This window comes from Psammomys obesus, unplaced genomic scaffold (genome assembly GCF_907164565.1).
Source record: "Psammomys obesus unplaced genomic scaffold, mPsaObe1.curated_primary_1811, whole genome shotgun sequence".
NCBI lineage: Eukaryota > Metazoa > Chordata > Mammalia > Rodentia > Muridae > Psammomys > Psammomys obesus.
Window position 1 is genome coordinate 2728102 of NW_026596149.1, and position 72089 is coordinate 2800190.

General features: G+C 43.5%; 1 long non-coding RNA gene across 1 annotated transcript; it reads left to right on the forward strand.

The window, feature by feature from the left end:
• Positions 1 to 36711: 36711 nt before the first annotated feature.
• LOC129666694 (uncharacterized) lies at positions 36712 to 58230 on the forward strand. The gene is made up of 3 exons (XR_008718635.1): positions 36712 to 36867; positions 52348 to 52408; positions 57863 to 58230. It is a non-coding gene; the product is annotated as an uncharacterized LOC129666694 (long non-coding RNA).
• Positions 58231 to 72089: the final 13859 nt, after the last annotated feature.

A 72089-nucleotide genomic window follows, 5' to 3' on the forward strand; every position in this document is an offset into this window, starting at 1 on the left:
GGCACACCTTTCCTTGGGTGCTGCCTACAGCTGGCAGTATCACCAAGCAGCCATGGGTGATGTCTGCCCTAAAGCATGTGTGAGTTCTCCAGAGGTGCTGGCTGTGTTGAACTGTGCTATTGGGAGCATGGCTTTGTCCAGTCATGTGTTAGGGCATTGCAGGAAGATCTGGTGTTTATCCTTCTCCGGGAGGAAGACTGGGCTATTCTAATTTCTAAGACTGACTCCAAACTTTCCTGTTGCTTGTACAAAATTAAAAGAACAGGGGCTGGAGAGATGGCTCAGTGGGTAAGAAGAATTGCTTTGCAAGCATGAGGACCTGAGTTCAAATCTTCAGCACCCACATAAGAAACTGGCACGGATATGTGCCTTTAACCCCAGCACTGGGGGATGGATACAGGCAGATCCCGGGAGCTCACTGGCCAGCCAGGCTAGCTGAAGCAGCAAGCTTGCCGTTCTGTGATAGACACTGGCTGCAGCCAATCAGCCGAGAAGACAAAGAACACTAAAAGAGGACACTCAGTATTCTACCCTGTCCTGAACATGCACGCATATGAGCACACACAGCCCGCATGCTCACCTGCAGGCAACACACACACACACACACACACACACACACTAAACAAACAGATCAAAATAAAAATTGAAAGAACAACTTGGGAAACATATTAAATTTTCCCTTTAAAAAGAATTTATTCTTGGGCCAGTGAGATGGCTCCATGGGTTAAGGAGCTTGCTGCCTGTTTAATGACCTGAGTTCAATCCCCGGACCCACATAATGGAGGAGGAGAACCATTCCTGAAAGTTGGCCTCTGACTTCCATACTTAAACTCTGGCACATGTGTGAAAATACAAAGTACATTTTAAAACGTAATTCATTTATTTTAGTGAAAAACTTCTTTAAAATCTTTAGATCATTGAATTCCCTTGTTTCTCAAAATATTGTCAATCAGCAGTTCCTAGTTTTACACAATTTTCCAGCCAGCTCTTCTACAAGACTTTCTTCCATACCCTCCCCAACCTCCTGCCTGGCTGGTGGGGAGAGCGCAAATCCAGGTGTCTGATGCTGTTGGCCTTTCCCTTTAGAAAGTGGGTTGGAAGCCAGGCATGAGGGGACAACGCCTACCATTATGTCACTCCAAATGCAGAGCCAGGAGGATTGCCACAAGTTTGAGGCCACTCTGGTGTAACTCACAAATCCCAGACCTGACTGGACTACAGAGGGAAACCTTGCATTAAAAAAGAAATAATCATACTAAAATCTGTACACCTAAAGAAGCTAAGCAAGAAGGAGGACCCTGGATAAGATGATCAATCCTCACTCAGAAAGATAGAGGACGGACATAGAAAGAGGGAGAAAACAAGGAATAGGACAGGAGCCTACCACAGTGGGACTCTGAAACACTCAACCCAGCAGGGTATCAAAGCAGATGCTGAGACTCAGCCAAATTTTGGACAGAGTGCAAAGAATCTTATGGAAGAAGCGGGAGATAGAAAGACCTGGAAGGAACAGGAGCTCCACAAGGAGAGCAACAGAATCAAAAAGTCTGGGCCCAGGGGTCTTTTCTGAGACTGATACTCCAAACAAGGACCATGCATGGAGATATCCTGGAACCCCTGCACAGATGTAGCCCATGGCAGCTCAGTCTCCAAGTGGGTTTCCTAGTAAGGGGAACAGGGGCTGTCTCTGACATGAATTTAGTGGCTGGCTCCTTGATCACCTCCACCTGATGAGGGGAGCAGCCTTGCCAGGCCACAGAAGAAGACAATGCAGCCAGTCCTGATGAGACCTGATAGGCTAGGGTCAGACAGAAGGGGAGGAAGACCTCCTTTATTAGTGGGCTGGGGGAGAGGCATGGTAGGAGAAGAGGGAGGGAGGGAAGGATTGGGAGGGGATACAAAGTGAATAAATTGTAATAAGTAAAAAAATATTTTAAAAAAAGAAAAAATAGAAAATAAGGCTCAACCTGGTATCTGTTGCTCCCCATCCTCTACTCAGGGAGAGGAAATAGTTTGGGTGTCTCCTTTCACTATGTTAGTTCTCAGTTCGAACATGTTTATCATAAGTTACTCATGTGAAGAGAAAGGCTGCTTAAGTAAAACGTGAAGAGACTTTCAAGTGAAATATCCGGACCTAAACTAAGGATTTACAGCATTTTATGAACAACATTGACTCAGAATGAGTAGCCACTGCAGGAAATAGCTTGGTAGTCCCTCAAAAGCAGACATTCACTGAGTATGTGCCCCAGAGACTTGACTTCTGGTGTCTCTCCAAAGAAACGAACACATGTGTACCTGAGGATTTGCTTACAAGTGTTCCCAGCAGAATCACCCATGTTAGCCAAGAAAAACAGAGACAAGCTAAACGTCTGTCGCCTTAAAATGACAAACAAATGGCAGTAGGGAGCCACACAAGGAACTATCCTGTAATAAAGTGGAGAGAGTAGCTCATGCATCCAAAGACACGAGTGAGCCACAAAGCTTGTGCTAACTGCGTGATACCTCCCAACATCTCATTTCATTTCATTTCATTTACAGGAAGCCTATGGAGTGAAGAAAACAGACCACACATCGGTTTCTGCCTGGGAGTGGAGACAGGCGGTACCATCTGTGAGTGGGGTGGGAGAGGCTATTGGGCCATCACAGCGACCTAACCTGGATATGGTAGTGCTTACTATCTTGTTGCTGTAACCAATACCAGACACTGGGTACTCTATAAAAGAATAAAGTTACTTGAAGTTGTTTAAGTCTCTGTCCAAAGTTGGCGAAGCACGTGCTACAGGCTCTTCGCTATGTTGTAAGACGCGGTGCAGGAGAAGCTGTGAACCAAGAGGTAAAACACCTGGCTCGGCCTCACTCTGGAACAACTTTTTCTCACAATAATGAATCCAGTGCTATGAAAGATGGGTTAAGCCTTCCTAGCTACCATCCTCCCCCACACACACACATACCCCTGTCCCTGCCAAGACAGGTTTCTCTGTGTAACCTTGGCTGTTCTGGACTCACTTTGTAGACCAGGCTGACCTCAAACTCAGAGGAGATCTGCCTGCCTCTGCCTCCTGAGTGCTGGAATTACAGGCGTACAGCACCACACCCAGCTTTCCAGCATCCTCTTAAAGGACCCTCAACCTCCCAATACACCATGGTGGCAATCAGTTTTCAACATGAGCTTCTGAGGGTTTGAACCATATTCAAACCACAACAGTACTTGCAGAGTCAAAACCAAACATCCCAGCTAAGTTCCAAATGAATGGTACTGTCAGAGAGAAGAAAAGCCAAAGGGTGAATGCTAGCTGCCTATGAGTTTGCTCTTTGACCTTGCCCTCCATTTTGGTGAGACTTGGCACAGAACATTCCAAATAGTTCTTGACTTCTCAGAGATTTGCTTTGTGTAGTGACAGAATGAAGTGATTCTGAAATCATTTCAGATATTTTGCACAATTAAACAACAGATCTCTCATTATTGTGGAGATCGAGAGTTCTTACTGAAAGCCACATATGCAAATATGGAAGAAAGCAAGAAGGAAAACCTGTGGAGTGAGCTATGGGTGTAGCTCAGTGCTAGAATACCTGCACGGGTCCTAGGTTCAATTCCCAGCCCTGCAGAAAAATAAAATCAAAAAAAAAGGGGGGGGGAAGGAGGGGGAGAAAGGAGTTACTGCTATGAACTTCCAAGCTGCAGAACGTGCACATGTCATACTCACGCACTTACCTGTTGGTGAGGGGACGCACCGCTCAGCCACCAACCAGGGGCATCGGTGAGCAGGGGCTTCGCTGACCAAGCCTGGGGCAATTTGATCATTAAGATACTTAAGTGGAATGGTAAATTATGAATCATTGAAAAATAGTTTTTCTCAAGTCTGTACCCATGAAGAATGCATAAATAACTATGGAAAATGGAGAGGGCTGCTTTCAAGGCAGCCTACCCAGTCTCCCGTGGTCAACGTGGAGAGAGCACCAGAGGCAGATGGCTGCCAGTCACAGGGGCTGACCACAGTTGAGATCCAATGGGCAAATCACCTATAGTGGAGAAGGATGTCCGTCAGCTGGGCATGTGTCTGGCGATAACTATTATTGTTCACTGAAATAAAGTTATAGAGATCAGAAGCTGAGATCTACATAATGAAAAAGCATCTGAGAAAGATGGGTGACAGTATAATTAAAACAGTTTCCTTTCAGTCTTTATGTTTTTATCTGAGTGTATTGCATGTGGATACATCGTGTCGGTGTGTGTTTCTCTCCGGGGATACATTTAAATGCACAAGTGTATGCATGCAGGCATGTGGAGGTCAGGTGTCTTCCAGGTCACTTTCTACTTACATTTTGAGACAAGGTCTCTTCTGGCTGCCTAGACGGGCTGGCCTGCAGGTTTTGGGGTGCACCTGTCTGCCACCATCACCAGCAGAGGTCAGGGTGCCCTAGCACGCATGCCAGCTCTTCCCTGAGTGCTAGATCCTGGAACTCAGGTGCTCATGCTTGCACAGTGGGCAAGCCACTTTTTACTGGCTGAGCTATCTTTCTAGCTCCCTATTACCCTGATTTTTATTAATTAATATTAATTATTAAAATACCAGCTTTGTTATGACCTGCACTCACATGCATGTGTGCTAATGAGGCCCAACACGGACTCACCACGGGATGTCCGGGAGTAATTAGATCACTTTATTATAATGGAGTTTTATCACTTGTGAAGCAGATCCCCGGGGCATGTTGGCCAGCCAGGCTTGAAAAATGGAAGCTCCAGGTTCAGAGAGAGACCTTCCCTGAAGGTGGGGCCTCCTAGGATAATTGAGGTCAACCTCTGGCCCCCATGCACACCTCCAGGCACACACATGTGCCACACATGAAGATTAATTAACAATCAATTAAAATCAAAGCAGGTAAGAAAGAGATTATAGGAATCAAGAAAAACATAACAAACAGAAACAAAGGTGGTAAACAATGCACCTTTGTGGATAATTACATCAATTATCCCTTTGCATATCAACAATCTCTTAGTTAGGGTTTCTATTATTGTGATAAAATCCATGATAAAAGCAACTTGGGGTGGGGGGAAGGGTTTATTTTATCTTATACTTCTAGGTAAAAGTCCATATCTGAGAAAAGTCAGGGCAGGAACTCAAGCAGAGGCCACAGAGGAATGCTGCTGGCTTCACCTGCCACAATAGGCTGAGCTTTTCCAGATCAATCACAAATGCAAAAAAAAAAAAAAAAAAAAAAAAAAGCCCTACAGACTTGCCTGCAAGCAATCTGAGACATGTTCTTAGCTGAGGTTCCTCTGCCCAGGTAACTCTAGCCCGAAAAAAAAATTGGGACAAGTGTGTATCTTCCCAAACATGTATATATTTATCTTCAAAGCACTCCATAACATGTGTACACGTACACACCTAACAACAGTGTCAACGTTTGTGGTTTAAAGTCTAATAAGATTACAAAGGAAAATAGATAAGTTCTCTGTTCGTGTCGGAGACTTCAAAATTTCTTTAATAAAGTGGACAAATCCCATGGGCAAGATCAGTAAAGATGAAACTAACCATCGCATCAACAGCATCAATGGAGTGAAGGAGCTGCCGTCCAGAAACCACTTTATCCAAGAGCAGCGACATGCACCTCTTCTCTTCTCGTGTGCAACATTGACCAAGTTCAGCCAGCATGGGGCCATAAAATAAACTATAGCAAACGCTGAAGCCTGGAAACCATGATGTCTGCTTTCAGACCACAGTAAACCTCAAGCTCAAAGTCAATCACAGAAACACAGCCAGAAAGTCTTCAAATACTTAGAGAGGAAATAATAAAGTTTTATACAACACCTGGGCCAAAGAAGTTGTCTCAAAAGATTCCCAACTAAGTGAAAATAAAAATAACTTTTATAAGCTGTAGCAAAAAACAATGCCTTCAAGAAAATGAGCTGATGGCAAATAACCTTCTCACACTGAGGAAGAAATAATGCCAGTTCTCTCGTCCTTTTCAGAAGGTGTCACAGGATTTGGAACTCAGTGTATGGGCCCAGCATGTTGTACCACAGAAAAATCGTCCATCTGCAGACCTGCACCTTTTGAGTACACCGAGGAGCTGGGCAGATCGCTTCGTGGGTAGGCTGGCTGTGTGGCAAACATAAATTTAAGTCCCTAAAACCTATGTAAAAAGCCATACGTCTGTATGTGCCTACAACCCCAGCATCAGAGGGAAGAGGCAGACGGGCCTTGAGAGCTCCCGGGTGGGCCAGCCCAGTGGGCATGACGAGTTTCTCTTCAGCAAGAGACCTTGTGTCAAGGCAATAGAAGAATAGAGAAAAACCCCAAATCCTCCTTTCACCTCTGCCAGCACACAGACAGATACATACACCCAAACATCTCCGTGCACACACCCATCACATACACACAACACACCACACATACACACAAAAAATATTGATCCAAAAATGCTTAAAATGTGTTAGTGAGTCAAATTCACTAATGTAAAAGAACTACAAGCTACAATAAAGTGAGATTTATCTGATGTGCAGTTTGTCTGCTCTGAGCGTCTGAAAGGTAAGTGAAGTGTCATATTAAAAAATAAGGGGGAAAAAGTCACATGATCCTACCAATAGCTCTATGGGAAAATGTTTGTCAACATTTCATATTTAGTCATGACATTTACTGAAAGACTTGGTAAAATGACTGTAGGTCATAAAATGTCTCTTCAGCATCCTACTGTGGATGTCTTGTTTATGGTGAGAAACTCACTCCTTTTCAACATTGCAACGGAAGTCAAAACAATACAGTGACATAGGAGAAAGCAACAGGATGCAGACTGATGGTGGAGGAAGGCTAGAACCATCTTTGTTTTAAATGCCACAACAGACTGTGACAGACACCAGGAAAAAATGAATCTATAAAGCAATGAGCAAGAGTGCAGGAGTTGGGAGCACAGAACTGTTCTAAAAATGGTGTTATTTCTAAATGTGCTAGGTTGGCTTTCTTTGTGCTGAGGTGTCTGTTATCAGTTTCTTTCTCTTTCCTGTGGATTCCCTTGCATCTTCACTGTCTGTGGTCCTTGGACTACAGTGTGCTGTAACAGGGTTTGTGCCCTGTATTTACTTCCTGAAGCTTAGGCCAAATTTCTGGGAAGTATGGCTTTCTGCCTTTTAAAGCATTTAGAACATGTTTGTACATTTTCCCCTTGTGATGTGTCAGTTCTTTAAGATCTACATTCATTGCATTTTAATTAATAATTGTTACAATAGTTTTCAGTTCACAGCAAAACTGAATGGTGCCGATCTCCTGTGTCCATGGCTGAGTCACCTTAATCACTTAGTTCTGTTTGAGGTTTTTGTTTGTTTGGTTGGTTGGTTTTGTCACTTCTGTTGGGATGCTCTCTTGATTTCTCTTTCAGGGTACTCATCCTAATTTCCAGGATTTCCTCTTCTTAATTTCTCCTACTCTTCTTTTCAGTTCTAAACCTAAAGCAAGAATAACTTTTATAATAAAAAAAGACAAAAAAACAGAATTACAGCATATAAGTTTAAATAGTTTTTAGTACGACCAAACCTAACAAAAAATATGTTGGATCATAATGAGTTGTATGAAGAGCCACTGTTTATAAAAAGAAATAAATAAGGGAGGAAAGATTGGCCGCACCAGTAATCACAAAACAAGGGAGCAGAGGGGAACAGTTGGACTGTAAGGGGTGTAAATTCAAGACCAGCCTGTTCTACACATCAAGTTCAAGACCCTGTCTCAGGGAAAACAAGGAATTAAGAAGTTCATATACTAAATTGTTTATATTACAGATGTCCAATTAAAAAAAAAAACACAAAACCAGAATACAACCTATAGATTAAAAGAAAATCAGTCTCCATGTGGATCTCAGAGTGAGGGGAGCAGGGGCTGCCTCTATCATGAACTCAGTTGACAGGCCTCTGATCACTCACCCCTGATGATGCAGCCTTGCCAGGCCATGGAGGAAGAGGATCCAGGCAGTTCTGAGGAGACTTAACAAGCTATGGGCAGATGGTAGAGGAGAACTCCCCCTTTCAGTGGACTAGGGGAAGGGGATGAGGGAAAGAGGGAGGGAGAGTGGGAGTTGAGAGAGGGGGCTTCAATAGGGATAAATAATTAATAAATTGTGAAGAAAAAATTTTTGAGGAGGAGGGGGGAAGTGGGAGGGAGGGTGAAACAAGGAGGAGAGGAAGGAGGTGGCTATGATCGGGATGTAAAGTGAATAAACTAATTGATTACAAAAGAAAAGAAAGCTTATTTTTAAAATGGGTAAAAAATGGGCCTTACATAAAACAGCATCTAATGGTCAACAACAATATGAAATGATGTTTTTTTAAATGATATTTTGTATCCTTATGACTAAGAAAATGCCAGTTAGAATCATGTCAAAATAACATTCTGTCAAGCAGACAGTTCATGTTCATCTGGCGGAGTTTAAATTGGCATAACCGCATTGGGAAACTGTTTAGCAGAATCTACTCAGGCTGTGCATACAGCTATCCAGCTTCCTCCACACAAACATCTGCAACTAAGATGTCCCCCAATGCGCTTAGCACAGGGGATCATAAAAGCTCCTGGCAGGAAGCTACCCAAATGCCTGTGAAGAGCAAAGCACATAGACACCGCACCGTGTGCACTGCACGGGAAAGAGGAGGACACGCAGACCGCAGCTCACAGATAACAACCGCGAAAGCACAGGAGCCAACCACACGGAGGATGCTCGGGACGAGTGGCTCCTCTTCCGCAGGCGCGAACTTGTCCAGCTGAACCTGTGGCAGCATTGAACGGTTGGAGAGGGGCGTGTGCATAATGTTATAAAGTCACCTTTAACAGAGAAAGGAAAAACTGGAGATTGAAGGAGGTGTGAAACCTAAAATCAATTTCCCACTGGGAGCTTTACATCCGGCCTTACTTCCGGCCTTACATCCGGAACGAGAGAATGCTAATGTCATTAGGTCGGTTAATAGACCTGATTGGTTAATTAATAAATGTGGTTATAAATGGTGAGTTAGGTAAAGAGTATTGTCCAAAAATCCCAACCTATAGAGTAGCCTAGATGTACAGGAACAGATGAGCATATAATGATACATACATAGACATTTTATTCATTTTCTACAGAAAAAAAAATCTATGCCATTTGCAGGAAAATGGATGATGTGGAGCTCATCCTGTGAGATCAGACAAACTCTGAAAGATGAATGTCAAATGTTTCCTGTCACATGCAAGACCTTGATTTCAACATACATAAAGCATGAAGGTAGAAAGGGGAGAGTGGAGCAGAAAGGGCGGCAGGGAGATGGCAGAGCAGGTGATCTACAGAGCTGAATTAGGATGAAACCATTGTTTCATATGCTTATAAGAATATATAAAAATACTGATTCCATGCATTTTCAGTAATTTAAGAATGGATAAATTTCTAAATGTGTGCAATCTGCCAAGACTAAATCATTAAGAAACACAAAATCTAAAAAAATCAGTAATAAGTAGGAATGGAATTAATAGCAAGAGTATCTTCCATAAAAAGTGCAGGGTCTGATGTCTTCATGACTGACTTCTGCAAACACTTAAGGCAGAACTAACCCCGAGCCTTCTAAAACTCTTCCAAAAAATTAGAGGAGAAAAATCATCCAAACTGATATTTGTACGTTGGCAATACACTGCTACCAACGTCCAACAAGAAAATAAAATTATCAGCTAATATCTCTGATCAACATAAATTTAAAAGTCCTCAAACTGGTTGGTAATTGCACATGCCTTTAATCCCAGCACTCCAATAGCAGAGACAGGCCAATCCCTGTGAGTTCAAGGCCACACTGGCCTACAGAGTTAGTTCTAGGATAGAACTGTATAAAGAGACCCTGTCTCAAAAAAAAAAAAAAATCATCACAAAATATTGCCAAACCAAATTTTATAGTATAGTATATTAAAATGATCCTTCACCATGATCAAGAGGGATTTATCCTTAGAATCAGGATGGTTAAACATATATAAACCAATAAATGTTATGTACTATGCCAATAGAAGCTGTATGATCATCTTAATAAATTAAAAGAAAGGCATTGGACAAAATTAAAACTTTTTCATGATAAAAATAATTGTTTTTCATCAAAAATTAGTGTAGAAAGACTGCACCTAAGCTATTAAAGGAAAGCCATGTATGATAAGCCCATAGCTAACATGGCACTTGAGGGGAAGGACCTTTAACATTATACCTTTAACATAAAAAGCAAAACAAAAATGTCAGTTTCACCCTATCAGTTCAGCACAGTGCTAGAAGTCTTAGCCAGAACAAGTAGGCAAGGGAAAGAAAGTAAAAGCATCCAATTTGGAAAGAAAAGGTCTGATTGTCTCTGTTTGTAGATGACATGATTTTCTATATCAAAAACTTAAAGATTCCACCAAAAACTGAATAAATGCAGACTTACATGATATAAAAATCCACATAAGAAATCAATAGTTTGGGGGCTAGAGAGATGGCTTGAGTTTAAGAGTACTAGCTGAACTTACAAAGGTCCTGAGTTCAATTCCCAGCAACCACATGGTGGCTCACAACCATCTCTAATGAGATCTGGAGCCCTCTTGAGTGTAGACACACATGCAGGCAGAATACTGTATAAATGATAAATAAATTAAAAAAAAAGAAATCAATAGTTTGTAAACACCGACAATAAACTATTCGAAAGAGAAATCAAGAAAATAGCCCATGTAAAATAGGGACAAAATGAACCAAGGAGGCAAAAGATCCATACATTAAGATCCATGACACATTGATTAAAAGGAAATTGAAGAAGACACCAATAAATGGAAAATACTATATGTTCATAAGCTGCCATAGCAAACGCCATCAACCTGTCCATACTATCTGTGCTGGGTAGTTTATGTCAACTTGACACAAGCTAAAGTCATCTTAGAGGAGGGAAGTGCAATTCCCTCCCCTGCAGATTGCCTGCAGCCTGGCAGCGGTGGGGTGCCCCTTCTGTCCCAGTACTCAGGAGGTGGAGACATGCCTATTGACAAGTCTATGACTAAAGAAGAGAGGAGAACAGTGTTGTGGATTCCTGCCAGCGCTGTGAACACGGATGAACCCAGAGGACATTACATTAAATGAAATAAGCCAGTGACCAGCCAAAAAACTCCAGACAAAATAAGAATCCTCTTTAAGGATGCAGACACAAGATTCCCTAACAAAAGTGTGGTGAGCCTAATCAAGCTACATATTGAAAAAGGCATCATTACTAAATATATATATATATATTTAGTATATATATCTTAAATATATAAACTTGATTCAGAATGCAAATAAATAAATAAAATTTATCGTGTTGACAGGCTGAAAAGTGGGGTGGAACCAATAACCATCTTCATAGGCGCAGAGAAACTTGGCATATTTCAATATCCATGCACGATTTTGAAGATGACTCCTCCCCAAACCAGGAAAAACAGAAATTCTTTTCAGTCTGATAAAGGAAATCCAGCAAAAACCTGGCTAACGCTGTAATTTGGTCCTGACCCATTTTCCCCTAAGATTGTGAAAAATAAAAATAAGAAAAGGATGCTTTCCCTTGCTGTTTTCTATAGAAGCTCTTAGTTAATGCAATAAGACAAGAAAGCAAAATACAAGTCATAACATTTAAAAGGGCCACCTGAACTCTGCACACTGGCAGTGGGACCATTCATGTGGAAAATCAAAATGACACAACTACAAATAAACTTAACAGGGCTGTGGAGTGCAATGCCAACCAACAAAAAATAGTTGTATCTCTATATGCGAATAGCAAACAGTTGGAAATGGAAGTTTTAAATATACCACAGCAGTTGTGTTATAAAATATGATTTATATGGGAATCCATTTAACAAAACAATAATGTTAATAGAAACCCCCAAGAGTTTGAGGAAAAAAAAATTTAAAGCTCTAGGTACAGCAGTTCTAACTCGGTGGCTGAGCACCTGCCTAGAATGAGTTCCTACAGCAAGGCAAAAAATAGGAACATCACATAAACCGTGTAGCTCCCATTGTTCAAACCTGGGTTGACTCACTAGTATTAAGATGACAATTGTCAGCCTAGTGTGGTGGAAACAGAGGAAGGTGGATCTTTGAGAGTTCAAGAGCTGAGTTCAGGACAAGACAGGGACTTACCTCAGATTAATAATAATTATACTTTTATAAGATAATTTAATTATAATTATTATTCCCAAAATTAGCTTAGTACCTTAATGCAGTCTCAATCAAAATGCAAGATTGATTTATTTTGTTGTTTTGGAAAAACCAGCAGTCACTACTTAATTTCAAGAAGTATTGTAAAACTAAAATAATTAAGGACTCGTGGTACTAATATGGATAGAGACACTCACATCCATGACTCTGACCCAGACTGAGGGCTGGGGTGCTCAGTGTGAGACCCACCACAGTGAAGGAAGGGAGCATGGCTGACTCAGGAGCTCAGAAATAGGCTCACGCTTAGATGGTCATTTGGGTTTCAATAAAAGTTACTGAAATTACTAGGAAAAAAGTTGTCTTTTTTGGAATCATGGAAAAATCGCTTTAGAAAGAGATCTTTTCCATAAATGGGAATATGCACAAAAGGATGGGGAGGAGAAAATTACCACCCTCTCAACACTCAGATCACCAAGAACATTCACTCAAAACCTATTCCAGACCAAAATGGAAACGCAAAACCCACAAACCTTCAGCAACCAAAAAGGAAGGAGAATCATTCTGATTTGGGATGTGATGAAGATTTCTTAGAACACAAGGTACACCTTAAAGTTTGAAGTGCAGATTTTAAAATCTCTGCTCCTGAAGAATATAGTTGTAAATGCAAAAATGGAAAGATTTAGTTGGGAGAAAAGATTTGCAAATTGCATGGGGTTTTTAAAAGGGGAGGAACCTGAAAAGGCACATCACCAGAAATTCATCAGTGGTGACAAAGTACATTTAAATATGCAGAATTGTCATTCATTAGGGAAATGTGAATAAACCACAACAGGTCCCGCTGCAGCCATCCACAATGGCTAAAACTTAACTAGCAATATCAGATGTTGAAGATGAATAGTACATGCCACATGCCTTTGGGAGGCAAGAAAATAATGCCCTGGTGTGAGGAACAGGTTACCCGTTTCCTGGGGGACTAAATACGGACTTATCGCTTCTAGTTATTAGTCCCAGATGAACAGAAAGACATGCCTACCCCAAAACATAACTCCTCCCTGTCCTGCTTAGTCTTTTCGTCACTTTGACACAAGCCAGAGCCACCTGGGAAAAGGGAACATCAGTTGCGGACTTGCCCTCCTCAGCTTGGCCTGGGGCAGGCCTACGGAGCAGTTTTTACGGTTGATGCGGGAAGACCCAGAGCACTGTGAGTGGTGCCACCCCTGGGCAGGTGGCATGTATGGGAATGTACATGGCTGGGCTGGCCATGAGGAGCAGGCTGGTAAGCAAGCACTGATCCTTCATGGCCTCTGCATCGGTCCTGGACTCCAGGTTCCTGCCTGAGCGCTTGCCCTGACTTCCTGGACGACGGGCGGTTGCCTGGCAGTATACAATAAAATAAAACCTTTCCTCTGCCAGGTGCTTCTGTTAATGGTGTTTTATCACAAGAATAAAACCTAAAACACTCACCAGGCTTTTATTTATTTATTTTACATGTGATAAATGTTCATGATGACCATTGGATAGTCATTTTCAAAATCCTCTTAACTCTGTGTGGTATTACAGTATTGTAAATGATAGTATTTTTTCTACCATGGAGAAATATATTTGCATTCTCCAAGGTTTGCCAGGAGCTAACTGGAGCAGCTATGGCATCATTATCAACACAGCTTTCTTCATCATGTTCCAAAACTGTACACATAATTAATATATATCATCAACAGGTTAGTGGGAAAAGAGAGTGTGTTCATGCCTTGACAACACAGAACAAACTGACATGCGCAATGCCATACCCCACTGAAATGATACCTTGCATAATTCTTCTTCCATAGCTCCCTACCTGTGACACGCACCCCAGCCACTTCAGGGACTCTTCCCTCTTATCTATCCTCTTCCTACTCGCTAGCCCGGAGTCTGACACATAGTAGGTGGCCAATTAATAAGATGATGAATGAATACTTGTATTGCTTTTGATACTCATAAAGTTCCAATTTATGCCAACCATATTCATCTCCCTGGGTTCTCGATGCAGAAAGTGCTTTTCATGCTGGAGACTGTACGGCTGAGTTACAAGAATGTTAACAGAGCTCCTGGAAGCAGTTGCACTCCTTTAGTCAGAGGTCTGAGCTGAGGCCTCCCCAGCCCTGCTGAGGTTCAGGCACCATGCCTGCGAAGCTCCACCATCCAGCTCATTTGCTGAGCCAAGCTGTAGGTGCCAACATGCGATTTGGCTTTTGGGTAGGCCCTGGCTCTTCTGTGCAGTTTGGGCTCATTAATATCCAGAAGCCTACAAGGAGGAGGCTGTTGTCACTCCTGGGCAGCAGGAGGACTTTGCCCTGATCCCACGACCGTGTCAGCACTGACAGACACTGTCACCACTGACATCAGCCCTAATGGTTGCTCTGTAGTCCAGGTTGGTCTCAAACAAACAAACCTCTCTCATCACCTTCCAAAGAGCCGGGATTAAGTTGTGCACCACCAGCTCTGACATTCTTGAGGTGCTCCTAGCTTCCTGCATGAGCACACCTTTCATCCTTGTGTATAGCATTTGGCCTCCAGAGAGGAGCACCAGAACCCATGCCACCATGGAAGACACAAAGTTTCGAGTAGGACCATGATATGTCTTTCATTTGGGTCTAACAGCCACAGCAATTATGAAGGAGAACGAGTCAGACAGTAAAGTCCTGTTGGCAGAGGTGTTGAGGCTCCTTGGGCCAGAAGCCAAGCACACTGCTGCTGCTTGGGAAAGAGTGTTATTTCTGCTTCTGTGGTTTTTGGTTTTCCACTTAGGTCATAATATAAATGAATAGTATAAATAAATAATATAAATTTTTCCAATTTGGTCAATTCATTTTTCAAGATAAGCACTCAAGTTTCTTGTTGATCTTGGAGATGACACTAACCGGTGTGTGTGTGTGTGTGTGTGTGCCCATAAACAAAGGATGATGGGTAATCTGTGTGGGACACACATTAATGGTGTTCCAATAGATAATGTTCTGGGCTAGCTACTATAAAATCTTATTACCAAAAAGTTCTAGAATAATCCCAAATAAGTCAGGCGCGGTGCTGCATATCTGTAATCCCAGGGAGGCGGGGTCAGGCAGATCTCTATGAGTTTGAGTCCAGCCTGATCTACAAAGTGAGTCCAGGACAGCCAAGGCAACACAGAGAAACCCTGTCTCCAAAAAAACAAAAACAAAAATAATAATCCAAAAATAATAATAAAATAGCTCACATTTTTACGACATTTAACTTTTTGTTAAACACTTTCTAAGGCTTATTTCTCTTAATATTACAGTATCCATGTGAGGTTGGCTAACACAACCCCCACAATTGAAAAGAATGAGCTAAGATTTACCAACCAGCCCCGAATCAAACCTCTGGGAGGGACAAGGCTCTCTTCTGACCTCAGTAATCTAATATGTGAAAAGCAGGCTTTTTATTCTTGTACTTTGGGACTAGTGGTTAGCCCTAAGGCCAAGAAATTAGACGGGTCATAGTGACCTCTAATTTCACAGTGTTGAGTATGGGAAAGCCACTGCTCTCAGGGAAGGGCGGACGTCTACACCCTGACTTGAGGCACTGGCTAATTGTTTCTGGAAACTTTTTTTTTTTTTTTCAAACATCCTCTAGCCTGGACTTCTCCTGAGAAATTTGAGCAAGGATCCTATCGGGTGAGAAGGACATTCGTGATTTTCTAAGAACCTGTGAAGAATGAAAATTCTGGTGGGAATCGCACCTGCCACCATTTTTGAGAATGGTACACTGAGCAGCTCTTTCTCTGAGTTAGGGACATGGGGACAGACTACATTTGTGTAGCTCATTGTGGAAGAAAGGGGACGGGATTATGTCAGCAACTACAGCCCGGTGCTTTGAGAGGGAAGCATGAGGGATGCTGGGCACCTCGGGAACTCCACACCTTGGGAGGACACTATGGGCCAGATAATGTGACACCGGGGTAGGAAGTCATCGAGAGAGGCACAGAATCAGTCCCAAACACAAAAGAGGCAGAGTAAGACTCAGGGTGCTACAGGGAACCACTGTCCTGAGACCATGGGCGCTCTCTGGACACTGCCAGAGTGAAACACTGTGTGGGCGTCCGGGATTCTGGTGCCACACACCTGATAGACAGGCAGAGTCAAACCCTTCCCTGCTCTCATTGCAGATGTCTCCATCCTGCTGGCTGGCTTGTGCAATGCGAGTGCATGAACCATCCAGTTATTTATAAAAAGGAGCCTCTTCACTTTTTTTTTTTTTTATGGGTTCTGCTACCCTGCTAGGGGAGAGAAGTTCATTTCCAAAGTTGATTTTTCTAAGAAGTAAACACTCACTTTGAAAAGCTTCCACAGGATGATTTGGCAAATCCAGGAAATACTGAGATAATTAAAACAAGTACCTCAGCACCGTCCAACATCTGTTCTTACCCAGTGACAGCAGGGCCAGCCCCAAGCCCTAAGAGAAGCTGGGAGACCACTCAGAGATTGCTCTGCAATGTCTTCTCCGAAGCAGTCCATGAACTGGACATTGCATAGAGACTCTATCAAGGACTATTGTAATATCAGAACATGGCATCCAGCCCTTAGAGTGATTCCTGCTGCAGGAAAGTGAGCAGGCTGTGTGCACCAGAGAGAGAGCTTCCCTCCTCACTGTCACACACTGCCTCTGAAAACTAAAATAAATAAAAACACCATGACGTACCAAAACTCACAGTAAAACTTGTCAACATGCCACACAACACTTACACACACACACACACACACACACACGCCCTTGGCATGGTGATCCCAAAGCCAAACCCAAAATTTGGCGTCCATCCTAGATCTCTTTGGATCATTTTATTTGCTTTTTTGTTTCTTCTCCTAATTTATAAATTAAAGTCAGCAATATCTGCCACACACGGATGTTATGAGAAGTACACTGAGTGAGCGTGCTTTCCCTTGGCTGCTTTGCAAGGGAATTTAGAGGTCGGTCTTCGAAAGCCAGGCAGAATTTTTTTTTCATCAAGATTTCTGCCAGTAGCTTCTAAAGAGCTGTGTGTAGCTCAGAGTAGGGTACTGGCCTCACATGCAGAAAGTTGTGGGTTCAAACCCTAGCACTTCAAAGGCAAGATCAAACCACTTGGTTTAAAGTGCTTCGAGGCCTGGAGCTTCATCTTACATGCTGATGGTAGAAAATCATTAATGGGCGGGCGTGGGGGGCTTCTGAGAGTCGGGTGCATGTGTGTCATGAGTGTGCTCGGAGGGTGGAAGACAGCCTCGAGCACCGATCCTCATGGCCTGCCTCCGTGTTGCTCACCATTGCGTTTGCCAATCCAGCTGTCCTGTAGGCTTTCAGATAGCCTCCTGTCTGCCTCCGCCTCCCCGCAGAGCGCTGGCCTTCAGAATAAATGACTGCAGCTGGCTCTGTGTGTTTCTGGGGATTTGAATTCAAGTCTGCACATTTGTACAACAAATGCCTTTACCAACAAGGCATCCCCTCACTCCCTAGAAAATAATTAATTCTTTCTGTGCTGTTGTCTTTCAACCCAAAAGTTATAATAATGGTGCTGACTTGTATGTAAAGTGAGACAAACCACACACACACAGACACACACACACACACACACACACACACACACACACAGGTGCTGTGCAATCCTTTACCATAATTTTCTAAGTCAATTTGAGAAACTTGATGAGTGCTGCTCCTCGTCTCTTGGAACATGTAAGAAATATGAGACAAGATGACATACTAGCCACTGAGCTGGACAACAGAAGAACCTCAGTGTCTATACAACCAACCCATCACTGATTAGTGGCTTTTTTATAAGGTTACCAAGCTAGCATTAGACACACATCTGACAAGACTCCTGAGTTTCTTCTTTTTTTAATTTACTGAGCAGAAAGACTAAAGGAAAGAAAGGATATGTTATTGGATCTAAATTAATAGCTTTTTATATTGAAATGCGGAATCATATATCCACAAATAAAATATAAATGGAAACTCACTTCTTAGGTATTATTAAAATACATAAATATTTATTCTATTTTTAAAGCACAATAAGAGCTTAAAATCTATGCAATACAAAAAAATGTAATGCATTATGAATGTAAGTGAATTAAATTAAAAACTAAATTTTGTTTTATAAATCAAAATTTGCCAATCTTTTCTCACATCAGAAAAATAGATTTAAGTATCTAGTTATAAGTTATTAATAGTGCAGCCATTATATGTTAACTTGAACCATTTTACATAAAGGAACATTCCAAAGGGTGTACTAGACAGTACTGAAGAAAATAAACCTTTATTCCAAACACAAAACAGTTCCCCAGTTTGGCCTCGATAAAGAGCCTCTATTACTGTAACGCCTTGAAGGGTTGCTGCACTGCTTTGAAAGCCTCGCTAGACGTAAGCAATACACTGGGTATACAGTGACTTTTCCTGGTTCTCTCTGGATCCTCTTCAGCTGCGTGAGCTGTACTTGTACCATAGGAAGATCACCAGCGTGTTCCCTAATCCAGTCTGTCCATTTGCTGCTCTTGTAATGGCCCCAGGGCCTGCGAGTGGAGTCCCACAAACTGAATCTCCTATTATTAGATTGTGTTTTCATATTTACTATGAGGCTATGCGGTGGCGGGGGAGACCAAAGGAAAACTTTGACTCCAGATTGTGGCATGAAATGAAATCTGTGTTCTTAAGATGAAATGGTGTGCCTGATGCCCCCTGTGTCCCTGTGGAATTAGATATAACAGGGCCTCTGGGTTTTGTTTGTGTGTGTGTGTGTTTGTGTTTTTATGTCATTAACAACTAATTTGTTGCCTGTTGTGGCAAATTTAAAAGGTATGGCCTAATAAATGTTTATTATTAGGCTATAATTATCACAACAATATTATCTAACCTGCTAGAAATTAAATAAAGACACAGACACTTGTTGTATTTTATAAAATATCCTTTCCCTGGGGCATTGCAGATAATAACCCTCTAAACTAACTTACCCCCAGCCCCAATCTCTACCTACCTCCCTTCCGTGGTCCCAAATACTTGTTAATGTTCTCCAACCCCTCCATCACGCCGCTGCAGCCACGTGCTCCGTTCCCACACTAACCCATGGCACAGTCTGTTTCCTTCTCCTCGATCCTGTCTTCTCCACCTCTCCTTGTGATCCCTGGACCCCAGCCTACAAACCCCAAACTCCACCTCCCTTTCTTCCGCTTTAAATTGGGTGGAGCAATGTCTACACAACAAGGACAGGTGTACATGTACAGGTGTACATGAGAATGTGCTGGGCAGGGGCAAGGTCTTGGGGATCAGTAATTAACATTAAAATACACAGCAGCAGGCCACCCTCAACAGTTGCCTAGAAATTTCCCTTCTGGAATTGTGAGACAGGACGATCCGCTGCATCTCCTAACATCTCCAGAACTGCCGTGTAAATCGGCAGCTCAGGGCAGAGCATGAGTTGCTATGTACAGTAACAGATCTGCGATAAGAAAACACCGTGGATCTGCTCAGCCATCTCTTCCTGATGCCAATTTCAGGATCAGCTTTTGCCTGATCAGTGCTGCTAACAGCTGAAAATATATTTTCTGATATTGGCTCCTGGTCATGAATATTAAGACATTTGAATTTCAGATAAGCCTGCAAGAAACAGCTACTGGGTTTTGTTGTCCTGATTTTTAAAATTTGTTTTATTTTGCTTTGATTTACTTTGTTGTTTTGTTTTTTTGCTGTCTTTTGTTTTTGAGACAAGGTTTCCTATATGCCCAGCTTGGCCTTCAGTTATCTATATAACTCAGGCTGGTCTAAGCTTCCTCCTATGCCTTCTGAGTGTTGAAAATGTGGGTGAGCATCACACACCCATCAACTATTTTAATTTCATAAGAATTACAAATCAGGTTTTGTCCAGATATGTATTTATATTGCATTTTATACTATGAGCAAAAACTAATATTGGTTTCTATGGTGTCACATGCTCTCCCTGTGCCAGCCCCCAACTCAGACTTTACATGACTTGCCTCCTTTGATCCTTATAAAACTCTATGAACTAACATTTATTATACACATTTTGCAAGTAAGAAAACTGGAGCTCAGGACTACCAATTAAGATGTTAGTCAGCTTTCCCCTGCTGTAACAAATACCTACACAGGTCAAGTTATAAGACAGAAAGAGGTGTTTGACTCAGGGTTTCAGAGGTTCTGCCATTAGCTGCTTGGCCTGCTGCCTTTAGCCCTGTGGCAAGTCAGAGGAAAGCCTTGACACCCACAAATCGAAGGAAGAGAAGAAAACATCGGAGCCCCAGTATCCCTTTCAGGTTCACGCCCCTGGTGGCCTAGTTTCCTTCCTCTAGGACCTACATTCTAAGGTTCCCACCACCTGCAAGCACTGTAAGGGCCTAGGAACCAAGCTTTCAACACATGGGGCTTAGGGGACTTTCCGGGAAACAGAGACCCTTACTCACAGCTGTGCAGCTGGTGACTCACAGAGCCAGTCTGAAAAGGAGACCCTGTGGCCCATGCCTCCTGTCCCTCCACAGCCATTCTACACCAAGGTGTAGTAAGGGGCAGGGAGCTTCTCAGCAGATGGCACTCTCCGTGCAAGCATGACAACCTCAGTTTGTCCACAGAATCCACATAAAAGTTGGCCTGGTCGCACATGCAGCGACACCGGTGTCATACGGTGATCGGGGAGTGGAACAGGAGACTCCAGAGCTCTCAGGTCATCCGTAGCTAACAACAAGGGGAACCTTGCTCAAACAAGATGGCAGGCGAGGACAGCACCATGGCACACAGGCACATGACTCTCTCTCTCTCTCTCTCTCTCTCACACACACACATACACATGTACCACATACCTGCACACATCCTACACACACACACATATTAAAAAAAAAAAAGGATTGAAGGCGGCTTGTAAAGACATGTTATATGTTAGAGCATGAGTTACAGACTCATAAGAAAAGCAATAGGGAATGGGAGTTTAAAGGGGCCCAGAATTGCACTACCAGAAATGCACTGCGCCTTCCTAGGCTGAGCTCTGAATTTATTCCACCTTTCCAGCAATCATTTCAAGGGCCCAGCAAGAACATGGTGCTATATTATAAAATAGAGCCATTAGCCAGGTGAAGTGCAATATTCTTCATATAAATTAAGACTATGAAGACAGCCTCATAAGGATCTTCATAAACAGAACACGGTGTCATATAATGAAGGCCATTTCCAACAGCGTCCTTCCAGTTAATGGATGATGAATTACACCAGGCTGCTTCTGCTGCTCTGCTGACATGGGCAAATGGTCCAATTTAGTTAAGTCACAATGCAGTTAAAGCAATTGTCCAGGAGGCCGAAATGACACACCAGATCTACAAAGGCCATAAAGAAGAGCGAAGGTATTAGTAGAGCCCAGCAAATTGCTTGGGAAATAGGAAGCTAAGCCAAAAACACATCATAAATCCACCATAGCGTTTCCTCCCACTGAAGATAATAACTGACTTTTGTCTGCAGTCATGACCTAGGTCACAATATTTTTCAAGAAGTAAAAGTAATGAAATACAGACTTGTACCTCGAAAGTCTATGTCTTAGTGCCCAGTCTCTTCAAATGTCTGGCAGGTGTTAACCAAACTCTCTTTGAGTTCACATTTATTTTTCTTTGTATGATTTGTGATCACTTTTCAACAAAGTTCTCTCTGCGTGTCTCTCTGTCTCTCTCTGTCTCTGTGTCTCTCTCTCACTCTGTGTTGATCCAGTTCCACTATCCCTACACAAAGCACTAAGCCCCACCCACCTCATGGAATAGATAGAGCCTTCTTACATGTTTCCACCGCACTGGAAACAGAGCAACGGCACAGGTTAGCACACACTGAACAAGTACTGCACATGAGCACTTCTACCTTAATCATTGTGATTTCTGAGGGAAGAAAAAACCTGCAGTGTTTCCACTAACTCACCCAGTGTCACGCACAGTAAGTGGCAGAGTCTGCTCTCACAGCCTGGCAGCGTGGCTTCAGAGGCACAGCTGTCAGTTTGTGCTCTCAACAGTATCCGCCACTGATTTGCACGTGGCATATGATATGTGTTTATATTCTTATCTCTCTCCCTTTGACAACAAGCAGAATTGGCCTCTAGCCTTGCTGTCTCTTCATTGCCTACTAATTTATTGTGATGACTTGAATGAGAAAGGTCCTCCACAGGCTCATGTATTTGAACACTTGATCCCCAGTTGGTGTCGCTATTTGGGGAGGGCATGGAACCTTTTAAGAGTGGAGCCTTGCTGGAGGAAGTATACCATTCCCAGTGGGCTGCAAGGGTTTATAGCCTTGCCCTACTTCCTCTTCTGCTCTCTGCTTCCTGTATGTGATGACAATGAAATCATGCTACTTTCTGCACCTGCTGCCATGCTGTGCCTTTCCTGCCATGGGGGACTCAAAGTCTCTGGCAAGGTAAGCCAAAAAAATTCTTCCTTAAGTGGCTTTTGGTTGTGGTATGGTATCACACTAACAGAAAAGTAGCAAATACACTTGTCTTCCCACTAGGGCCGGCTTCTGTATCCATAGCAACCACAGAGGCACAGTCATGGTAACCAGCACGACCTCAAATGTCTCTCCCGAGCAAATGTCTCTGCCCCTCTCTGGGTCTTGCGCAGCTGATTTTTGTCTCTCTTTCTGCACCACAGAGTTGTGTCTCAGCCCCCGCTTCCCAGCGCCACCCTCAACCTTACAGTGCCTGACACAAGTAGACACAAACTAAGTACTTTCCTTTTTTTTAATAAATTGATTAGAGTAAGCTAAAATGGAGGATATTTGGGTCAGTTAGGGCAAACAAGTGATACTGTGAGAGAGAAAAGTTTCAAGAGCCTGAATGTGTTGGCATTGGGGACTGATTAAACAAGGGTCAGAGAACAAGTCAAATGTCCCAAGCATTTGGGTGTAATACCGGGCCAAAGGCCAGTGGGTATTGAATTAAAAAAAAAAAAAAAAAAAAAAAAAGTAGGACATGACTGCTCTAAGGTATGGCTTAAGGAGAAAGTTTATTGTAGATATGAGGGAGAAAACAGCCAGAGGCATCTGGAAGGCTCCAGACTGAACTGGGCAATGGAGAGGAGTGTGGAGCAAGAGAGGAAGAGAAGAGGAGAGAAGGCAGGCGAGGGGACCAGGAGCCAAGAGGCCAGGAGCAAGCCAGGAGACCAACAGACCTTGTAGCCAAAATGGCTGAGATCATGTAGGAGTCAGAGAAGCTGGGGGAAGGGAAGGGAAGCTCAGCGGTTGGAAATGTTCAGGGTAGAAAGTGGTATAAGAATTCCTGAGAACACACAGGACTCTGTAACAGGCACTGGAAGTGCTGAGAGACACTGGCAGCCAGGGTCCGCTCTGATGTGTTAAATAGACACCTCTGTCATCTATTTGTCCCAGGTTTCTTTGAACCCTAACAGGTATTGTATGTTTAAGGAAAGGGATGATATTTCCCCTTGATCAATTTATCAGGACACTAAAATAGGTCAGTCTATCTATTTTGTGCACATACAGACAATCCTCTGTGTCAGATGGACACCAAGGAAGAAGATATTCCTCCTAAACCAAGTTAACTCTGCCAATTCCATAAGACCAGGCATTGCTTTGCTCAAAACAGATATCAGAAAGGATGCTATTCTCCCCAAGAGAATCGTGAGCCAGCCATGCCACCCCTGAGCCACCATGCCACCACGCCACTCCTGAGCTAGCATGCCCTCCCATCAGTTCACAAGCACGAGTACCCAGGTCCTGCTTGCTGTGACTAGTATGTGATAGGCGCACAGTGTGACAGCACAGAGACCATCTTTCGCTGAGTCTGGCCACTGTTCATGTGCTTGATACATACTTCTTTCCCTTACATACATCATTTTCCCCAAATGATGCTTGTTTTAGCACTCAAGTTTGTACAACAGAAGTAGCTAAGGCAAAACTTGAACCAAAATTAGTCTGATCTCAAAGGCTGCCCTTTAATAAGATGCTATATGGATTTCTGACACAGACATTTTCCATGAAAATAAGTGGGCATTAGGCATATCGAGCAATAGAATGAAAGGACTCAAGTCTTTTCTTTGGAGGATATTACCTCAGGGTTCGAATGGAAGATTTTTTTTTTTCTTTATGAATTCTTATCTGTGACCATTCAAAGCAGCAATGCTCTCATCTCCAATTTTAGGGCTTGCCCCATGTTTGTGGGTGATGTTTGACATTAGAAACACATAGATAGAGTTGATTCTTCGTGATGCTCTGTGTGACTAATTTCATTGCTGTTCTCTGTTTCCTTCTAGGGTAAAGAGTTTGTCTGTCTGCTTTGACTAAAACCATCACTTTTTTCTCAGGAGCCACAGCCTAGAGAGTTTGCAGGGGGGCTTACGGCAACTGCAGAAGAGAGATGGAAACAGATACTTCAGAGAAAATTCAGAAATTCCCCTCAGGAGACTGGGAAGAAAAATCAGAGGCAAGAACAGACTGCAGTACATGATGTGGAAAATGAGACCTCAGTGTTGACAGAAAGGGCAGGCGGGACAAGGGGAAGCTGGGAAGCCATGTTGTCTTCCCGGCAAGCCCTGTGGTGGGAAAGCACTTGCTCAGCCTGTGAGAAGCTCTGTATTCAGCCTCCAGCACTAAAAACCAACAACGAAGGCTGTGAGGAGACGGCCTCTGAGGAAGGGGTGCGGCTGTGCGAAGGAGATCAGAAATGGTACCCTGCCTTCATGTTCCTGCTCGGTCAATAGCCCAGCTTCAGACCAGCCAGCCAGGACCCACATGGACCCACACCCAGCCACCAAAGTCATGTGGGCCCCAGACGAGGGTGGGAACACAAATGGGAAGATACAGTGGCGTCCTGTTGCTGCCTCCTTCTTTTTATAGATCCTGGGTGATAAAGCAGAACGAACGGGACAGCAACGCCTAAGAAGAGGAGTGACAGGAGAGGTTTTAAGCCTAAATGAAGTGAGCCAGAGGACATCCTGGGCTGCTTCTCTGTTAAATGGCTTCCTTTCTTAGAGGGGGGAGGGAGAGAGAAAAACAGACAAACAGAAATGGAGACAGACAGACAGAGACAGAAAGGGAGAATGTTTAATGACCCTGATAATCTCTTGAGACAAGCAGTTTGTTCCTTTTTCTAAGCACAAAGCCAAAAATAGGAATGGTTTAGCTTTCTCTCCCACAGCAAACCAGGGTAAGCCTTGCCTGAGAAAATCCTCCTTGCCTGTAAACTAAGGGAGCTGTCAAGGAGGAATTCTGGGATCGTGATATGCATGTATACAGAGTGTCCCAAGGGGAAACAACGCCTGACCTGTTTTGTTTCGTTTTGTTTTCAGCCCCACACATTCCCCACCCCTCTCAATAATTCATCTTCTGTGCCTGTAACTCCAGCTCTGGGGAGACTGAGACAGGGGGATCAACAGTTTGAGGCCAGTCTGGGCAACATATGGAGATTCCATCCCTAAACAGATACGTGAGAGAAGTCAGCTTGCCAGGCTCCTGATGCTTCTAGATACCCTGGCAACTTGAGTCACTGAGAAGAACATGGCCTGGTTTAGGACTGAAAATGATTCCAGGTGTTCTGCTCCTCGTTAAAGTAAAAGATCTTCCTTATCAAAATGACAAGGTAAGCAGCAAAGCTGATTTAGGCTACAGCACAGTGGCAGAGCCAGGCGTGCACACGGCCTAGAACTAATTCCTAGTTCTGCAAAGGTGCTGCTGGAGGTAGAGGAGGCGTGGGGACGCTAAATGTCACTGTGGCTCTCCCTGGGCGTGGCGTGCTCTCCCAGCACTCTTTATGCTTCAGGGAAGTATATGATGACACAGGTCTACAGGTGGCCAGGCAGAATGTCGGCCAGAGGAAGTGCCCCGGCTATACAGCCACAGAAGGAGGATGTCCCGAGTGAACTTGTGGGGCTGTAATGGGTGCTCTTGACCGCTCAGCTCTGAGTTCACAAGGCAGGGCAGGAATTCACACAAGCTAAAAGAAGAGGCGGGACCGCAGAAAGAAGATGCCAGCCTCCAGGAAGGACTACGAAGCAGTGAAGACATCAAGCCTCACAAGCATTTGGGGTTGTTGCCTTCTGGGAAGGCATCAGTCCGAGCACGCTCCTGACCACCTGCAGAGAAGGTCCCGGAGTCAGCTGCAATCAGTACCCTCGCTTGGTGTCCCCTGGAGCCATCTTTCACCGAGGCCACCAGGCTGTCCAGGGTGTCCACGTCTAATGAGGACACCCAGAATAAGCATTACTGTTCACACGTCTTAACCTTAAACAAGAATTTTAAAAAAAATCTTCCCCCACCTGCAGCACACTTTCACTTAAAATGGTCAAGCCTCCTTTCCAGATTTTGGCAGACCTCACAGGAAATACTAAAACTGTAGACGTCCTAGTAACATTCTGGACTAATTTCAAACAGCCAACCTACTGCATACACAACCAAAGCATAATTTAAACAACGACGCTTCTTATTTTAGAAAGACAACAGCTGCTTAAAATATGAATTGAGAACAATAAATAACGAAGGAAACAGATGGATTTTCACAAGAGCTAAAAGGAAAATGTCTTGTGACAGACATACTGACAGATTATATAGCCACAAAGCACTGTGCTGCAGTCTAATACTAACTTCAAAGGAGAGAGAAGATACTGAAATGTATGGCGACTTCATCCCTGACTTCCCACTGAATGCAAACCTCAAATTCAGCACAGCTGGACAGTGCACAGGAAATGTTTACACTGTACTGCCAGGGCCCGGGCTGCAAATGCAAGCTTCCTCTAAATGTGGCGCAGTTACCTTGTCTTCAGAGAGTAGATTAGAAACCAAAAAAAAGGAAGTGGATGGCGATTGTAGGCTTTCAGGAAAGCCTTCCTTGCCCTACTCTCCTTTTGTAAACTTTGTATACTTTGTAAATTTTGTAACCCTCAAGGCAAGAAAGTAGCCAGGCCCCTGCCAGAGGAGCAGCCTGGGTCAGGCTTCTCCCCAGACCTCTCCGTCATGACCCCTGTAACCGCTGTAATAACTATCACAAAGGTCATCTCCAGGCCCTCAATAGGACCCTTCCCAGATTATGCTAATTTTAGGTAAAAAATCGAACAAAAAGCCACCAATCCCTGACCAGCAAAGCCCACCAATCCCTGAGTGCTCTCCCAAACTCAGAACCTGAAATCCTACCAATCTTCACCCTGGAAAGATCTGCCCTGGAAACCTCCGCGCACCCCCCCTTCCCCCCCAAGAAACCCAGCATAGCCTGCTGCACAGTTCCCTGCTGTCTTCTCTCAGGAACAGAGGCAGCCACACCCCTGGATTCATCCATACCAGTTAATCTCCTTGATAAGATCTGCTTCCCAGCGTAACTCTCCAGAAGAAGCAATGAAGCAGATAAGGGGAGCAGGACTGAGGCTCCCGGTTGCTCACCTCAGCTGGGGGTTCCCTCCCCTAGGCAGCAGCACCTCTACTGAGAAGGCTTCCTCTCCAGAGCTATGTGGTTCCTGGGCTCCTGAGTCCCAGGATGCCTTTATGTGGAGCAGGAATGCCAACAGGAACAACTCTATCTCCAGATTCCGTGAACTGCACGTCACCAGAATGAGAACCTGAAAGGCTTTTGTACTGGACACAGAGTAACACCCCTTGGCTGGTTGGGGTTTGGGGAGGGCCTTTGTTGTGTTGTTTTCATCCCTCCTTCCATTTATGCAAATACGTGACATCAGAATAGCGGACATTTTAGAATTGAGAATTCTCTCAGTGCCTGAATTCATGCCCAACCATGCATGTGGTGGTTTGAAAGAAAATGGCCCCCACAGGCTCATAGGGAGTGGCATTATTTGAAAGGATTAAGAGGTGTGGCTCTGTTGAAGAAAGAGTACCACTGAGGGTGGGCTTTGAAGTTTCAGAAGTCCAAGCCAAGACCAATGGCTCATTCTCTCTGTCTGCTGCCAGTCAATTCAGATGTAGAACTCTTGACTCCTTGTCTAGCTCCATGTCTGCCTATGCATGCTTTCTACCATGACTATAATGGACTAAACCTCTGAATTGTAAGGCAGCCCCAATTAAACACTTTCCTTTATGAGGTGCCATAGTGTCTCTTCACAGCAATAGAAACCCTAAGACAGTACATTTTAAATCACTAAGGTAACAAAAATGTTCACTGAAACTACATGGAAACATTTCCTAAAAGAATCCCAAGTATTCATACAGTATTTTCAAACACAGTATTTATAGAACTATTAAAAACCTGTTACTTTTGTCATTTCTCTTACAAGTTGAAAAGCAAGCACCCTTATTTATACAGTTGTCCAGGAGTGGTCTGGGTCTGGAAGATATTTGCATTTTAGACATGTTGTACAGCATCAGTTATAACCCTTTTTAGCATAAGTGTTTGGTAATCTTTTGGTAGCACTTCTAGTTATGTTTCACTACATAACTCACACTGGCCTCCAATTCACAATCCCCCTGCCTCAACCTCCCAATCGCTGGGGCTGTACATGTGTGCCACCGAGCCTGGCTTTCCAGTTACTCCTTCCACAGAGTGGGGGAGGGTGTAGAAGGTGCCCTTCTAGGTTGGTGTTAACAGAGTGTTTGCTGCTTTGAAGTGAGAGAAAGACAGGTTCTGAGAAAGGCTGAGTCACATTTCCCAACTCCACTAAACTACGCCAGCAGCAAAACAGACCTCAGAAGAAAAGATACCCTGAATGTTTTCCCTTCTGGTAAAAAGTCATGGGCTTGCTCTCCTCTGTAGGACAGGAGGCAAACATGTTGCCGTTGACACACATGTGTGTCACAGAGACAAAGATCTCTAGGTATCAAAAAGCTCCCAGATTTGTGGCTCCAGCTTCAAGCACCAACTGATCCACAGTTCGGTTTCTGGTAGTCAATTTCAGGAGACACTCTTCACTGTGTACGTGCATGCATATGTGTGTGTTTTGCTTGATTCTTTCTACTCAGAACCAGATTCTTAGGTCACTGACTATCTTAGTTTGTCTTCTGTTGCTGTGATAAAGACCATAAAGAAAGAAACCTGGGAAAGGAAAGGGCTTATTTGGACCACATATCCCAATCACAGTCCATGAAGAGATGTTAAGGCAGAAACTCAAAGCAGGAACCTGGAGACAGAAACCGGGCAGAAATCGTAGAGATATGCTGCTGGCTGGCTTGCTCTCTCTGACCTGCTCTGCCTGCTTCCTTACACAACTCACCTGCTAGATGCTGGCTTTCCCACAGAAAGCTTGGACCTCCCCCATCAAGCATTAATCAAGAAAATGCCAACAGAAACACCTACAGGCTGATGTGATAGAGACATTTTCTCAACTGAAGTTCTCTTTCCAGATGACCCGAGTTTGTGTCAAAGTTGACAAAAAAAACCTTAGGAGTAACTGACCGAACCCATCACCTCTTACATCTCTAGAACTGCCGTGTTATTATTTTGGCTTACTAACTAGGTCATAATTAAGAACAACAGAGTGAGTCATAAGTGACAAACTTTGCCTGTCTATCCTATCTAGTTCATCACCATCTCTCAATTCTACTTAGTGCATGTAGAAGCTGACCTCATGGACCTAGTCCTTACTGTGTGTGTGTGTGTGTGTGTGTGTGTGTGTGTGTGTGTGTGTCTATGATGAAGCAATTGGCATGGCTCTCACACCTGGATGGAACACAGAACCTTCGTTGCTCCCCATGGCATTCATAATGAAGTCAAAGCATCTTGCTGTGACTACGAAGCCTTACTATGCTCAGCCTCTTTTCAGTACCCAGCCTCCTCCCTGTGTGTCCCGTTGTGTTCCAGCCACCCAACCCACATGTCCCCAAACTCTCTTCTTTTCATAGGACAGTGCCTCTTTTGCAGACAACACTCTGTATACAGGGAACACTCCTCCCAAGGGCAGCTTTTAAGACCAGCAGACCTCCCTGACACATGGCTCCAGACCAGGCAGACATGTGAGCAGTGAAAAGCTGGTAGCTCACACTCGAATCCTGCATAGCTGGTGTCCCTGGGAAAGCCATAAGGACAGGCCACCACCACCCCAGATGAAAGTAAAGATTTCAGAGAACAGGGACTTTTGACAGCAATCCTAGTCTTAAAAACACTCCTGCTCAACTGAATGATATGAATGAGACTCGGAACATCCTTCCAGGAAATTCTGTCTGTCTCTTTAGCTCTCCCTCTCCAACTTCTGCCTAATGACCACAACGGTGAATGTGTGAGAAAACTTTTATTTCCCCATCTTCAAACAAACTCCAGATTTATGTTTATGACCCAACCACAATCACAGCTTTCTTTATATAGTCAAAATGAATTCCCTAGTGGCCAGAGACCTTTTTCTCCAAATAAACAAGCAGTTGACAAGCACAGCACCACCAGACCGAAAGGCACCAGCAGAGGAGCGCTTGAAGTGAGGTCTCACTGCGAAGACGAGGATGTGGGAAGCCACTGCTGCCACTTTCTTCTCTTGCCCTCAAAGCACACAGCTGCAGCTCCTCCTCCTTCCTCCTCCTTTTCTCGTTATTTACACTGAAACAGTGAGGCTCTGGGAATATCAAACAAATGAATCTTTGTAGAAAAATGAAGAGAAAACAAATAGGTACAGTCAGTTCAGACAGGTGGAGAGAGAAAAGAGACCCCCAGCTCACATTTCTCAGCGAGGGAATGAAGGAGATGGAGGGCCACGTGACCGCTCTGGGCCTTAGGAGAGGGCTTGCCTCATTTCAGCCTAGAGCCCTACTTTAAATATGAGGGCTCTTCTTCTAGCATCTTTTGCCAACATGCCACTGTCGATGTGACATATTGGAAGCATAGAATGGTAGGAATATGAGAAAAGTGAAAAGGATCTCATTCCTCACTTTCCTCTTTAAAAACTCAGGATAAACAAGGCACAGTGACCCTATAGGCCAGCCCCCCAAGGGGCTAAGGCTAAGATCTCTTGAGCCCAGGACTTTAGGACTGGCCTGAGTGACATAGTCAAACCCTCAACTCAACTCAAAACAACAAAAAGATGAGGTACCGCTTTCTCTTCCAGTTCCAGACGCCGCGGGAGCCTCGGGTACAAACATGGCCAAATCCAAGAACGACCCCACACACAACCAGTCCCGTAAATGGCACAGAAATGGCATCCAGAAACCCCGGCATAAATGGCACCCAGAAACCCCGGTCACAAAGATAGGAATCTCTTAAGGGGTGGACCCCAAGTTCCTGAGGAACATGCGCCTTGCCAAGAAGCACAAGAAAGGCCTGGAGCAGATGCAGGCAAAAAGCAGAAAGGCAGTGAGTGTGCGAGCAGAGGCCCTTGTGACACCTACAGCCTTTAAGCCGAAAATGCCAAAGGGCCCCAAATGCAAACTCAGCCTTTTGGCTTTCATCGCACACCCCAAGCTTGGGAAGCGGATTCGAAGCTACATGGCTAAGGGTCGTAGGCTCTGCAAAGCCCAAGGTTCAAACCAAGGCAGAGGCCACAGCTCCAGCTAAGGGGAAGGCTTCAGCTCCAGCTCAGGCTCCCAAAGGTGCCCAAGGCCCTGTGAAGGCCCCATAGGAAAGGCTGCTGCTAAAGTGAAGACAGACGGACTGATGTGAGACACCCACCTATACACTATTAACAGATGACCAGTGGCCTATGCTGTTTTCACAAATAAACCTCAGGCAAGATCTGTTAAAAAAAAAAAAAAAATGAGGTACCAACCTTTACACCTAAGGCTCAGGAAACATCTTAGAAATGGGGGTGGAAAAAATCATAAGAGCCAGAGGACCAAGAAATCTGCTGTGAAATAGTGTTTCTAGATGTGACACAGAAGCTACACCCATGAAATCTCAACAATGTGGCTACATAGACAAGACCTAGATAATGTTAACAGCAGTTAACGTGTCAACATGAATAGGGGTTCACCTGGCTCCACCCCTTCACTCCGTCACCCTTTCGCTTCACATGGCCCCACCCCTTCACAGGGCCCACCCATTCAAGTGGCCCCACCCCTAGATGACGAGCACAGACCAAGGAGTGCTAAGGAAAACAGTCTTCCCTAGGGACCGGCCCCTAACGTTTATTCAGAGCCTGAGCATCCACATAGCATTCAGCAGTAAGAAGAGGCAGATAGCCTCGTGCACCTGGCCATAGCAGGACAAGATCACCAGCCTCATCAACATGGCCCCAGGGTGGTAACCACAAGTTTTAATTGTTAAATCTGCATTATAAGGCTAGTACTAACTATCCTCCCTTCCTGGGAGAACCTGGCAAGTTTGGGTAGGAAAATAGCCTTCTGAAAAAAAAAAAAAATCATAGTATTAATAAATGATACGTGTTCATTCTTTTCAAGGAGAAAAAAAAAACAGTAATTTCTAGTGGATCTTAGCAGGTTTGATTTTATTTTTTATTTTTGAACTGATCTAGAATTCAAGCATGTAAGGAAGGGATATCTCACACTTGACCAGTCTCTGCAGATATTACATATTATTGCCGGAGTTTTTGTCACGCCACTGCTTCATCTCCTGAAGCATGTTCTCAGCCATGCTGCTCGGCCAAAAGTTGATTGTAACAAACAAGCAAAACTACAGCAATTAGAATCATAATCGAGTCATCTGAGTCATATGATGTCAAGGGATTTTAGTGAACTTATTAGGTGTGAGAATGGCATTAATCCTATTTCAGTGTAAAGTCCATAGTGATTGATACTGGCATGAGTAAGAGTTAAATGCTACCTCTTGCACTTTCTCTAAAGACTAGTGAATCTCAAAAGCTGGATGAAAAGAATATTTGGACTTTTAAATCTGGGTGACCGAGAGAAATGGATGTGCTTTGAGTTTCTCATAATGAAGACATGAAAATGTAATATTAATGTTCTGCCAACACATTTGCTCTGGGTGAGCCTGAACAACTTGTTCTTCTGTAAAATGAGAGAAGAACATCTAATTTGTGTATTTGTGTGTGTGTGTGTGAAAACATGGGATGCTTGGTCCTAAAGAAGTGTCCAGTCATTGGTAGTGCCTTTGCCTCCAACTTTTCCCCTTTTTTCTGAGTCATATGCAAATTTGAATGGTAAGATGGCATTTGTATGGTATCTAATCACATTCTACCAAATGTGCTTTGATGGAGTTTTTAAAGAAAATTTCTGTAGTGCAATTGTATGACTTCATTTATAGCAATAAAACATATAGAAGTATATAGCAAAATATATAGAAATATATGTAAACATATAGCAATAAAACATATAGAAGTATATAGCAAAATATATAGAAATATATGTAAACATATAGCAATAAAACATATAGAAACAATAAAACATGAAGAAAAATGGGGTCTTAGACCTCATTTGCTTGGAGTAAGATACAGCTGAACTAGGGAGTGATATAGTCATTTGAAAGTGGTTCTTAAAATGCTGCTCAGTAATTAATTTTTTTAATTTTACATCATTTCAAAGTTTTATTAGATTGTTCTGACTGTAATTATATTTCATTAATAATATGCTTGTGCAAATACGATTTCATAGCACTATTGAAATAACCTCAGCCTGTATCATAGATACACTGCTTAAATTTCTGCTTAATACAATTTTATGAAAGTCTTTTGAAACCAAAACTGATGCTAAAAAAAACTTCAGCCACTTTGTAGCCAAAAGACTGTATTTCTATAGTAATATAAATAACAACTTTCGTAGCCAGGCACACTCTCTTTATTTGTATAATGCTGGGGGTTATTAGAGAAATAACAAAGAATTATGTCTGAACTAGACAGTCTTTGAAGTTTGATGAACCTCAGGTGTGAGGGACATTTTAAGAAGAACAGTGCCCCCGAATCTCCTCACTGGCTTGCCTCATGGGTCACCCTGTCTTCTCTTATGGAGACTGCATTTAGTTTTGAAACTTTTACAAATGAGCAAATTCTTTGCACATGGATAGTTTCGATAAAGAACATTCACCATTTTCGACAGCACAAACCTGTGCCCAGACTGTTCTAAAGGGCGAGGGATAACGTAACACTAAACCCTGTCAAAAATAACCTAGCGAGGGGATGACAAAGGGAACGTCAGCTTTGAAGCTTAAAAAAATAAAATGTACTTGTCTATAAGAAAGCACTGTTTTTAGGATCTGTTTCATGTTGCTTCAAAGGTCCCATGTCAACCCTTCCCCACAGCAAGATTTGAGATGGAGTTATGTAATTTATTGTGATGCTTTAAGCATATTATAGTACTCTTTGATAGTTTTGGGCTGGGTTATTTTTCCCCTTCTTAGGTCCCTGCAAACAGTCTCTTGCTGTGGAGACTAGAAAGGTGGCAGGATTGACAGAAACAAGAAACTAATGTGAGCAGCGATGGCATCGGGGTGGGTACTGCAGAAAAGTTTGCTGGCTTGAAAGTTGCACCCTAAAGGATGTGTGTTCTGAACACAGAGACAGGGTGAGTGCTCAGGGCTAACTACACAATCAGTAGGGGCACGGACTTTTCATGTAATACAACTTCACTAAATCTGATAGCAGCATTCAAGAAAAGTCGTATCTATTAGGTGTCTCCTTGGTGGCATGAAGTATAGTAAGCAGATGCTTTGCACATTTCATTTTACATCATATGCTGCCTGAGGCAGTGGTTCTTTCCCACTCCGTAGATCAGGAAACAGAGACTTAAAGAAATCCAGGACTCCGTTGGTCTCCTTGTGGAGCTCTGTGCCCTCCAGGTCTTCCTATCTCCCCCTTCTTTCATAAGATTCCCTGCACTCTGCCCAAAGTTTGGCTGTGAGTCTCAGCATCTGCTTTAATACCCCACAGGGAAGAGTCTTTCAGAGGCCCTCTGTGGTAGGCTCCTGTCCTGTTCCCTGTTTTCTCATTTCTCCGATATCTATCCCGTTTGCCCTTCTGAATGAGGATTGAGCATTTTCCCTAGGATTCTCCTTGTTTAACTTCCAAAAAATCTGGGCCCAGAGGGCCCTGCAGAGAGCAATATCCCAACCAAGGACCATGCATGAAGAGGACCTAGAACCCCTGCTCAGATGTAGCCCATGGCAGCTCAGTCTCCAAGTGGGTACCCTACTAAGGGGAACAGGGGCTGTCTCTGACATGAACTCAATGGCTGGCTCTTTGATCACCTCCTTCTGGGGGACAGGGGTTGCAGGAGGGGGCGGGGAGGGGGAAACAGCCTTATCAGTCCACAGAGGAAGACAATGCAGCCAGTCTTGATGAGACCTGATAGGCTAGGATCAGATGGAAAGGGAGGAGGACCTCCCTATCAGTGTACTAGGGGAGGGGCATAGGGGAGAAGAGGGAGAGTGGGTGGGACTGGGAGGAGATATAAAGTGAATAAATTGTAATAAATAATAAATAAATTTAAAAAAAGAAAAGAATCGAGGTCTCGACATGAAGCGTCCTCTCAGGTGGAGTTTGTGACTCTTCCACAGCAGGCGTTGGCTTACTCCAGCACCGAGGTTCTGTATTCTCTGTGGTTCCACAGCTGACCAAAGGCAACTAAAGCCCTTTCGGAATGACCCTGTCGACGGGAGACTTCACAGCCATAAACTAATGAAAATCAATGAGAACATGCATCCGAACGACGCAGACACAGAAATTAGAGACTTGGGTGAAATAGTTTCAACCACACATCAATCATCTGAAGGCACTGTTCTTCATCTCCATGTGGCTGGTGGGATTCTTTGAGACTGACAACAGCTAAGAGGTTGAATATTCCTGCAAACCTACAGAAAGCTGAAGAACCTACATTGATGGTTTAGAGGTCGCTAAGACCTCTAGGGTTCTAGATAGTGAATTCACTCAACTCAGATCCATCAGAACATTGTGTTGGCATGTAAAACCTATGGCATTATCCCACACTTTGAAACACTGGATAATGCATGAGAAATTAGTATTTATTTTATTTTCACCAATCAGATAAAATCATGTCTTAGTTTATTGCATGTAAATTGGTGGCAGGCAGGCTGAGCCGGTGGCCATGGGACCCAAAGCCTGACAGAATCAAACCCTTCACCGAGAATCAGCCTCCTATGAAAGGGGAGGAAGGTTGTAGGAGGGAAACAAACCTCACTGTCCACCACCAACTCTCTTCACTCCAAAATGAGACGCTTCAAGAAAAGCTCAGAAAAAAAAAGTGAAGTGGTAGATGACACAAACAGCCGCCATGAGAACGGAAGGGTACCTGTGGATAAAGGGCGGGACTCAGCCACCTCAGCAGGGATTGTGCACAGCCTGAGGTAGGAAGCTCTTGTCATAGGCAGAGCTTTTTAGGACACGGGCACTCATGATACATTAGCTCACTTTGCCCGTTGTTATTACTTCCTTTCTATATTTTCATATGCAGTGTTTATTAGTTAATATTACGAACTCAGCAAGGTAATTTCTTTCTTGGGATCAGACGCCAATTTGCTCTGAAAATTCAGGTCCGTCTCTCAGGGACTTACTGAGACTTCCTCATTCTTTCTAATGGTCTGGAAGACTGTAATGCACCGCAGACACGCAGAAAAAAATTATCCAGTGGGACCACAGGATCAGGAAGGAGGAAACTAGTGTTCTCTGCTTCTTCCAGCATGAGGGGAGGAAGTTGAAAACTCAGACGGAACTGATATTTTTTTTCTTCTGAACTAAAACTGGAAGCCTGAGGCATGGCCAGACAGGGGCAGCTCACCAAAGCTCCTTCCCAGCAGCCCCCAGGCTGTTTCAGCTTTGTTTCCCCCCGGAGTTCTGTCCTTGCCTCGCAGCGTCTGCCACCCGCCAAGCCTTGGCTGCTGTCCTGCAGGCCAACGTTCTGAATTTCCTCTTGCCTCAGAGCGAAGTCTGCGCTGGACTTGGGGTGAGTGGCAGCTCAGTGGTGAGGCGCAGGCTCAGCGCGGGTGAGGGAGGCACCAATAAGTACATATTGTCCTATAACCACGTTACGCTGAGGTTTCTTCCTTTACATGCTTCTAAGGAAATTAACCTTATTGAGCCAGTTTACATAAGGTGCAGCTGACTGATAATTCTTGCACAGCCTAAAGGCACTTGCATTGCAAATAACATCTTTCAGAGAGGGGGAGAGATCTTGTCACTGTGACTTTTGATGAACCGGTAGGAAGGGAAAATGGGCACAGCAAAATCAAGGTTTAATGCTGAGTGCTCAGGTCAGAGTTGTGGAGCTAGATCCCACACCTATTTTACACAATTCTTTCTGTTCCTCCATTTTGGAATCCAGAGAGAATGTTCTTCCTGACTTTCCCCTGCCGGGTCCACCGGGGACCGGATGAGCCTCTGGCAGCTGAGATAAGGGATAAACATTGGTAACTGTCTGTTATTTATAAGTTGGGAGCTGTTTATGTTGGTGAGATTTCTAAAATTCCACCACTGCATTTGTGACAAATGATACAAACACCAAGCTAGTGCCTAAGATCAAATCAAGAAATAAAACCCATCTTTTTTTGAGTCATTTTACTTTTTGCCTGCTTTCACTGTTTGGAAAAGCATCAGGGGAGGGCAGCATAGCAGGCTAAATGTTTTTGGTGGTCCTGAGGATGACAGCCTGGGTTTGGGACAGGCTGGGCCAGCGCTGAGCCATATTGCCAGTCCTGAAAGGAGTATTTCCTTTGTTTTTATTTCATTTTATGTTTTAGACAAGACTCACCACATAGCACTGCTGGCACCTACTCACTCCGGCCTCTTGAGGGCGGCAACTAAGGGCTGTGCCACCATGTCCAGTCTGAAAGAGATATTTTTTAAAGATTTATTTATTTATTATTTATATACTACTCTGCCTGCATATGTGCTTACACACCAGAAGAGGGCATCTCTTTATAGATGGTTATGAGTCACCATATGGTTGCTGGGAAATTGAACTCAGGACCTCTGGAAGAGCAGACAGTGCTCTTAACCGCTGAGCCATCTCTCCGGCCCCCTGAAACAGATTCTTAGTGACTGCTTCCTTAAAGGTTTACAAGCATATCGCTTGAGAGCTCACAAATACTGTGAATTCTCTACATCCTTTGAACAATGAGAACAAGGTCTGAACCCACTCACTATCTATGGAAGTCTGTGCATGCACATATATGAACAAGTAGATAGATGATAATATGACTACAAACACACATGTTTATATATTTATGTATGTACATAGATACATATACACACAGATTTATGTACTTGGATTTTGCTCTAAATCTATATACTTTATCATTCAACTGACACACTGACTTTTAAATTGGTATTACGTGTATGTGTGTGTGTGTGTGTGTGTGTGTGTGTAAATACCACAGTGTTTATATAGAGATCAGAGGACAACTTGTGAGAGTTATTTCTCTCCTTCTACCAGGTAGGTTCCAAGGATCAAACACTGGTCTTCAGGGTTGGCAGTAAGTGTCTTTATCCCTTGAGACATCACACTGGTCCAAGAAGATTTTTTTTAATCTTTTACCACATCAGGATATTAACATTTTGCTGCTGGACACAGGTGAGCAAAAACAGCAACTATGTTTCCCACGCAGACCTGAAGGGGAGAGCATTTGCAGTGGGAAGTGCAGCTTTAGAACTTACCATCTTAACCATTTTAACTTTCCAAAGAGTATTCAGTCACTGCTTCTCCTGGCCTGCTTTCAGAGCTCAGTTAGTCAGTGACTTGACAAAGCTGGTGTTGACCACAGGCTTAGCGGCAATAACTACATTCATAACAATATTCCAAATGTCTACAGTCACCCTAATCTGGACGGTGGGAGGAACTCCAGGTTCTAGACCAGAGGTGGTCAGGATGAGAGAAAACTATGGAGCCTTTTCCCTGTAGTATATCTTGGGGGAAGGGAACCTCATCCTCAGAGATGGAAGTTTGGGGAACTAGCAGAAAACCCCGGACTGAACCAATGGAAAGCTCCAGAGTCAATACTGTTGCCTCCCAGCCCTCATTTGCCACTCACTAGCTGTGTGACCAAGAAGACGGTTCTGACCTGTTCGCTCATCTGCTTAATGAGTGTAACAGAGACCCCCCCACGGTGGACTGTGAGCCATTCATGTGGTATGTCGCCAGTATAGCAGCAACAGCAGCTACAGATTGTACTAGATGGCCATCCTGGGAAGGAATAACTCCAATCACCCTGGCCCATCTTCTCTAGTCTACGTGGATTTTGAACTTTTTATGCATGGGACTGTTCTTTTGGGCAAACTGTCATATGATGGAATGAACGACATTCTCATCATGACATAAGCAGAGTTCTAAAATAGACATAAAGTCATTTTGGGTTATAAATCAATGGTCAACCCCTACGTACATGTGGGTTCAGCCTTGCCCAATTATATATATCTGTGTGTGTACAGTGTGTGTGTATACAGTGTGTGTGTGTATACAGTGTGTGTGTGTGTATACAGTGTGTGTGTGTGTGTGCTGACTTAATAGGCAACAAAGCTTTAACTTTTCCCTAACACGCTAACATATATAATGTGAGCAAAACAACTTGGTAAGGAAGATGGAATTTGGTTCCTCTTAATTAACTTCCTTTGTAGAATCAAGTTTAAGTTTAGTTTCTCCAGAGACTGGATAAATGGCCAGAGTGGTTCGAGTATCCCCTCCCAGACTCAGGCTGCAGCTTTCATCCTGACGTGAGAGACGAGAGATGGCCTTCAAGAGCTGCGGGTCATGAGGGCCTCCTTAGAGGGTGGATGCCACCGTCGTGGTGGTGGATCGGTTATCTTGCCCAGCCTCCACTCTGCCTCCTCTCCCCACACACCCCCTGGTCCTTCTCTTGCCTTCTCTTGCCTCCCTCCTCAAATGCTCTGCCGTAGGGTACCAGGCCCCTGCACCGGATCCCAGCACCTCGGGATTGGGCACCTGTCCTCTACCACTGTCAGAAATAAGTTTTTTCTCTTTGTAAATTATCCAGCCTGTGACATTCTGTTACAGTCATATAAAATGTTCCAGGTTTTAAAACAAATTCACTCACATTTTGAAATCTTCATTTTTTTTTAAACATTTTATTATGTATACAATGTTCTGTTTGTATGTATATCTGCAGGGCAGAAGAGGCACCAGATCTCATTTTAAATGGTCGTGAGACACCATGTGGTTGCTAGGAATTGAACTCAGGACCTTTGGAAGAGCAGTCAGTGCTCTTAACCACTGAGCCATCTTTCCAGAGCCTTTGTTTTCTTTATACATGAATGCCATGCTCATATTTCAGGGCTATCATGAATAGAACATAAGACAATATATTAAAAAGAGCTTTGTAAATTGTGCATTCTAGATAAATATGACTATATCTATCACAAAAATTAAAGTTAGTCAACAATGATGCTCAAACTCTGCTTAAAATTGCTTCCCTGTCATCAAATTCAGTACAATACAGGTCTTTCTCAGAGCTCATTAAAGATCATTTACATAATGGAATATCTCTGTAATGTCATTTTAAGGGAATGTGGAATGTGGATAAGGCCCATTCTCGGGTTTGCTGTAACATACAGGAGGCTATTTCCTAGTTACACTTTAATGAATCCTACAGTCTCAGCACAGAGCTCACAGGACAGTCAAAATGGTCGCTTTTTAACAATGCTTATCTTTTCTTATTTAAAACACAGATAGGTATGTGTAGCTCTTGTTTCCCAGAGGTAACGGTTGTCGATATTGTAGGACACAGTTATTCTGATTTTTAAAAATATGTCAACATGAGCTTGAAGAGATGCCTCAGCAGACAAAATGTCTGTCTTGGAAACACGAGGGTCAGAACTTAGATCATCAGTGTAGTGGTGTGTGTCTGTGACCTAACACCAGGCAGGTGGAGACAGCCAGACCCCCAGACATGCAGGCCAGGCAGCCTAGCCAAGTGCTGCCCTCTGTGTTCAGTGAGAGACCCAGTCTCAAAAAACCCAGGTGGGAGCTGGGCATGGTGGCTCTCACCTTTAATCCCAGCACTCAGGCGCAGAGGCAGGCAGATTTCTGTGACTTCAAGGACAGCCCGGTCTACAGAGTGAGTTCCAGGACAGCCAGGGCTGTTACTCAGAGAAACCTTGTCTCAAAAACCTAAATAAATAGGTAAATAAATATCAGATGGGAAGTGCTAAAGGAAGATACATAACATTGGCCTCTAGCATCTGTGTGCACATATGCACACAAACACACACTCACACATACAACACACACAATAGTGATAGCAATAAGTAAAATTGTGTCAATCTATACCTAGAAATGAAGGGACATAGATACTAACTGTAGAGGCGACTAAGAAGCTGTCTGGACTGCATGGTTCATAGTACAGCTTTTTGCTCAATAACATATCTCAGATGCTTCCATGCCCTCAAGATGGCAGTAACCTAATGACTTTGCAATACCACATTGAACACACCTCCAGCTACTTATTCATTGAGCCTGGGCTGTAAGCTGTGTCGTCTGTCCTGTTTCTTTCTATTTTGAACAATGTTAAGAGCATTCTTCTTGCTACATCATTGGCTCAGAACCAAGTCATCATCCCTCAAGGGCCATGTCAATAACAAAGCTAACAGTGATGCCTGCTGAGGTTCCTTTCAGACGGTACGCCCGCTGGTGCTCAGTTTTCTTCCACAGTTGTTTTACTGCTGCTGCAGGTTTTTATTGTTACATATTTATTAAAGAATGTTTCAATGGCTGGAAAGAGGGCTCAACAGTAAAGAGCATTGGCTGCTCTTCAGAAGACCCAGTTCAGTTCCCAGCACCTACACAGTGACTCACAACCAGCTGTCACTCTAATTCAAGGGTCTCTGCTGCCCTTGTCTGGCTGCTGAGGACACCAGGCAAGCACATAGTACACAGGTGTACAAGCTGGCAAAATGCCCAGACATGTAAAATAATAGGATGCTTTAAAAACATAAACAGCCCAAATCCCCATTACTTTTCTACCTGATTAATGAGATGAAACTTTGACATACACCTTTATGGCATTTGTAAAATGTTGTGTTTTATTGTGCATTTTTATTTTAGTACTTTGGTGCATCAACCTTATCAATTTCTAAACAGTTATTTTCTGAACTACACATTGCAAATATGTTCTTGTGTTGTAATCTTCATTTCTGTATCTCAGGTGCTGGGAATCACACCAAACCACCTACATTTTCATCTCCTTAGACTTGTTCAGAGTGTGTGCTGGTGTGCGGTTCATTTTCATCTCCATTGCTCAGACTTACATTCTCTGATCCTTGTCCTTCTGTGCTGGCTCAGACAGGACATCTTCCCCCTTATCAGCTCTCCCACCCACCCAGAGTCAATCTGGCATTTACTGTGAGGCCAGCAATTTTATCGTTTTTCCTCAAACAGCTGACTACTTTTCATAAGACTTTGATGTTAAAGAAATATTATCCTTTTATGCTTGGTGGAAAAGTCTCTCTGCTCCTGATTTTACACAGTTGTGTTCTGGCTCATTCAGCTCTATGGCTGGCAGCACTCTGCTAGCACACAGAACAAATTACTCTGGCTTCATTAGAACATTTTTCCTACTCCTGACTGGGAAATTGTATTTGCTTTCTAAAAATACTAAAATTAACACCACGCATGATGGCACATGTCTTTAATCCCAGCACTCAGGAAGGCAGAAACAGGCAGATCTCTCTGAGTTCAAGGGCAGCCTGGTCTACAAAGCCAAGGCTACACAGAGAAACCCTGTCTCAACAAACAAAAAACAAAACAAAACAAAAATCTAAAATTGCCAAAACAATATCTGTTTTAGCTGTTCTTTTTAATATATCATGACAATACACTTAAACTCTGAATGGCCTCCCTGTGTACAAGTGCACACACACACACACACACACACACACACACACACACAAGTTTCAAGGCTGGATGGATGCATAAATTAATGTCTAATCACCACACATTATTTATAATCCTGAATAAGTAAGATCTAGCTTTTCCTAGTATCACTTCTATTCGTTTAATATTTAAACAAATAATGTTTCTATTTCCTTTCTCTTAATAAACAGAAACACACATACAACACATTACCCAAACATAGAATCAGGAGTATGTATGAATAGGGCATGAGGCACCCCAACTTCCCCAAAGTAAAAAAAACTGTACCAGTCAGATGCAAAAAGAATTTCTACTTGCAGACAAATAATCTGTGTGGAAAATGGGGACGATTCCTACAGTTTCTAGGCTTAGCCAACGCCGTTCATCTTCATACGGTTCCCCCTTGCAGCAGAGCTGTGCACGGCACACTGCTTTGTCCACACTGCCCAGGGTTCTCTTGCTGACCCAGAGACTCGCTGTGCTGGCATGGGCTGGCACACAGGGCTTGCTGCTGCTTGGCTTGCAGCCTTCTTACAGGTCTTTTCATTTCTGCTTTCTAGTAACTTTAGTTTTTTGGGGTTTTGGTGTTTTTGGTTTTTTTTTTTTTCTGTTTTATTTTGTCTTGGTTTTTGGTTTTTCTCAAGACAGGGTTTCCCTCTGTAGCCTTGGCTGCCCTGGACTTGCTTTGTAGACAAGTTCTAACCATAGTTTAAAATTCACTAAAACAGATAAGATAATATTCAAAAATTACCTTCAGGTGCAAAGGGGTTCCAAACATTTTTAAAGTTTTACAAAACTTTGGTATTTTGACTCTCTGTTTGAAATACACACAGTGTTAGCTAGTCCTTAGCACGCACCAGGACTTCTCAAACTTGATCTCCAAGATAAGCGCTAAGAACTAATCCTGAGATGTACTGCTATCATCCCTCAGTTGATAAATCAGAAAATGGACTCAGAGAAATTACTCCGTCTATCTGCAGACACACACCAGGAAGCACAGAGCCAGGCAGCCAGAGTTTACCATCAAGGCAAGCATTATTACACCAAACGCTGATTGTGGCCTTAATTTCAGAGACCATAAGGCAGTGAATCTTGACTGTAGGCTTCAAGACCAGTCAGCAATGAAACATGACTGACACAGATGAAGGCTATAGTGGCTGCAGCTCAGAACTGAACACAGTTTTACAACTGCTTTTAACTGCTATGAGAACTGTCTTAGTCTGTGCAGTGCTTTTATAGCAAACTCCAGAGGTCCTTTACAAAGAAGAGAAAAATTTAATAACAGGTTTGGTTGTCTGGTGATAACCGCTTTTTGCTTTTAAGATAGTTGCAATGTTGGTAAACTTTCCATCCCTATAACTATCTGAAATTTATTTATGAAGGGAAAAGGTTTAGTTTGGTTCCCCCATTTGGGATGATTGGCCCTGTGATGAGACCGCTCAGCACGGCAGAAGCATGAAAGCTGGGCAGAGCATGGTTGCTAACACCTGGCCAGGAGACAAAAGGAAGAAAAGAAATGGCAATGTCCCACAACCCCATCTGAAGGCACACTCCCAGTGATCCAAACACCTTTTATTAGGCCCACACTCTTAAAGCACAAAGCTGGGAGGTTGAACACTTACATAAGGGTTTTGGATGTTGTTCAACATCCTATCCAAGCCAGGCATCTTGTTTCCATACCTATAGACAGAAATAGCGAGGTGGAAGATGATGCCACAGGATGTCCCTTTATTCACCAAGAATGCATTGACAAGGAGGAGGCCCTCAAGACTTAATTACCCCTCGAGGCCCTACCTCTTAATGCTGTCATACTAGCCATCAAGGTTCAACACCTAAAGTTTGGAGGAGGCACAGTCAAACCATAGCACTGTGAACGTACACTGTGAATGTACAGATTTATAAGAAATCAAGAAAGTGTAGGGCAAACAGATACCCCTCAAGTCATGCTAGTGCCACAACCTGAAACCCACTGTTAGCTCTTATTCACTGTTCTGTTGCTGTGAAGGGACATCATGACCAAGGCAATTATTAAAAGACAAACATTGAAGTGCAGACTTTCTTACAGTTTCAGAGCGTCAGCCCATTACATCATGTCAGGGAGCACGGTGGCAGGCAGACAGGCACTGGAGCAGTAGCGGAGAACTACACCCTCATCTGTAGGCAGAAAGAACCTGGCTTGGCATGAGCTTTCTTTTTTAAAATATGATGTTTTATTTATTACAATTTATTCACTTTGTATCTCAGCTGTAGCCCCACTCTCATCCCCTCTCAATCCCTCCCTCCCTACCTCATCTCCTCCCATGTCCCTTCCCCAGTGCCCTGATAGGGGAGGTCCTCCTCCCTTTCCATCTGACCCTAGCCTATCAGGTCTCATCAGGACTGGCTGCATTGTCTTCCTCTGTGGCCTGGTCAGGCTGTTCCCCCCTCAGGGGTAGGTGATCAAAGAGCCTGCCACTGAGTTCATGTCAGAGACAGCCCCCGCTCCCCTTATTAAGGAGCCCATTTGGAGACTGAGCTGTCATGGTCTACACCTTTGCAGGGGTTCTAGGTTATCTCCATGTATGGTCCTTGGTTGGAGTATCAGTCTCAGAACAGACCCCTGGGCCCAGATTTTTTGTTCTGTTGCTCTCCTTGTGGAGCTCCTGTCCCCTCCAGGTCTTTCTATCTCCCCCTTCTTTCATAAGATTCCTGGCACTCTGCCCAAAGTTTGGCTATGAATCTCAGCATCTGCTTTACTACCCTGCTTGGTAGAGTCTTACAGAGGCCCTCTGGGGTAGGCTCCTGTCTTGGCATGAGCTTTCTATGCCTCAAAGCCCACCTCTGGTAATACTCCTCCTCCAAATAGGTCACACCTCCTAATCCTTCTAATCCTTTCAAATAATGTCACTCCCTGGTGACTAGGTATTCAAATATACGTGCCGATGGGGGCCATTCTTATTCAAACCACCACATCCACTATTAACTGAAAATCTCATAAGGTGAAAATACATTTAAAATACCTAATATGTGGGACATTATAGCTTAGCCTAGTTGATCTTAAATCTGCCCAGGACTCACTAGCCTATAGTTGGGAAGACTCATGAAGCAGAAAAACTTACATTAAGAAACATTTTGACTGCAGGATATTAAAACCTGTTTATCAAAGCACTAGCACCAAACTCTACCACAGAGACAGTTTTTTCTGTGTAAGACTGCACAGTTCATGGGAGACTGTGGCTCACACCACAGCCAATATCTCAAGAGAGGGTTTATATCTATTATCATCCTCAAAGCCCAAAATTTAAAACTCATACTGTCTTCCTTACACACATCACTTTCACAACATCTTAAAGTTGGAAAATCATTGAACAAAACTCCAGAAGTCAAGAACTGTCTTTGTCCATATATTACCTGAGTACAGGTAAAGACTCAGGAGGGGTCTGCTGCCAAACCTGATGACATGAGTTCAGTCCCTGAGACCCACACAGTGGAAGAGAAGACTGACTTCTGCAGATTGTCCTCTGACACCACACATGCATACACAAACACCCAAAAAAAATGTGACTTTTAATGAACAAAGTTTTGAAATAATACATTCTGAGTAGTAAAGGCAGGATCATCTCAAGGCATCATCGATGAACTTGATGTTGCCATGTTTATTCAAAGACATGAGATGAGGTAATGTCAGAGGAATGGAGACACAGCTGCTGTCAATGTCGTGCCTGCCCAGAACATTCCAAGCTACTGATAATAAGGTGCAGCCATTAGGCTCATCGCAGAGGGCCTGGCTCACGAGGCTCTAAGCCTTATACAGTTACAACAGATGGCAGCCTAAAGAATGCCACCTCCAGAGAAGGGACCCGTCCAAGAGTTAAGTATAAGGAAGAAGAGCCAAGATTCTAAATAAACATTGGAGAGCACATACTTTGGATCTCATCATGCCAAGGGCTTGTAAAAGTATTTTAAAATTTAAAAGTCCTCTTCATAGTACCAACTCCATACAGATAATGCTGACCTGTCTGCAAAGATACGACCAAGTTGTTTGGTTTTTTTGTTGTTGTTGTTTTTGTTTTGTTTTAATGAATGTGAAACTTGGTAATGAAAAAATCAGACATACTTCATTGAAGTCACATTGGGTGCTATGCAACTATGTTTTATTGGCTGTGGCTGAAGTTTCTGGAAGCTGGAGAGATGGCTCAGCAGTCACAAAGTGATTGCTATGCAAGCATGAAGACCTAAGTTCATATCCTTCACACCCACCACATAAAAAGCTCCATTACTGGTTCCTGTAATCTCAGAATGAGGAGGATCCATGGGGATAGCTGGAGAGCTAGTCTAACCAGTCAAAAGAGCTTCAAGTTTGGTAAAAAAAAAAAAAAAATCTGACAAAAAACAAAATAAAACAAAACAAAAAACCACTTCATCTGCAGACATGAGTTCAAATCCCCAGTCTCAGGTTTAAAGAGCCAGCATCTGTGACGAAAGCGCTCCCACAGGGCAAAGGAAAGCAGAGACAGGAGAAGCCCAGCAGTCTTGGTGGACAGCCAGCCAGGCATACACAATCTGGAAAACAACAAAGAGACTTGGGCCTTAGCGGTGTTGTCCTCTGACCCCAAATACACGCTGTAGCATAAGCAAGCCCTAAATTCACACGCATAGATTCACACATATACGCACACACACCTGTTCACACACCCCATACACATGTGCCAGGGGTACACACACACACAATAAATAAATGAATAAATAAATACATATTAAAATGAAACTCCGAGAATTGTATCAGGGCATTGTCTGAGAACTGCCTTTAAATTTTGGACTTAATCTTTGTTCTTAAATTTTTATGATATGTAAAGTGTTATGAAAATTCTTTCTAACAATCTTCAAAATGAAACTGATAATAATCCTTATGTTTTAAAACTAAAGCAGTATTTTGTGGTTTATCATGCAAAAAAAATGCTTTTAAGCCTTAATAATGACAAAATAATATGGAAAACTTTCAAAGTAAATATAAATACTTCCTCTCAGAGAGAAAGAAAGAAAAATTTTAAATGGATGATAGTCATTCACGTAAATCCTTTCTCTGCTTCCTAAAGTGAATGGGATAATATTCCTGGTAACAGCCAAGAGCTGAATTCTAGTCTGGAAGTTAACTGTCCTTAGTGTACCCTGACGGCACCATGAGGTGGATTCTGATTTCTTATAGTCTAGATTTTTTAATTCCCCTTAGAAGTTTGGGTTACAGGCTCGGCCCCCAAAGCCTTGATCTCTAGTGCTCAGAGGCCTTTCCTCAGGGAATCACCAGGGTTCTGACCTCATCCGTGGGTTACCTCACTGATTGACATATTTTAGGGGAATATTGGGAGGTAGAGAAAACTTTAGGAGATGGGAATAAGTAAGTAACACAAATCACTGAGGATTGGAGACATGTTCCTCTCCCCCACCCCGCATGTGTGTGTGTGTGTGTGTGTGTGTGTGTGTGTGTGTGTGTGTCCCATACTTCTCTCCCATAATCTTGTCCTCCCTCCACGCCCACATACGCTTCTTCACAATGTTCTTCCTCATCGCAAGTCCCTAAATCATGATGCCAAGCGATGACAGGCTGAAACATTGAGCCAAAATATTTCCTCCGTATTGCTGATCTCTTCAGGTCTTTGTCACAGTAACTGAAAGGTGACTTCCAAACTAAATGAGCCATTCAATGCAGCATCAATAAAGTGTGCTAATTTTATAATTGAAGTGTGAAAGTGATCCTGGAATTGACTTCAGTTGTACCCAGCTACAAAAACCAATTCACCCACTAGCAGCTCCATCTACTGCCACTTGAGACCGAGTGACACAGACCATTTTTAAACATGACCTTCTCAGCAGTGCTTTTATGCTTGATCAGGGCCATCAGGTATTGCTTTCATTTATCCAAATAGCAAAACAAGTGCAGGCTGTTTGCCAAAGAACTAAAAACATCTCCCTAAGGTGAAAGCGGGTAAAACCTTTCCTATTTGGAGAGCAAACCCAGCTGACAAGGTGAGAAAGCCACTAGTCCTGGGCCATAAACGATTTGAAAGCTGTCATTAAGAATTTCATTTCATCATGGGACCTTTTCAGTTTGGGGTGGCATTTTAGAGAGAGCCCTGCAGTGGCTGTGAGAAAATAAAAGTAGGGGCAAATGAAGAAGCTTTAGAAACACAAGGAAAATGTTGTGAGAAGGTGAGCTATGTGTAAAACGAGTGGATTGTTGTAACATTTTTTTAAGAATTCTGGAATGGGGGGGGGTTCTTTTGTTGAGACAGCATTTCTCTGCATGTAGCCCAGGCTGTCCTGGAGTCACTCTGCAGACCAAGCTGGCCTTGAACTTACAGAGCTCTGCCTGCCTCTGCCTCCCGAGTGCTGGGATTATAGGTGTGTGCCACCACCATCCAGAAAATGTTGGTTTCTTTAAAAAATATAAAATATATATATATATAAAGACTATGCTTTCATTCTAACCCCAGGTGTGGGGCTGGGGCTGCTTCAGACTGCAGCAGCTGACTGTGATTTACCTCATGCTCTGGCAAGGCATGGTTTTGCCAGCTGCAGACAGTTTCTGTGGTTGTTTGACTTCAGATTCCTGGGAACTTTTCAGAGATTATATAAATGCTAGCGCCTCTGCTAGGTGCGGTCGGTGGTTGTTGGGTGCTTAGGAAGGTTGTTTTGCAGTTTGCTAATAGTCGTGGTCAAAGAAGCAACAAAAGGAAAGAAATTAGATTCAGAGATTTTTCTAGTTCCTCTCTCCCCTCCTTGTTTCTCTCCTGTCTAGTGTTAGGGGGTGAGACAGGAGGCCGGGAGAGGGTGTAAAGGGTGGGAAAAAGGAGAAGCCACAAAGTAGCAGAGATCAGCTACAGTGGATCACTTTATTCTGTTAGATACTGGACTAGTGATTTAAACGTAAAAAAAAAAAAAAAGGTCTGAGTGTTATACATACCATTGTAAGGAAAAATACATAAAGTATAGTTCAAATTCCCCTAAAATATTTATGACTAACACTCACACATGTTTAAAAAATAAAAAGATAAAAATGTGTTTATTTAGGTGGGGTTTTTTTTGGCTTGAGATTTTTTGAGATGGGGTCTCTATGTAGCCCAGGCTTGCCTGAACCCAAGCATGTTTCCTGCCTCCATCCCCCAGTGTGAGATTTTATAGACATATGCTGGCTGCCCCACGTAACACCTATACTTATTTCCTCAAGATCACGAGCGCTGCAAGGAGGAGAGAAGCCTGTTTCCCTTTTTCTGAAAAAGAAGGGGTGGTCTGTGCACCTCACATTTGGAGGTAGTTGGTGGGAACAAAGCCCTCTAACCATCTCTGGATGCTCCTGGAATTCACAACCAGAAACCTAAAACTGGTGAAATCTTCTGGAGAATACTGTTTTCAAATGATATTCACAGATGACTCAGGGATAGAGGTTTCTAGTCAGCCATGTCCTCAGCTCCAACCACATGTACCCAGCTGCTACAGGAACACCGTGGGAATATCAAAGACATCATAGAGTCAACATAGCTAAGTCCAAGCTTGTGTTTTCTCTCCCCAAAGTTGACTTTTTCCATTATTATCTAGCAGAGATTGGTATCACTCACCAAGAAAGCGAACCAGCTAGCAGCAACCCTTGTTGCAATCCTTGACTACACTCATTCCAGGATGCTGCAATCTTCCTTTTTAAAATTCATCCACATCTCTCCATTTCTGTGTCATAGATGCTGGACAACTCCGGGGGTTTCCACTGCCATAAACCATCAGATGACTTGATAGAGAATCTTCCTGGAGTTGGACAGACTGAGATCTCCACTGTTACTCTGCTCATTAGTGACTTGAGTCTTCACTCTTCCTGACTACTTCAATGGCCCCCTACACACACACATACACACACCAACCCTGAGCCACCTTCTCTTCGGGCGCCATTGAATTTGGGCTTTGTATCTCCAAAAATTTTTAAAGTCTAAATCTAATTCTGCATCCTTCCTTCCTGAGATTCTTGTGTGGACTCCCACTGCTTTTAAAATAAAGGGTACTGTCTGGTCAAGTCTGGGCTGGTAAGTATGGGTCAGTAGTAGATACTTGGCTAGAATGGACAAGGCCCAAGGTTTGACTCCCAGACTGCAGTAGTAGAAAATAAGACTAGGTCTGGGAATCTCAAAATCCTAAGTTCCATTCTCAGCACATGTGTTTAAAAAAAAAAAAATGCCCTGCTGTTCCAAGATGTATCTGCCTAGAGACCACCATGCCCTCTTCCTGACCTGTGGCTTTGCACATGCCCAGTTAATCCCTTCTCATTTGTTATCAGCCAACCAACTGCAAACCTCTGTCTCTTAAAATCAATAGACATTGATTACAGCTTAGAGAACTGTGGTCAGTGGGTGGCTCAGCTGCTCTGAGCCAGGCTGGGGGCTGGGCTTGTTCATTTAGCAGAGCAGCTGTGCCCGGCTGGTGTCTGGTGGTTACAGGGCTTTTAGTTAAGGTGTCAAGGTCGGGGAGACCTGCCTGTGTGTCTCATCGTCAGCCTAGCCTGGCGTTTTTCTGTAACCGAGGCAATGGTCAGGAGTGACTCATCAAGGCTTATTAAAGCCGAGGTCCGGCCCTGGCTCACCGTTACCTCTCCCACAGTCTGTTGACTGAAGTAAACGCTAGAGGCAGCCCCGAGGGAAAGGAGCGTGGGGGAGATGTTTCTGAGGGGATCAGTGGAGAGGGGCGTGCAACAGATATTTCGGAGGGGAGGAGCTGCCGCATGACTTTATAAAAAGGCGGAAATAACTGAAACAGGTTTGGCCCTCGGTCTACTCCAAGGTCTTTTAGATGTTGACTGGAGATAAGATTCTTCAGCGGACCCTTCACAAGCCTGGAGAACATCACACTGCTGCAGGCTTGCTGACCCCGAACGCCTGCCTCCTGCCTCCCGAACGGCACAGCTGAGGGCTGTGCGTTTGTGTGATCATTTGCCTGTGGTCAGTGTCTCCCTCTCCGTACACTGATTGCCCGAGGACAGACACAGGAAAGCCAGCGCCTGACCCAGAGCAGCTCCTCAGGAAATATTTGATGAGTGATCACAATTCCCGTTTTGTTAGTTTCCTAATAAAATGATTTGTTTTTTAAATCACCTTTGAGGATAGGCGCTTTAACATTTGCTTGGTGTATGCAAAGCCTCGGTTACATTCATGCTACCCACTCTCACCAAAGAACTTGCTTGAGAAACAAACAATAAGATTTTTTTTTCTTACAATAAAAAACCAAAACGCCACTCCATGCAGAACAGAAATTCCCAGGTGATGAGGTGACTCAATACCTTTTGCGATCTGGAACGGAGGCAGGACATTCATTTGGTATTTACAATAAAAACGCCGATGATTTTTAGCCAGGCACAGTGTTATGAGCCTTTCATCCCAGCATTTGGAGGGCAGAGGCAGAATTTGAATTTGTTCTACAGGGTGAGTTCTGGGACAGCCAGGGCTATACAGAGAAACCCTGTCTGAAAATAATAAATAAATAAAAAGAGCCATGTTGGGCTCACCAGCAGAGACCAAGCATGGTGGCTAATCTTGGTTTTCACTCTGACAGTCGGGAAGAGGAACTGCCTCCACCACCTTAGCCTGTGGAGCCGAGGAGGACCAAGTCCAGGGTGAGTGTCACCGTCCTTACACAGGTGGGCGTAGGATAGAGAATGGCCTCTGAAAGCACGCCCAGGGGAAAGCTGTAACTGGCCACTTCTGGTTTCTGCTTCAAGAAGTTTCCTTCACTTCCTGCCTTGCCTTCTCTCAATGACGAACAGTAACCTGTAAGCCAAAGAAACCCTTTCCTTTTCAGATTGCTTTTGGTCATGATATTGTATCACAGCAACAGAAGGAAAATGATATGTAAAACTGAATGAAGGTGTGGCTACAGAAAATGATCTGAAAAGTGAAAACAGAAGTCAGAAAAGGCCAATGTTGGAAGTAAGAAGAGGAAATAGTTTCATGAAGGAGGAAGTGGCCAATGGCACTATGAGCAGCTGGGAGATTAGGGAAATAAGGGACAAAACTCAAAATGAGCTGTGCTGTAGGGAGCAGAGGAAGCTGAGAGAGAGAGAGCTGAATGAATGTGTGTTATTGATATCACAGAGCCGTGTAAGGATCTCAGAGCCTCAGAACCATAGAGGAATGGCAATGCCTTTCCTTCTGGTGTGTGTAGAGAATGTCCAGCGGAGCCTTCTCCCCCCAGATGCTCCGTGCCTGGAGGCTGCTCCCTACAGGGACTTCCTCTACGTTGAGATTAGCTGTCTCTGTCTCCATGATCCGGCTGTGCTCCCGAAGTCCTGCCTCTCTTTATCCGTCTCTAATAACCCCACCTTCCTAGTCAATCTATATAATAAGGACACCAAGCCGGTCGGTGCTGGCTCATGCCTTTAATTCTAGCAGAGGCAAGGTGAATCTTTGTGGTTAAAAATCAGTCTGGTTTACAGAGTGAGTTCCAGGACAGCCAGGACTACACAAAGAAACCCTGCCTTAAGATAATAATAACAAGAACAACAATAAGAGCAAACCTCCAGGGGAGGCTGGGAGGCTGTGATCTTGCTAGCAGAAAGCCCTGTCTACTTGACTCCAGCTTTCTGTCTGTCTGTCTGGCCACCACAGTCAGATCTGTCCCTGGGGCCAGGCCAGGTGAAGCTCTATGCTGTTGATGTTATGGATTCTTTCTCTCAAAGTGTCAATGTGCAAATTCAGAAGTTCTTAGATGCAGGATGAGAATGTATAAGCATTGCAATCTACTCTTACTCTGTAGACGACTTCCCCCACGAATGGTTAAGGGAGAACTATTCAGATTCCTCTTCCCTTCCCAGTGCGCCGCATGGCCTATCATTTACACGCATATGTGAGATTATTTCAATAATTGTCAAGCCCCTCGTGACAGGAAAATCTTCCACTATAGCTGGGCATGGTGATGTATGCCTGTAGTCCCACACTCAAGGCGGGAGAGTGATGACTTCAATTCCCGGCAAGACCCTGTCTCCCACGTGATCGGGAGCTGGCACTGTTGCTCATTGGCAAAGCATACCAAGCCGCCTCCAGCACCACCCAATACAGCATTGGAGCTTCTGTGTGTTTTAGTCCCACGTTCCACTGAATCTTAATAAATTGTCGCTTGTGCAAGAATACTTCTGAGAACTTTTTTCTTAAAGCAAGAATATGTAGTGAAGCGATAGCTCCTGCCCCAAGCAGAACGCAGCTGCCAATCTTGTCACAAATTCTATCATTTGTTAAGGGAATGTTCACTAGGGAGTGGATCGCCTCAGCCACCTATGACAGCTCTCTGAGTTCCAGAGGATGACAACACATAAAAATATACGTGGAAGGGGGGTGTCAGAGCACTAAGATAAATATACCCAGACGTAAGCACCTGCTTCTTTGTAGGTACTTTCTGTCATAGCTGGGCTGGGTGTGGTGGCGAATGCCTTTAATCCCAGCACCTGGGCAGCAGAGGCAAGTAAAATTCTGTGAAATAGATGCCAGCCTGTCTACATAGAGAGTTTCAGGACAGCCAGGGTGAGAGAGACAGAGCCAGGGTGGCTTGGCAGTTGTTGTTTAATATAAAGTCTTTTCAAATATTTTTTATTAAAACAACTTCAGATCTATTGTTTCTAATTTTTAAATAAAACTGAACTGCATCAATACCGGATGTGTCGTGAAAGAGATACAGCTGACTTTTGCCCATAGCCAGTCAGATACATAACAGGTTTTTCTGGTAATTGAGATTCTGTCTTCGAATTTGGTGTTACCCTCCATTATATTCGAATTCTTGGCCATAGACAGGATACCTTATCACCTAAGAAGACACACAAAGAAATAGTTCATAATATTAAATATTTTGTGTCATGTCGAAGTTGTCATGCTGTTTAAGTTGGCACAGCTGTCGAATGTAATGTTACATTTTGTTTCAGTGGGGCTTTTGGAAGACAACTCAGTAATTGTACCCAGCCAGAGATTCTGCTAGCACAGCTTAAAACCAACCAAACAACAACAAAACAAACAACAGGGAAGAGAGCTTGCTGCTGCATTGTGGTGAGAAATGCTCCATCTATCTCAGTGCAATGGCAATCTTAATAAAGGTTCTTGTTACATATTATTTATTCTGTGTATATGTGCTTGTGTATGGGCACACGTGCTACGGTGTGTATGTGGAAGTCAGAGGACCACATGCTGGAGTTGGTTCTTCCCTTCCACCATGAGGGTCTCAGACACAGAACACAGGTTGCCAGGCTTGTGGCAAATGCCTTTACCCTGAGCGTGACCCCACTGGCTCTCCAGCAGTAGTCTTTTAGGGAATGGATAGCTGGCAAAAATTCTTCCCCTCCCTGCAGCTGCAAACCTTATAAAATGCCTTAAATCTTAGCCACAGGAAGATAGGCTTAAGTCTTCACCCATAGTCTGGCCTTAGCCATCTGAGTTGACTTTCCAATAGAGCATTAGCAAATGTCACACAAGTAGATCCTTGAAAGCCATTTGGACATAAATGTCTGATCTCTTGAGCTCCTGAAAACTCTTCCATCACCCAGTGGGAGAGCCTAGAATTTCTCCTAGAAGTTGAGGGAGTGTGTCACAGCTGAGGGATGAGCTAGTCTAATGGAGCTGCCAACAGCAACAGGCTCCCAGTATGCCCAGAAGCCGCCACAAGCCCCGAGTGGACCCAGGCATCTCCTGAAGAACTCCGCAGCTGAGATCAGTCGGAGGTCACACTCGAGTCACAAGCTCGTGCGCTATAGAAATGGTTTTTGAGGACACTAAGCTGGAAGATGGTTTGTTACACAGCAGAAACTGACTGACACAGGAAGAAAGAACGAAGGCCATTCAGAGATGCTTTATTAGTGTGTGATAAGTGTTAGAAACACGAGAGCAGCACTTGACGTAATATATGAAACTAGAGCATGGCAAAAATCTCATAGCTTTCTTGCTTTTAAGAGAAAGTGAGGCCTTTGATAAAAACAATCTAAATAACTAAAGTAGTATCTTATGTTCTAATTATTGTTTTGTAACTGTTTTGTAACTGCCCTACAGTTACAAAACCTGAAATACTGGTTTTCTAGCAGATTGTTACACTCTGATTTGACTGTGGTGCACTAATTCCATTGAACTACAGATTCTAAATAATCTAGGCTACAGCTGGTTGGGCTGTGAACCAGTGAAAGGGAGTGCCTCCTTAGCCAGGAGTGGATATGTTTCCACATTTAGAGTGTTAGTGTTGCTTTTTTATTGTTCTAAAATTGTGAGGAATATGGACTCCGTCCTTTGTGTGTATGTGTATACATGTATTTGAGTGTTCTAGAATCTCCACCAGATGCTCCTAGACTTCCTTAGGGTTTTTGTTGTTGTTGTTGTTGTTACAATGGTGCAAAAATTCCAGGTTTGCCTTTGAGCTTTCCAGGTCAGCCATATGTGACACAAGAGTCTTCATCACATCACTGGGGGACACCACAGTCACCATCCATGCAGACTTCGAGAGGAAGGCAGCTGTCCTCCTCAGGGTTCTCTCTGCTAAGTTATGGCACATTGAATGCATTTTTTTTTTTTTCAACTTCTGATGCTTTCACTAAGACAGAATTCTACTATTGTAAATCAGGAACCATGGGGCTACTCGTGTTATCTTCTGAGAGGGTTACAGCAGAGGAAGCCATCAGTCTAGATGTCATTGGTTCTTAATTGCTCTAAATAGAGTAAACATCAGCCAGACAATGGACAATGGGAATTGGCAAGACCTGAGTCTGTAGCAATCAGCCTTCTGTTTGGAGTAATTTGCATATTAACCCCTCATCCTCTGTCTGTTACAGAGGGCCACTTGTCTGTTGAGAAATAAAGTCAGATCCCTGGCTGTCTCTGCCATTTAGCTGGACAATTGTCTACTTCTTTTCTGTCTTTTGCTTTTTTCTTTCTTTCTTTTTTCTTTTGTATTTTTGAAAGACTTTTATGTTGTAGGATAGGGGATTGCCTCAATGTGTTGATCAGAGTCAGTTCTTTCCTTCCACCACCTGACTCCCAAGAACTAAACCCAGACCTGCCAGCAAATGTCTCAACCCACAGAGCCAGCCCTAATTGTCTGAGCAAGGAATTTTCCTGGTAGTATACTCTCCAAGTTGACCAAAAATAAAAAATAAATAATAATAAATATTAAATATTTAAAGTGTGGCAGTCTTACACAGTTTCTAAAATATCCAACTTACCAATAAAATGTATTGGTGTAGATGAGCAGTGCATTGAGGCTGAGTCTCCAGGGACTGGAGCATCAGGAAAGGAACAATGTGGTGTGGGCTGGGTGAGAGCGCAGACCTCTGGAGCTGAGTAGACACACTGTATCTGCAGGGCTTCAGAAAGCACCAAGCACAGGGGAAGTGGGCACAGAGAAAAAAGCACAGGCGTAAAGTCTTTGTTTAGCATATGGGAGGCCCTGGGTTCAAGCTCTAGTACTACCAAAAATTAAAATAAAATCAGAAAAGCAACAAGCACTTCTACACACTTCTGATCCAAAATAAAACCTTATGTAATAAATAAATTCAATTTGAAGGGATTATACCTGAATCAAATCTTTATTAAACATATGAGAACTGCATTAAGTACCCTTCCTGAGCTTAATCTTATGTTTTATTTCCAGCATAAGCCTGGAGTATAATAGACCAGCATTCCCTGCACTGAGATCTTCTGAAGGTTAACCACTTTGTGCATGTGCTTAGATCATTTCCTTTTAAAGTAATAAAATGCTATTGCTATAATAACCATTTACTTGTATTTTCTGTAATAAGGAGAGCACAGCATCCTTATTAAACCAGCAAACTAGGGCTGGGGTGTGGCCTAGTGGTACAGCAGTTTCTACTACAGAAGGCTCTGGGTTAAGTCCTCAGCACTGCACACACACACACACACACACACACACACACACACACACACACACTTGGCAAATTTCATACCCTATTTTAATACTTTTATTGCACATGTATGTTTCTGTAAGTGTGTGTAATGGAAGTTCTTTGTAAACTCAGTTATGTTTTGTAAGTATGTTTTTGTTTTAATCCCAAGTGTGGTATTTTAGTTGGGATATACTTTCTCCACAGCTGTTAATCGGCTCACTCGGAGAGGGGCGTGGTCTAGAGCTTCGAGGGATATAAATTGAGAGCCCAGAAAGAGAAGGTGTTGGCGTGTGGCATGCAGCAGTTGGAGAGACCCAGAGCTGGACTGTATCACAGTTTGGAGCAGAGAGAAATGCTTCGGGTGCAGAGGCTTGGAGGAGACTGCTGGCTGCGTTTGCTGTTGACGGAGACTGGTATAGCCCTAAAAGAATCCATCCACCCTAAACAGCTGGAAGAAGTAAAGGGGTCTGCACCCCCTCTCCCCACTAACCTTCTCTCTTTACCTAGGGTTGGGCGGTTGGTGAAAAGGAAGTAGAGGCGTAAATACCCTAAATAGAGTTTTAAAAATGAGTGCTACAGGTGTGTGCATATGCATTAGATGGTAATCCATCACTGGGATCCAGGACTTGGGACTCAGCCTCTTCAAAAAAAAAAAAAAAAAAAAAAAAAAAAAAGAACGTATGCAGAAGCAGAAGTGGAAGAGAAGGGAGGTAGGCCCTTTGTGGCCGAAAACTAGGAAGATAAGGTCAGTCTTAAGGGAGTAAGGGCTGGCTTCCAAAGCTTGTTCTGCAGGTCCTCTCTGGGCTGGGGGATGGCGATTAAGGGGCATAGTAACCAATGGGAGTTGACAGTCACCATGTAGCCGGAGGCGGGGACAGCAGGGACTGCCTCCAGCTCAGAACAGTCTGCATTGCCACACATCATGTTTGGGGTTAGTTTGCTCTAATCATCTACAACTTAAAATTTTTAAATTGACACAAACCATCCTGCAGCCTTTTTTGTTCAAAATTTAAGAGCTACACCATGTCCATTTAAATATGTGAGATCAAACGCATTCCTTTAGCAACTCTGAAGTGTCTGATTTAGTAATGCATTCTCTTGCTGGTGACTGAGGGAACATTTAAGTTTGGAGGTATTGTGATAATCCTGCCTTTTTTGTACTTCTGTGGATGGTGTTACAGTATTTCCAGGAAAGCGGGAGGCAGAATGACGGGGAACACGTTTTCACTTGCACTAGAGCGAGCCTAACTATGGGAAGTTGTACTGACTCCTGCGCCTCTATCAGGGGCTGCAAGTTAGGGCTGTCAGACTTTGAAAATGTGTGCTGATCACCGGGGCATGCTATAGTGTTGCTTCAGAATATTTTCCTTGTGGGCAGCTGCCCTCCAGTCACCATCCAGCATCTAGTTTTGCAAATAAGAAATCTAGTATCAGTTCAACGGCCATTCCTTTCTAGTGACTTATAGCCTCTTAAAAGAGTTGCTTTTCTTGTCATAGGCATGGCACAGCTTACTAGTAATGCTTTCTCCTAGACAGTCATGTTCCGTAGCCCACACTGGTTTCAACCCCCTGGCCTCCAGCATCAGCCTCCTGACCACTGAGACTGCAGGCGCGTACCATCCTACCTGGCTCTCGACCACTGGGCCATCTCTCCAGCAACTCTTTCCCTCTCCTATTCTCTCCTCCTCCTCTTCCTTTCCCCCACAACAGGGTCTTACTGTATATCTGTTGCTGGCCTGAAACATAGACCAGGCTCACCTCAAACTCAGGTGCCTCCTCTCCTGCCTGACAAAATAGTCTTCTTACAACATGTTAAATTAATATTTTAGAATGAATATTGTAATTTAAAAAATCGATGAGCCTGATCTGAAGAGGCGGGCAGAGACAGCTGAAGCCAACTGCAGATGCTTGCTTGCTTTCTGAAAAATAAACAAAATTGACAAAGCTTTGTCTAGAGCAGTGGTTCTCAACCTTTGAGTCATGACCCCTCTGGGGTCAGACCCTTTTCAAGGGTCACCTAAGACCATTGTAAAACACAGATATTTGCATTATGAGTAATAACAGTGGAAAATTACAGTTACAGAGTGATAACAAATAATTTTGTGGATGAGGGTCACTACAACATGAACTGTATTAAAGGGTCGCAGCATTAGTGAGAACCACTGCAAGAGAGAGAGAGAGAGAGAATACCAATCAGCTGGTCATGCTAGCAATGCCTATAGTCCCTGTTCTCAGGAAGCTGGGGCACAAGCAGCCTGGGATATCCAGCAAGTTCCAGGGCAGTATGGAATAGAGCAGAGGGGGAACGAATCCCATCTCACCTTAAAATAAAAAAGAGAATTCAGTCACTGGCACAAACTGGAGGAAGCTGGAGGAAATCTATGTGAAAAGTCAAGCACAGAGCAACAGACAGCATATGATCTCATTTATATTTGAGAAGTAAGGAGGTCACCTCCTGGAGAACGGAGGATTGATGGTTGCCGAGGACTGAAAGAGAGAAGGTTAGGAGGGGAGTGATGCTGGTGAAAGATGAAGTTCTGGAGTGTCAGTAGAATGGGGCCTCGGAAGAGCTACCACACAGCCCAGAGGCCAGTCAGTGCTGCGCTGGGCAGCCCAGCACCAAACAGCAGCGGCATGACCGGCAGGCTTGGGTTTGCCGAGAGAGTGGATCTTTAATGTGTCCAACACACACGCATGCACACACACTGCGACGTGAGGTGACAGGCGTGCTAACTCGCTGATTGCAGCAATCATTTTACAATGAGTGTGCGCAGGCATCAAAATATCACATATGCTGTAAACAAGTCTATATATATATATAAATTTTTGTCGATTTTATTTTAATGAGAACGGAAAAATGAATAATAGAAAAGTTAAAACTAAACAAAAATTAGAAGGCAAAAATTGTCCGAGAGAATTTTTTTTTTAAAAGGCCTGGTAGTACACACCTGTAATCCCAGCCATCAAGGAGGGAGAGGCTGATCTCTGTGAGGTCCAGGCCAGCTTGATCTACAGAGTCCAGGACAGCTGAGGTACACAGAGAAACCCTGTCTCGAAAAAAAACAAAAACAAACAACAAACAAAAAAGCCCAACTTTATGCTGTACCTGGTTTAAATATAAAGATATATATGTTAAAAACAAAGCAACACAGAAAGACACCTTGCTAATGTTAAGCAAAAGAATACTAAATAGTTAACATTAATCTCAGATGAAGCAGACTTTAGAACATAAAGAACTTGTCAGATAAATTAAAGAAATTCATATATTTTTGCTAGGTAATTATTAAAGTAGCAAATAAAAAAGAGCCTAAAAAAAAGTACTGGGGTGGCATGATGAACAGCTCACATTTAAGAAAGAAATGGTATTAGTTTTCTAATACCATTTTTAGTGTTTTAAAATCATTTTTAGTGATTTGCTTGTTTTATGTGCCCTGGTGTTTGCCTGCACGCACGTCTGTGTGAGGCTGTGTGCCACCTGGAGCTGGATTACCATGTGTCATGTGAGCTGTCATGCGGGTTGTGGGAATTGAACTTGGGTCCTCTGGAAGAGCAGCCAGCGCTCTTAACTGCTGAGCCATCTCTCCAGTCCCCTGGTATTACTTTTCAACAATTTTTTTTCCAGATTGAAACAGAGGAAACATCTCCCAACTCATTTTGTGAGGCCAGCATGACTCTATTACATAATAATATAATACATTAGAAAATGTCTAGACTTACGTGTCTCATTTGAAGATCAAGTCTAACAACGTGTAAGATGAATCATACCATATGAAAGTGGAGCTTACCCCAGGTAAGAGATGGTTCAACATTCAAAAACCAGGCAACACCATCTTCACGTTAACAGGTTTAAAGAGAAAGCCATATGACCGTGTCAATGGATCTTCATCCATTGACATCCATTGACAAAGAATCTGGCAAAGTCCGACCTTCTTGGCATACTAAGAAAAAATATATATATTTTTTTTAATTTGCTGGAGAACATTTGCCAAATCTTACCAATGTCATCATGTGTAGGGCAAGGAAGTCCCTTCTTGTTACTCCCAATGTTGTGCCAGCATCACATGAGAAGTCCTGGCTGGTGCAACGTAAAAGACAAATTAGTGAACGGTACAAGAGGAAGCAGGAAGTGGAAATAACTGTTGACAGGTGAGATCTGTCTATTTTCAACCAAAGAAAATTTAAAGTAACCAGGTTTGGTGGCACATCCCTTTAATCCCAGCACTTGGAGACAGAGACACGTAGACCTCTGTGAGCTGGAGGCCAGCCTGGTATGGTATGAGTTCTAGGCCAGCCAGGGCAGCACAAAGAGACCATGTCTCAAAACAAACAAACATGAAAACTAACACTTGTAATATAGTATATTGGGATAAAAAACAAGTCAATAGGATGCAAGATTAATATATATATATGTAAGTAGAATGTACTTACAGCAATGTAAGAATATAGAATGTCCATACAGCAATGATGATTAACTGGAATCTGAAGCTATATACAAACAGTGTATCCCCAAAATAGAGTACTTAAGTGAAAATGTAGTAAATTACATACCTATCTATGTTTAGAAAAGGGCCAAGTTTTTTGACAAAATATCTATTTAAATCTCTAAACAAATATATTTCATATGAAAGTATGGATTTGAAAACTCCACATTAAGATGTCAGTTCTCCCCAGATTCTACACAATTCCAACTCAAACCCTCAAAACTCTTTCACAGATATTGGCACAATTACTTCTAAAGTTGATTCAGCAACGCAAAAGACTCAGAGAGACCACCAACAATGCTCAGGAACAAAGAGAATTGGTGCTACCACCTGAAAACTTACTATGAAGTCTACAGTGCCCAAGACATTGTATTGTTGGCAATAGAATATGCATGTAGATCAATCAAACAAAATACAGAGTCCCGAAAGAGACCCCTGCAAACACACAGCCTGATCTTTGATGGAGGAGCAGAGGCAGTGCGATGGGGGAAGGCAGCCACAAATGTGCTCCCACGACCTGTATGCAGAGAAGAATAAAGAATGCAGACACCCAGAGAGACAGAGGATGGAGGACACAGTCACTGCGCCTTTCACAAAGAGTGAACTCAGGAAGAATGCAGACGAACCCTAAAACAGCCCTTAGTTTTTTTTGTGCTAAGGTTTTAGCTACAAAATAAACCATAAGATGAGTAAGAACGACTTCATCAAAATGTAAAATATCTGCTGTTAGAGACATTGCTAAGAGGATGAAAAGACACCCATACATAGACAAGGAGGAGGCAGAACACATTTTTAATATGAGATTGTATCTAAAACGAAAAAAAAAAAATCTTAACCAGTTAACCATAAGAAAAAACACCAATTTAAAAATGGTCAGAAAATCTGAAAAAGAGCTTCGCATGTTTGTTTAGAGAGAGGAGAGGATTGTTTCCACCTCATATGTTTATGATCCATAAATGGTCTGTCCGTGTGACGCGTGTTATCACTGGCAACTTTAGAGACTGGGAAAGTCATCATCAGAGAAGGTTCTGTGACAGCTGGGGCAGCAAGATAAGGGCGTGTGGAGAAATACAGTCAGAGTCAGGGAGGGTTGGAAATGCTGAGCTGCTGGATGTGAACAGAGAGTGGAGTCAAGACATGCAGCAGCTTCTCAGGCCTGCAAGACAAGGGACAGGGTTTCCCTCGGAGCCAGCAGGAGCACAAACAACCCTGTGAAACTTTGGATTTAGCCCCTGAGACCCATCTCAGACTTCTGAGTTGCTGAGTCAGGAAAGAATCAACTTGGGATGTTTTAAGCTAAGTTAAAACAGTTTGTTGCTCCCTCAAATCCTATGCCAAGGTCTCTAGAAGGGACTTTCCCTTGGTTGACTCTGAGAAAGTGGCGCGTCCCTTACATGTCCGTGTTTCCTGAATTTACTGCAGTTGGTTACGGCTGAAACAGGAAGGTCTTAGTTTGCAGAGTCGTCTCCCTGACTGCTTGCCTGTGTGAATGGCAAGCCCTAATTACCAAGTGGGTGGGCAGTGTTCCTTCCTATTGCCCTTCTGTGGGCAAGGCGTCGCTGAAGCCCAGGGCTCAGTTCTGGCTCTCCAGCCTGTGACTCCTGGGAGTTACATCCTTAGCTGACCATCCCTTCTCATATGATGACTATCCCTTCAGCTCATCCCTTGGCCAAGAGTGCTGTCCCTCCCCTTGACTTCCTGTTTTTGTTTTTTCTTTTTTCTTTTTTTTTTTTTGGAGGGGGGATTTTAGAAATTTCTTTGTCATTTTAGCTGAATCATTTATTGAAAATATTTTATATTTCTTCTTCATTTACAAACAACTGTTAGGTTAAAAATAACCTGACAAAGTATTTAGTAAAGGGCAAAAATGAATCACAAAATGAGAAGTATCCAAAGCTATACTTGAATAAACACATAGAGACTAAAAAACATCTATTATGAAAGAAGAAAAATTAAAAAGAAATAAATACATAAAACATTAAATAATTCAATTCAAGAAAGCAAAAAAAGAATAAAGTAACAGAGAGAGCAAGAAAGAGAGAGAGATTGTAAACCTAAAATTGGAATGAAACGTGTGGCACGTGCCTTTAATTTAAGCCAGCACTCAAGAGGTAAAGGCAGGTAGATGTCTGTAAGCTTGAGGATAGCCTGGTCTCTACAGTGAGTTCCAGGAAGCTGGGGTTATTCAGCGAGATCCTTCCTCAAAGAAAAACAGAAAGGAAGAAAGGGAAGGAGGGTGAAAGAGGTAAAATAAATCGCTAACAGACAACAATCACATTTACCAAACTGTTAACTATATAATGCATAAGTCAACAGAAGAAATTGAAGAGATTTCATTGACAAAAGGGTCAGAAGAACAAAATACTTAGAGCCAAACCTAACAAGAAAGATGTAAGGGCTATGTGAAGAAAATGGTAAGATTTGCTGAAGACAATAAAAGAAAACCTTGTAGCAAATAAAGCAGACATCTAGAAATGCTATATGATTGTTTAGTGCAATTTTATCTGTAAACTTAAAGCAATTCCAAATAAGAGAAGTTCACTCTCAAGTTCATAAAGGGAGAAAAAAAGCTTACATATAACCAAGCCTTTTTGGAAATAAGAATATGATGATGGAAGAGTTGTCCAACAAGTTAGCAAAATATGAAAATATCCTGGCTTTTAAAATAAGTGATGATCAAAAAACAGATACTAGGCTACTGGAAATGGAGAGACATGACACATTCTCATCTAAATGAAAATTTATTTAGAAAGTGGCCTTTTCTATCAGTCTGCACAGAAGAGCCTATTAAATATACTGTTCTGGGATATCATACATACCACGAACAAAAACTCCAGAGGAATTAAATAGACCTTATTAAAACATAGAGTACTGAAAGAACACATATAACATTTGTACAATCTTAGCGAAGACAAGTACATAAACTTGACTCTGTGGAACAGTTAGCCATACTTGGTGGCACACGCCTGTAATTCCAACGCTCAGGGAGGCAGAGGCAGGAGGATTTCTGTGAGTCTGAGTCCAGCCTAGTCTACAAATCGAGTCCAGGACAGTCAGGGCTACACAGAGAAACCCTGTCTCAGAAAAACAAACAAACAACCACAAAAAAAGAAAAAGAAGAAGAAAGAAAGAAAGAAAGAAAGAAAGAAAGAAAGAAAGAAAGAAAGAAAGAAAGAAAGAAAGAAGAAAAGAAAAATAACAGTGGCAGACTGAGGTAAAATGTTTCCAGCCTAGACAGCATATAGAAAGTTAGTATCTGGGATAAAGCCCCTCTACAAAACACCAAGGAAGCAGAGAGACAGAACAAGCAGTCACAGATTAATGAACACAGTGCAGTACTTGTGCTGTGATGTGGGGCTGAAGGGTTTATTTCCCTGCTGATAGCACCCGGCCGTCAGCCCTCTTTGTAAATTTTTCTCTGTGGAAAAGACTCCTGACCAGGAGCACACCATCTCAGGCCTGCCATGGAACTGACAGGAACACAGAGCAGAGAAGGTCTGTGTTTGCCTGGCCAGGGACACCCAGTGGCCATCTTCCCCGGGACACAAAGAGGACACGTCTGCAGGCTAAACCCAATGCACACAAGCTGGAGGTTCGGGAGAGGCTGGGAGCGTGGGTCTTGAAGGCACTCATCCAGGCTCGCTGAGGGCTCCCCCGGACTCCTGCATTTCACTGAGCGAACAGTTTCACCGGTTGCAATAAAACCAGCTGCTTCTGAGTAGAACCTCTATCACGTAAGAAATTGCCCCCGAGAAATGATAAATGGGATTCCCTGAAGTTAAAAGGCTCCTGAATAGCAAAATAAATGGCCAACAGAGCGAATGGATAGCCCACAGTAGAGGAGGAAACCTTTGCCAGCTATGCAGCAGGCCGGGGATTGATCTCTGGGCTACACACACACACACACAAACAGAAACAAATGACAACAAGAACTCAACCCTGTCACTCAGCAAACGAGTGATTGACTAAGCAGCTCCAAAAAGAAAAAATTAAAAGGGCCAATAAATATATTTTAAAGTGTCCAGTATTCCTAGCCATCGGGAAATTCTACCTCCGATCAGTCAGAAGCTGTGAGGATATGTGAGTGGAAAGGGATGCTAATCTGTTGTTGATGGGGTTGTGACTGGTGTGGCCATTATAGCACCGGTGTGGAGACTTCTTAGAAAAAGGTAAAAACTATCATGTGCACCAGCTAGACCACCGCCAGGCAGATGCCTCGGGACTCTACCTAGAGACCCTTGCATACCCATCTTCTTTGCTGCTCTTTATACAATGGCCAGAAAGTGGAACCAGCCTAGATGGCTGTCGGTCTATAAGTGGATAATAAAAGGGGGTACAGGTGTTGGAGAGATGGCCCAGAGGTTAAGAGCACTGAGTTCAATTCCCAGCAACCACATGGTGGCTCACAACTATCTATAGTGAGATCTGGTGTCCTCTTCTGGTGTGCAGGGTACATGCAGACAGAACATTGCATGTATAATAAATAAATAAGTCTTTTTTTTTTCCAAAAGGAGGTACATATACGCAATAGCATTGCATCAGCTGTAAAGAAAAATTAAACTTGTGGGAAAATGGGTGGAACTGAAAAATGTTACAGTAAGCAAGGTGACCCAGGCTGAGAATGATAATGCTGTTTTCTCTCATATGCAGATCCTACCTTCTAATTACTAAATATGTATGTATTTAGGGAACAAATGTAAGTAAAAGCCACAAAACTAGAAAGGGGATTACGAGACAGAAAGGAAGGGCTTCTGTAAAGGGAGGGAAGGAAGACAACGGAGCATGGACCATGAAAGAGGAAGTGGGAATGCTGGGGCAAGAGCACACCAGGGAAAGTGAAAATACAGGGAGAGGGTGGCTGGAAGTTAATCTAAAGGGAGACACAGGCAGGCAGATCTCTGTGAGTTAGAGGCTAGCTTGGTCTACAAAGCAAGTTCCAGGACAACCAGAGTTACACAAAGAAACCCTGTCTTGAAAAATAAAACAAAACTACCATAAGGAAACCTGTTACTTTGTAAGCTAATTTAAATGAATGAATAAACAAACAAATTTTTTTAAAGAAATTCATTTATAAGTGCAGGTATGATGATTTTTCCTCCCGGCAAAGGTAAAGTTTTTTTGTTTTTTTTCCCCAAAGGTAAAGTTTTAAAAGAAATATTCAAAACATTTTCTGGAAGGGAAGAGAAAAACTGACTTTTTATGTCTTCTATAAGTTTTCCTATTTGCTTTTTACTACATTTAAATTCTGACAAATTGTACTTGTTTTATATCCATTTTATTGTGGTACTAAGATTGAGACAAGCAATCTAGACATTTAATCAAGGGAATAAAACTCAAAAGAAACAACTAAAACACATGCTAGGGCTGTAGCTCAAGGATAGTGTGTGCTTCCCGCGCAGGAGGCCCTGGACTCCACCCCTAACGCCACAAAAATTACCCCTCCACACACACAAGGCGCCTAAACTTTTCCACCACCAGAATATTAATGATTTGTTGAGCACTAGAAGACGGTGTAGATAATCAGTTCTCTGTGCCCCGAAGTTGGCAGATTTTTGCGCGGAAAGGCTGCCCGGGTTTATCCGCCAGTGTCCCGGCCGGACCTCAGAGCAGGCTGAAAATGGCCCCGTGTGTGATTCCCAAACAGACGAACGCGGCTAGTTCTCACTTCATTTACAAAAACGGGCATAGGCTGTTCCAGGGACCCAGGAAGCAGTTAAAAAGTGAAGCTGGGGCAGGAGACCCACCTAGCCTGAAGGCTTGAGGCAGGCAGCCAGGATCCACTTGGCAGTGGCGCTCCTTGATTGGCTAAGGGTGAAAAGAGGGTAAAAGGAAGGGCCGGGGCAAACCTCGATTCCAGGATGCTCTCCTCAGCCAGGGACGGCTGTGCTGGAAAGGTGTCTTTCAGGGGGACTAGAATGGAGATAAGTTTCAAGAGCCCTGGGGCGAAGGAGCGGAGATGGAGGTCATTTAAGTATGTTAGCCACTGAGCTAACAGCTGCCTGTAGTCTCCATTCCAAAGCCAGAGAATGTAAGACTCTGTCCCCATTGTTGTCAGAACTCGAGGAAGCAGAACTGAGTTTCACTAAGCAGTCCCTAATGGAGACAGAGAATGGCAGTTTAATCTTGAAAAGCCTACAGCAAGTTTTCTGCTGCTGAGCAAACAGCTGAATGAACTTTTGGACAGGTGAAAATTATATGAACTTTGTGTATGTGACATTTGTGATCGTGAGATCAGTCCCTGTTCCTCCCATATGGAAAGCGCTCCAAGCATAGTGTCAAGGAGGAAGGAAGTAGGTCTTGGAGCAGTGTGTGCCGTGTGTTCCTGTTTACGTAAAAGCAATGTATGTGAGTGCCTGGACACATATGTGCAGAGAAATGATGTCAGAGGAGTACGCTGGGATGCTGAGCGAAGGCCAGGGGAGTAAAGGGGAAATGGGAGGGCCGGAGGGTGAAAATCAGGGCAGAGGGGCTTTCTGCTTTCAGTCCATTCACTTTTTACACTGCTTCCTGTTTTTAGAGAAATGTACTTGACCAGTTAGTACAAAGGCAACAAAGGACAGCCAGTCTGGAACACTGCAAGCGCCGTTGGCTCTGTGGACCCCACTGTCCTTCCCTTCCCTGCCCACACTGCTTCCTCCTTCCTTCTTTTTCCTTCAAAGTGTTACCCCTAGAATCCCACTACAGCTTGTACCAAATAGCACTGAAAACACTGGGCTTCCTGGTTTGTCTTCTCCACTAACTTAGAGAAGAGCCAGGAATGTGTCTCGTTCATCTTGACACTGAGGATCGTCTCAACTCTCAATGCACAGGCAATGAACAAATGATGAAAAGAGATAACAAACCTATTTCTGTCCTCAGATAAGTCTCTCTGAGTTCTATTTTACCAGAGTTCTAAAATACCAGTTCAATGACCTACTTAAATTTTGATTTTGAAAGCTAAAACAGAAAAGGCCTCAATGAAGAAAGGAAATACAAAGCCTCCATTGAGAGTTAGTTTTGACAAGTACCAATTCACCAAGGAATAATCGTGTCATGATTAAGATGATGCCGACAGGACATGAATTACCAACACGCAACAGTCTCTAGTCCTTAAAATCTAGACCTGAAGTTTATGTAACGGTGATGTCTTCTGCAGCTTCTGTGTAATATAGACTGTTAGCTAGCCCTAAAAATATTTTTAAGAAAATTAAAAGATTTTTTTTTCTGAGTCTTTTTAAAATTACTGAAGCTCAACTTTGCCAAATTTCACAAGACTTGCAAAGCAACTAGGGCATGTCTGAAACACCAGATTTTTAGCAGAGAGTAACTAGCCCTTGGCACCTAAATCCCAAGTAGAAAACACTCAGAGGCAGAATTTTGAGGTCCTTGTTGAGAGAAGTCTTGGTGTATTTTTAGCCGAGGATACACCTCTTGGGAGTGAAGTCGATGGGTGCTCAAGGTTTTCAAGTGTGGGAGTGAGACACAGGGGGGTCTGGGTCGCTGTGACAGCTGGACCCTGACTGGTGGCTCTGGAATTACTTCTGCTTCTGCAGGAGGCCACAGCAGCTTTCAGGAACCGAGAACCCTGAGGAGGAAGTGGAAACAGCCAGGGGAGCAGATGGGACCGATTTGGTACCTCTGGTTCCTCTTGGTGGATGGGAACTGCCTGACATTAACCAGCTCAGACCTGTGGTCTGAACAGGGAGAAGGGAAGACCACTGTTCCTTGCTGACTTGCCAGCTCTTGCTTTGACCCCTCCACTCAGCTGACTACTGCACACAGTGGCCTGAAGACACTCTTGAGTTGTTCCTGAGGCTAAGCTCAAGTCATGTTGCTTTAGGTGAGCCCAAATATATGCATCAATTGTTTTTCTAGATCCCTCCCTTACTTTCCTTCTCACCTTTTCTCCTTTCCCCTTCCTTTCTTCCTTCATTTTTTGCTTACCTCAGAACCCTAATTGCCTCGTCTCAGACTCCCAAGTACTGGTGTGTCACTTTACCTGAGCCTTATATTTTCTTTAGTGGAGAACCTATGTGATATATATTGTTTCTCAGAAAAGAAAGAAAACCCCAACTCAATTGAAGAGACTTTTCTGGGTGGATTTCACTTTAGCCACCTCCTAGTGAAGGTGATTGCCTGAGGCCCTCTTGCTGCTCTCTTAAACCGGCCTTAGACAGGGAGGTCAGGTTTGTAGTCTCCCCGTCCCCGCCCCCCCCCCCCCACTTTACAGCACTCTGCCCCTTGTAAACAAATTTGCCCCTTCCCATTATCATCATTGCCAAGAGTCCTGGTTTCTTTAACAGTTTCCTTATTTGATTCCCCCAGCTGACATTTAGGGCGCTTTAATCTATTTGCCACCCTAGAGCTACTGGGACCTTTTCATAAACAAACCCTCAAATTCCCAAGCTCCTGCTGCGCTCTTTCATCACCAGGATCTTGGACACTGGCCTTTCTGGCTCCTCCCACCCTGTGCTTTGACTGCCTCCTGTCTGTCCTGGCAGAAGCCCTCACAATGACAAACCCTTCTGTCCAGGCCACTCTTAGGCCACTCTACCTAGCTGACTCCTTTTCTTTCAGACTTACACATCCTTGGAGAGGATTTTCTATGAATCTTACCCCAACCTGGCAAATACACACACGCTCTCTCTCTCAGTATTTTGTTCTGTATCACAGGCTGGCTTTGAACTTGTGGTCCTCCTGCCCCCACCACCTGAGTGCTGGATTACAAACACACATGACCACTGGGCTCTGCTTTTTTTGTCCCACTTCCTGGGTTTATCACCTCCCTAGTCATTATCCCAGCTGTAATTATGTGATTTTTTGCCTAGTTTAGTCCACACCTCAGACAGTAAACATGAGGGAAGACGCTGCAGACAGTACCTATCTGGCCTGTAGTAGTCACACTCAATAAATATTAATTGTATAAATTCAATTTTCCTAAATGTAAATTAAAAGCTGCGAGGAAGAACACCAAGCTCCTTCATAGTAATCAGACTTAATTCCAGCCACAGTCACAGCCAATCAGGGCAACTTCACAGGCATTGTGGGAGACTGCCTTTTTTCCAGTACAGTCTTCTCCAGCTCCCATAAGATGGGGCCGTTGCTTTGTGGCTATCACAGGCTTTCCCCTTGGCCAGGATCTAATTCATCTGATTTTCTTATTTGCTGACGAACACCATACCAGTTTGTATGGACACTGTTGACTGACAGAGAACAGAGCCTCTTGATCTGTCTACCGGCTATGAACAAAATACATGAAAAGAGGAAATTTACAAGGAATAGAAGTGTAGGTGGTGCACAGCCCTGGGTCCGAGAAGTTCAGTGTCTGATGCCACACCTGCCCCACACCTGCTGAGGGCCCTGCTATGCAGCAGGATGAAGGGCATCAGGGAGACAGGCAAACATGCCAGGCGAAGGACGCTTTTACCACAAGCCTCTCCTCAGCCATGAGTGGACTGACCTACACTTGATCAATCACCTTTCCAAGATCCTACCTTTCAAATAATTTTGACAAAAAAATTTCAGGGGCTAAGTTCCAATGTATGAAATTTGGGGGACCATGCCACCTCCCTCCCTCCCAGGGCATGCAACAAACAAACACACAAAACAAAAACCGGACGTGGTAGCTAGAGAGATGGCTTAATGAGTAAAATGGCTGGCTGGACAACATGAGGAGCTGAGTTCAGAACCCCAGCACATACATACAGAGCTGGGTGTGGCCTGGAGCACACATTTGTGCCCCCAAGTGTGCACAGTGGAGCTAGCAGCATCTCGGGGCTCTCATCCGGTCCTCCGGTCTCTGTAAATCCTCACAGAGGTGCACACACCATGTACACGAACACTCACAGACGCAGAATTAGTACACAAACAGAAAGAACCTTCCCGTGTTTAGCTCAGGGACAGAGAGCCTACACAAGAGGCCTTGGGTTTCACCTCTAGCACCACAGCAGCCAGCAAAAACACTACCTTAA